Source organism: Lolium perenne, chromosome 6, assembly GCF_019359855.2.
Source record: "Lolium perenne isolate Kyuss_39 chromosome 6, Kyuss_2.0, whole genome shotgun sequence".
Taxonomy (NCBI): domain Eukaryota; kingdom Viridiplantae; phylum Streptophyta; class Magnoliopsida; order Poales; family Poaceae; genus Lolium; species Lolium perenne.
This window is the reverse complement of record NC_067249.2, coordinates 127,799,966-127,872,054: the sequence shown is the minus strand read 5'-3', so window position 1 is coordinate 127,872,054 and position 72,089 is coordinate 127,799,966. Positions and strand designations below refer to the sequence as shown.

At 41.6% G+C, this 72,089-nt stretch overlaps 2 protein-coding genes across 2 annotated transcripts; both read left to right on the top strand.

The window, feature by feature from the left end:
• The first annotated feature begins 38,691 nt into the window (after positions 1 to 38,691).
• LOC127334586 (uncharacterized) lies at positions 38,692 to 46,984 on the top strand. The gene is made up of 5 exons (XM_051361078.2): positions 38,692 to 38,893; positions 39,395 to 40,033; positions 43,815 to 43,890; positions 43,980 to 44,106; positions 46,523 to 46,984. Exons 2-5 carry the CDS (start codon positions 39,477 to 39,479, stop codon positions 46,729 to 46,731), a joined length of 969 nt encoding a protein of 322 aa, XP_051217038.1. The 5' UTR covers positions 38,692 to 38,893; positions 39,395 to 39,476; the 3' UTR covers positions 46,732 to 46,984.
• Positions 46,985 to 63,914: 16,930 nt separating this feature from the next.
• LOC127334587 (NDR1/HIN1-like protein 1) lies at positions 63,915 to 64,874 on the top strand. The gene has a single exon (XM_051361079.2). The coding sequence runs from the start codon at positions 64,089 to 64,091 to the stop codon at positions 64,734 to 64,736; it is 648 nt and encodes a 215-aa protein (XP_051217039.1). The 5' UTR covers positions 63,915 to 64,088; the 3' UTR covers positions 64,737 to 64,874.
• Positions 64,875 to 72,089: the final 7,215 nt, after the last annotated feature.

The following is a 72,089-nucleotide window of genomic DNA, read 5'->3' as shown; positions in this document are numbered from 1 at the left end:
CTTTGTTTTAGAGCAATCGCTCGCTGCAATGAAATCAACGGGATCTCCTCCACGGCTGTAGCGCCGCCCTGACTTTGTGCCCTGCGCTCCTCCACGGCCGGCAACGACCGCGACCTTCGCGGGTGTCCTCCAAGGAACTCCCCTCCGAGGGCTTCTCTGACATTGCTGTTCCGTCTAACCGCCATGCGCAATCTTTCTTGTTTCCGTATTTCACAGCTACATTCTCCAACTCAGTTCTGTGGAAGAGATGCACGCAAGAGCACAGTTCCTTTCAGCGTTAACTAGCTCATCTTTGTTTTAGAGCAATCGCATCTTTACTAGCTCATTTTTTCCAACGTAAGGGCACGTTCGTTTGTGTTCGTGGAGACCGAAAATGCGTCTGGCCCTGCTCCAGCAGGGCGACGTAAACTGATCGGGTCGTCAGCGGCGACGCAAATTTGATCTAAATATGCGTTAGGTTTGCGTCTCCGCGGACGCTGCGCGGTCGCGCAAAGCATCCACGCCGGTAGGCAGTGATAACCAAAATATTCCTTTATTACTATTGATTGTTACAGAGATGGTTAATTCAGTTAATCTAAAACTACAACGGTCGTACCTACTCGCCATCGCATGGCCTACCACGGCCGGGGTTACTCGTAGTCGTGCTGCCTACTACTGACCGCCGGAGGGGCCAGCGCCGTCGTCACACACTCCTTGCGACGCGCACAGCGGCGATCGGACAGCGCAGGGCGTCCCCAGGTAGGGTCTCGAAGGACGCGAGCAGAACTTGTTGGTCGCCGGCACACTAGAAGCGGTGAAGTACGTCGGCGGCGGTGGCGATGTGGTGGATGACGGCGTCCGCGGGTGGGGCCGCCATCGCCGCCGCGCCTCCTCGAGCGCCGCCCTGGCCTCGGCGAGCTCGGCCCAGGCATCGGCGATTTCTGCCCTGGCCGCCGCGAGGCGCTGACGCCTTTGTGCGCGGTCTGCCGCCTCCGCAACCTCCGCCTCCGCCGCCTCCAGGTCCAGCTGCTCGGCCTGAAACGCGTCGGTGACTAGCTGCTCGTCCTCCTCCGGGTGGGCTTGGCGGCACATCTGAACAACCTGACCCCAGCTAAGGTTGTGCTCGGCCATGGATGGATGCTAGGGTTTAGCTTGAGGTGTGCCCGTCACCCCCGTCGATGTCCACCATATCGAGCCACGGCGGGGCGGGAAACGACGTTGTCGCCCAGGTCGTTTCCCGCGCTAGCGAAACACCGGTGAAACGCGCCAATGTGTTGGGCAAGCGCGTGAACGACCGTCCTCGCGCGAGAACCGGTAATCGCCGGCGGCAGGCCTCGACGGGACGTTAAACCACCATTACCGATCTTGACGGTGTCTCCGCTAAAAAATGCGTCCGCACCGCTGGGGATACCCGACGCAAACGGTCCTCCTTGGTCGCATGACGTCCGCGGGCCGACGCAAACGGACACAACCGGATATTTTAGACGTCCGAAATGCCTCGGCCCGTTGGAGATGCTCTAAAGATGTAGCATGCCAGTAAATTTGTGAACACTGAATTAATGGTTTAATGGTTTAGGCTATGGTATGTTCAGAAAATGAGTTGGCCTCTAGCTAGCGGCCAAGCTTGTTAACTGAAGTTAGTATTTGATACAGAAACTATAAATCTATTTTTTAATTGGAACCAACTTTTAATAGCTTAACTAAAGTCCAGCTATATATGTACATCAAAATTTAGGATTTTTATTGTGTGTATCACTAATATCTCTATGTTAAGGTTTAGTAGTCAACTACTCATATTGAACAACGAACTGTTCGAGCCTCGGTCTAATAAGAGCAGTTGACGTGGGCAGCGCCTAAACAAATTAGCCATGTGTGGAATTAACTAAATATTTTTGCGAAAGTTCCACCAATCTATTAATAATAACATCAGTACAAGGAGATTCAGAAGTAATAAAAATTACAACTAAGACATTGGACCACCTAACGACGACTACAGACACTAGCGTGAGCCGAAAGCGTGCCGCCGTGTCCTCGCTCCTCCATCACCAAAGTCGGGCAAAGCTTGTCGTGTTAAGGCCCAAAAAACCAGCACACCAGAGCAGCAATGATCATGAAGAAACAAGCCGTCCCCCCAAGATGCATCGATGACATTGATATGCATTTAATAGGCCATGTCTTAGGAAGGAAAAAAATAGGGACGTTTGTGCAAGCATCATATCCAATTTAAACAAAAATAAGAGAAGTTTCGCAGCAACGCGGGCAAGCAGCTAGTTTTAAATATTAATTGTTTGAATAAACAATTGTTTGAATTATGACTTGGTGTGATTTGAGTTTGAATTTCCAACTCAAACTTGTTTCAATTCAATCATGCAACTTAAATTAAGTGATGAAATGTTTCCCCTCTCTTCTCAAAACACTAGTTTCAAAATAGATCATGTCCAAGTTTGTCGCACTCTCGAAACCCTAACCCTAGCTGGTGTCGAGAGAGAAACTTGTTCCCTCTTAGGTTTTATGCATTTAAGCGCGAAATTTTTCCTAGTTTTGCGATGCAATGCACATCCCTTTTCTAATTCTACCCCGCAAATGTCTCGAATCCTGGGATATTACAACGCGCATCCTTTTACCGGTACCAACACTGGTGGCACCGCCGGTACCACCGGCCGCGCCCAAAGACTTCTAGATCTGGACCATCCATTTGCCCATCTACGGTTATGCTCTTTATCTATTGTAATGCCTAATTTACCCCTGATTTGGTTTGGGAGATATGTGCCTCCGTACCCGTATGAACTAGGGTTAGTCATAGTTTTGAGATATTTCTTCTTAGCTTGGCTCTCTACCTCTGGGATTCACCTCCTATGTAATTCAAGGCAACCTCTGGATTTGAGACTTGTTTATGAGTGATTCTAGTGGATCTCCACTCTCGCCCTCATATCCTTGTTCTTGATTTTAACACCAATCTCTTATACAAGGATTCTACCTCTAGGTCTCTCCTTGGATGATTCTGTTGACTTAGTTTAATCGAGCTAATTAAGGAGGTTAAATTCGGTTTGTATTTGGGTGTGTGAGTTGTGTTTTTGTTTTGGTGTTTATTTCCCTATTTTTCCCATTCCCATCATCCTCCACTTTGGTCAATTCGTGAATTGGGACAACATCTGGTGGCTCAAGCCACATCACCTCCGTTTATAGAGGTTACACAGACAAACGAAAGGAGAAAGTACACTGGATGGAGTACTGCCAAAATAAAAAAAGTGCTAGAAACTACATAAACGTGGGACTGGCACAAAAATAGGTGAGACCATTACCCTCTTTTTTGTTGTTAAAATAGTAGATATGTACTTTTAGTCGCGATGACCCCACATGTCCCTCTCTCCCATTGCTAGGTGGCATGCGTGCTTAAGGGAGCGTTCGTTTGCTCGCATGAGTTTTTTTCCCTCGTGCAACTTAACCCGCAAGAGAGTACATGGGTGGAACTTGACATGTGCTAACTTCTGCATCAAGTTTGGTTGCGTGGAAGGCCGTTTTTGGCACACGGGCATAAACCAAACCATTGTGTGCATGACCTATGATCGTTTAGACGACACGCATACTTACTAGACAAGACGGGTAAGCAACATCAAGTAGATCACCAGAACACTTCACACATCATAAGGGCTAGATCGTGCTTGGGGGCACTTCCTAACCACCTCAGTTATGGACTAGTCGAAGACAATGAACTTGTAGATACCTCCCTTGAGGACTTCGAGGGCCAGGACATAGCCGGCTTTGAATAGGCGAGCAATGGAAAAGGTTGGCCAACCTTCGTCCAGGGCAACTCTACCGTTCACATCCTTGAGACTCGCCATCCAGCTACATTAAGGCGTTCGTCTTGAGTGTGGTGGTCCTCGAGGCAGTGCCAGGTAAGGACGGAAACATAAGGTATTGGAAGTAGATCCAACAAAGGTGCCACCTTAGCTAAATGGGTTGAACCAATATTGCCATGGAAATGGCCAATCCTCGTCGGCCTCTTATCGGTGCTATATTTTCCATCATCCTCGGAGCAACCTTGGTCAAGGTTGGGGACAACACCGCCCATCATCATCTTGGAGAACTTCAAAATGAAACCTATCGCAACATGTTCAACAAATATTGCCTCATAAAATGACACCTAAGGGAAAGGGATTCTCCACATAACCAAGTGGATCACACAAGCAATGTGCTTGCACATAGGACAAGGTCGTACTGCAAACCCTTTGTAGTAGATTGTGCCACATTTTATTCATTATCTGTTGTAACAAAACAATATACATAGTTCATAACTGGTAGCCTCATATTTACATATCACACAAAAATTCTAAGAGTTGATACGGAAATACCAAGTATCATGCACTAGCAATATATTTGTGCATGTCGATATGATTGCAATATCATCAATTAAACACATGGTCCTACTGACTATAATCATTGGTGGATGCAAGAAACATATGCAAAGTAAACATTTGGGAGCCTCTGAGGAAAGGACACAAATGCCGCCAAGAGGGGTGAATAGGCGATTTAAAACTTTTACGAGATGGGCTTAACAAATGCGGAATAAAACTAGCATTTTCTTTGTCAAGCCCAAAACCTATATACTATGGTTCACCTATGTGCACCAACAACTTATGTTAAGCAATACAAGCAACTTTGTGATAGAAAGATGTATAACTTCAAGAACAAATGCTATCGCAAAGTAAAATGCATAAGTAAAGAGCTCGGGTATAGAGATAACTGAGGCATTCAGAGACGATGATTTATCCCCAAGTTCACACTCTATCGAGTGCTAATCTCCGTTGGAGAGGTGCGGTGGCTTAGTGCTTCCCGAGCACCACAAGAGGCATCGCCTTTCCTTCGAGGCTACATAAAGCTTGGAGCGCATATCCAGAACTTAATCGGAGGCTCCCAAGAAATCGCCACAAAGTCCTCAAAGCCATATAGGGTTCCAAGAACCTAAGAGTAAGAAGCAAAAGTTTAGGCTCCACATCTAAACTAGTTAATCGGGCAGCACCATGCCTTATAGAATAAAGCTGCTCGAGTAGTTATGGCACTTAGTTTACTTCTACCACTAGTTCATATGTTAAGTAAAGTTAAACTAGAGTTACTGAGTTATCCTCTCTGGACCTAGGAGGAGCTCTGCTATGATGTACATATATGGCTTGTAATCTTAAGTGCTTGAATAAAGGACCATCTATCTTTCTGTTGTACCACTCAAAGGGATGTAATATTTGCGGATTGGTACTTCACAACTGTTATGTCAACGACTTGCGTACTACAACATGCAGTGGTATGCAGGGTCACCACAACCCCCCCTGAAAACTGGCAAAAACAGCAAAACGAGAATGAACATAATTTGAGCATCCAGACTCTGATTTTGATGATCTTGGGCTTGTTTTGAAGCTAGTAACAAGATCTACAATATTATGCAGGGAACAATCATATTACAGAAAGGGATAATATAAAAATGATGAGAGGTTTGACCTATCTAAAACAGACAAACCGCTAAAACCTCCAACCTTGAAAATGCAACAAGTTTCCGTGTAAAGTCCGTTTTAGATTAACCATAGCTTGTCATGTGAATAAGAACAAGATCTAAAACACTATATGGATAAGAACCAAATATGAAACAAGAAATATGATGCCAATGATGCCAAGGTTTGAGCTTTCTCCAAACGATACAATGAATTTACTCACTTGAGAGCCCCTCTTGATAGTAAGGCTATCTATCCTATAGCCCGGTCTCACAAATAACACCACAAGACCAGTAAGAAACAAACCATATAAAGATCATACCTTTGCCTTGCGCATATTACACTTGAGGTTGATGATGACAATCGTGTCCACCTTAAGATGGAACACCTTTCTTGATTACACTTGCTTGTTGAAGACTTGCAAATTGCTCACCCGTACTCCTATGGGAGAGCCTCTTCTTTGGGCATGTCTTAATATATCCATGATCACCATAATAATGGCAAACTTCAAGCATATGATCTCTTCTAGATGATAATTTTGAACTTGCACTTCATTTCTTCATTCTTCATCACGTCGATGTCTTGAAGGTACACATGAGAGCTCAATCAATCTTGTTCTTCAAGACATACTTGGGCATGTCTTCAACTCAAGTCTTCAAATATACATGATCATCATATGTATGGCAAGCTTTAAGCATATTATCTTTTCGAGATGGCTCATTTTGAACTTGCACACATGCACACCATTTCTTCATTTGTCCTTATGTTGATGTCTCGAAGATACACTTGAGGGCACACTTCATAATTGTCTTCAAGACATGCTTGGCACTTGACCTTCTTCATTTGTTTATTATTGCAACCTTGAAGCTAACATATGGTTCAAGCATTTCCCATGGACAAATTCTACAAATATAACTCAATGAAAATATTAGTCCATAGGGATTGCCATTAATTACCAAAACCACATATGGGGATCTTTCAGCCTCATACTTAGTTGATACGTTGCAAACGTATCTATAGTTTTTGATGCTCCATGCTTGTTTTACACCAATTTCTATATGTTTTGTTTACACTTCGTGGCATTTTTATATATTTTCTGGAACTAACCTATTGACAAGATGCCACACTGCCAGTTCCTATTTTCTGCTGTTTTTGTATTTCAGAAAAGCTGTACAGGAAATATTCTCGGAATTGGACGAAACAAAAGCCAAACCTCCTATTTTTCCCGACACGAAGACAGAGTCCAAAGCAGAGACGGAGGGGGCACCGAGGCGGCCATACCATGCCTGGGTGCAGCCCCTGGTCGCGCCTAGGGGTGGTGTGGGCCCCTCGAGCACCCACCGACCTCGCCCATCCGCCTATAAATTGCCTCCCGACGCGAAAACCCTAAATCAATCAGCCTCCGTCCACGAAAAGTTATGTAGCTCCACCGCCATCGAAGACAAGTTTTGGGGGACAGAAGTCTCTTTTCTGGCACCCTGTCGGGACGGGGAATTGCCCCCGGAGACATCTCCATTGACTCCACCGCCATCTTCATCGCTGTTGCCGACTCCCATGATGAGGAGGGAGTACTTCCCCCCGAGGCCGAGGGCTTTACCGGTAGCTATGTGGTCTATCTCTCTCTCTCTCTCTCCCATGTTTTGATCTTTACGTGATCATGAGCTTTGTAATTTAGTTGAATAAGTAGATGTTATTCTTCATCTATTATGCTAGTCAAGTGGTTTTATTATGTGATCTCCGGAGACACCTTGTCCCACAGTGTGAAGGTGACAGTGTGCACACCGTGTGTGTGTTTCTTAGGCTAAATTTTACAGAAATACTTATAAATTATGGTGTTTGTTAGTACTATCTTGGATGCTCAAAGTGATAGCGTGGGGCGTCCCTAGATTTGGAACGCGAACTTTAAGGAGTGCTTTTGCAGCCCTATGCGGTGAATTGGTGTTCGTTATCCAACTGGAGAGTGGTTCAGAGTAGCATAGTGAAGAGATGATATTTATGTATTCAATTATGATATCATTGTTGAGAGTGTCCACTAGTTAATTGGCGTTCGTTATCCAACCAGTTCTGCTATATGTTTGCTTGCTACCATTTTTATTTCAGATTGCAATTATCACTTATAATCATCCATATTACTTGTATTTCACTATCTCTTCGCCGAACTAGTGCACCTATACAACTGACAAGTGTATTGAGTGTGTTGGGGACACAAGAAACTTCTTGTATCGTAATTGCAGGGTTTCTTGAGAGGAATATCTTTGACCTCTACCTTCGTGAGTTCGATAAACCTTGGGTGATTCACTTAAGGGAAACTTGCTGCTGTTCTATAAACCTCTGCACTTGGAGGCCCAACACTGTCTACAAGAATAGAAACGTGCGTAGACATCATTAGTGCATACACAAAATAAAAGAGGTGATCATGCAAGATCAATTAGCATGTGTCGACAATGTGTTTGTGCATGACACTAGATATTGCAAGATCCTCCCTTGAACACATGCATGGTGCATTAGATAAATCGTACACATGATGCTAGCAAACCAAGGAGCATGCACAACATATGTGTTTATACAAAGCACTGATGACCCACAAGTATAGGGGATCACAACAGTCTTCGAGGGAAATAAAATCAAAATTTATTAATTCGACACAAGGGGAGACAAAGAATACTTATAAGCCTTAACAACTGAGTTGTCAATTCAGCTGCACCTGAAAAAGCACTAGTAACAGGGGTGATGTGAAAGCGGCAGTAATATGAGAGCAATAGTAACAATAACACAACAGCAGTAGCAGTAACACAGAGGCAATGGTACCAGAAAATAGTTGATACTACTTCTAATGGCATATAGGACTGAGTGAGTATTTGATGATGAAAGATGGACCGGGGTTCCCAGCTATCTACACTAGTGGTAACTCTCCAATAACAAGTGTTGGGTGAACAAATTACAGTTGGGCAATTGACATAATTATTATAGCATTAAGACAGAACATCCAGTCTATTAATTATACGTAGGCATGTTTTCCATATATAGTCATACGTGCTCGCAATGAGAAACTTGCACAACATCTTTTGTCCTACCAGTCGGTGGCAGCCGAGCCTCAAGGGAATCTACTGGTAATTAAGGTACTCCTTTTAATAGAGCACCGGAGCAAAGCATTAACACTTGGTGAAAACATGTGATCCTCATATCTAAGCCATCCCCTCCAGTTATCCCAGTTACTGTAACTCTGGGGCCTCGGGTTCCGGAGATAGACATGTGCAAAAAATTTGTAGATACAATCTAAGCAATAATTATAGAGCTTAAATCTAAGATCATGCCACTCGTGCACTAGTGACAAACATTAAACACAACAAGATTGCAACAACAATAACTTCACAAACTTTATAGATAGACTGATCATAATGTAACAATTTATCGGATCCCAACAAACACAACACCGATTACATCAGATGGATCTCAATCATGTAAGGCAGCTCATGAGATCTTTATATTGAAGTACATGGGAGAGAGAGTACCAACTAGCTACTGCTAGAACCCGTAGTCCATGGGGGAACTACTCACGGAGCATGATGGAGGCGGTGGTGTCGATGGAGAAGGCTCCGGGGGTCGATCCCCATCCCGGCAGGGTGCCGAAACAGGAACTTCTGACCCCCGAAACTAGGTTTCGCGATGGCGGAGGCGCTCCGGGAGTCTTTCTGGAGTATGATAGATCTCTTTAGGGTTTTCGCGATGGAAGGAATATATAGGCGAAAGGGCGGCGCGAGGGGGTGACCGAGGGGCCCACCCCATAGGGCGGCGCCGCGCCCCTCCTGGCCGCGCCAGCCTATGGTTTGGAGGCCGTGGGCCTCCCCCTGGCTTGCCCTTCTGGCTCCGTGTGTCCCTCGGAAAAATAGGAGGTTTGGTTTTTGTTTCGTCGAAATTCCGAGAATATTGCCCAAACAGCTTTTCTGGAACCAAAAACAGCAGACAACAGGAACTGGCACTTCGGCATCTTGTTAATAGGTTAGTCCCGGAAAATGCATAAAAATGATATAAAGTGTATATAAAACATGTAGGTATTGTCATAAAACTAGCATGGAACATAAGAAATTATAGATACGTTGGAGACGTATCAAGCATCCTCAAGCTTAGTTCCTACTCGCCCTCGAGTAGGTAAACGATAAAAAGAATAATTTCTGAAGTGACATGCTACCAACATAATCTTGATCAATACTATTGTAAAGCATATGAGCTGAATGAAGTGACTCAAAGCAATGATCTATAGTTAATTGTTTGCTAACAAAAAGATAATGACTAAACAACTGAATCATATAGCAAAAACTTTTCATGAATAGTACTTTCAAGACAAGCATCAAAAAGTCTTGCATAAGAGTTAACTCATAAAGCAATAGATTCTTAATAAGAGGTTTTGAAGCAACACAAAGGAAGATTTAAGTTTCAGCAATTGCTTTCAACTTTAACATGCATATCTCAAGGATAATTGTCAACACAAAGTAATATAATAAGTGCAATAAGCAAGCATGTAAGAATCAATGCACACAGTTGACACAAGTGTTTGCTTCTAAGATAGAAAGAAGTAGGTAAACTGACTCAACATAAAGTAAAAGAAAGGCCCTTCGCAGAGGGAAGCAGGGATTAAATCATGTGCTAGAGCTTTTCAAGTTTTGAAATCATATAGAGAGCATAAAAAGAAAGTTATGAGAGGTGTTTGTTGTTGTCAACGAATGGTAGTGGGCACTCTAACCCCCTTGTCAAACAGACTTTCAAAGAGCGGCTCCCATGAAGGACGTTATCTCTACCAGCAAGGTAGATCATCCCTCTTCTCTTTTGTTTACACATGTATTTTAGTTTTATTTATAGATGACACTCCTCCCAACCTTTTGCTTTCACAAGCCATGGCTAACCGAATCCTCGGGTGCCTTCCAACATTTCACATACCATGGAGGAGTGTCTATTGCAAAATTAAGTTGCTTACTGATAAATCAGGGCAAAACATGTGAAGAGAATTATTAATGAAAGTTAATTAATTGGGGCTGGGCACCCCGTTGCCAGCTCTTTTTGCAAAATTATTGGATAAGCGGATGTATATGCCACTAGTCCATTGGTTAAAGTCTGCCCAACAAGATTGAAAGATAAAACACCACATACTTCCTCATGAGCTATAAAACATTGACACAAATAAGGAGTAATAAAGTTTTGAATTGTTTAAAGGTAGCACATGAAGTATTTACTTGGAATGGCAGAAAAATACCACATAGTAGGTAGTTATGGTGGACACAAATGGCATAGGTTTTGGCTCAAGGTTTTGGATGCACGAGAAGCATTATTCTCTTTAGCAAGTTTTTCGTTTTCTTCTCTTTCCCACCTAGCATGCAATTCAGCCATCAATCTAATATTCTCATTAATTCAAACTTGGATGGCGTTTGCTGTGGTAAAAATCTTATTATCATTATCCTCAGGTTTAGCAGCCATTTTATTAATTAAAGAAGATTGTGACGCAGACAGGTATATGAGATTCGGTTTTCAGCATTTGAAAGCTTAGTTTGCAAACCAGAAATCTCCATATTTAAATTTTCAAGTTGATTTCCTATATTTTTGAACAAGGCAGATTGTTCATTCATAGTTTTAGTAAACAATTGATTTTGCTCATATTGTGATTGCATAAAGCTCTTAGTAGCTCTTTCAATTTCTAACATCCTTTCCTCATTAGGTGAAACAAATCTACCATAAGAACTACCATAACCATTACCATTAGCAGAAGGATATGGCCTATAGTTGTTACTAGAATTATTCCTATAAGCATTGTTGTTGAAATTATTATTTTTAATGAAGTTCACATCAACATGTTCTTCTTGGGCTACCAATGAAGCTAAAGGAACATTATTTGGATCAACATTAGATCTACCATTCACAAGCATAGACATAATAGCATCAATATTATCACTCAAGGAGGAGGTTTCTTCAACAGAATTTACCTTCTTACCTTGTGGAGCCCTTTCCGTGTGCCATTCAGAGTAATTGATCATCATATTATCAAGAAGCTTTGTTGCCGCCCCCAAAGTAATGGACATAAAGGTACCTCCAGCAGCTGAATCCAATAGGTTCCGCGAAGAAAAATTCAATCCTGCATAGAAGGTTTGGATGATCATCCAAGTAGTTAGTCCATGGGTTGGGCAATTCTTTACCAAAGATTTCATTCTTTCCCATGCTTGAGCAACATGTTCATTATCCAATTGCTTAAAATTCATTATGCTACTTCTCAAAGATATAATTTTAGCGGGAGGATAATATCTACCAATAAAAGCATCCTTACATTTAGTCCATGAATCAATACTATTCTTAGGCAAAGATAGCAACCAATCTTTAGCTCTTCCTCTTAAGGAGAAAGGAAACAATTTCAGTTTTATAATATCACCATCTACATCCTTATACTTTTGCATTTCACAAAGTTCAACAAAATTATTAAGATGGGCAGCAGCATCATCAGAACTAACACCAGAAAATTGCTCTCTCATAACAAGATTTAGTAAAGCAGGTTTAATTTCAAAGAATTCTGCTGTAGTAGCAGGTGGAGCAATAGGTGTGCATAGGAAATCATTATTATTTGTGTTTGTGAAGTCACACAACTTAGTATTTTCAGGAGTACCCATTTTAGCAATAGTAAATAAAGTAAACTAAATAAAGTAAATGCAAGTAACTAATTTTTTGTGTTTTTAATATGGAGAACAAGACAGTAAATAAAGTAAAACTAGCAACTAATTTTTTTGTGTTTTTGATTTAGAGAGCAAACAAAGCAGTAAATAAAATAAAGTAAAGCAAGACAAAAACAAAGTAAAGAGATTGGATGTGAGAGACTCCCCTTGCAGCGTGTCTTGATCTCCCCGGCAACAGCGCCAGAAAAAGTGCTATTGCCGTGGGAGTTGGCAATTTTCGTGGTGTAGCTTTTCTTCAGTTCCCCGACAACGGCGCCAGAAAAAGTGCTTGATGCGTGCAGTTAACACGCGTCCGTTGGGAACCCCAAGAGGAAGGTGTGATGCGTACAGTAGCAAGTTTTCCCTCAGTAAGAAACCAAGGTTTATCGAACCAGTAGGAGTCAAGGATCACGTGAAGGTCGTTGGTGACGGAGTGTAGTGCGGCGCAACACCAGGGATTCCGGCGCCAACGTGGAACCTGCACAATGATACGTCCAATTTGCATCACTATTTTATATCATAATTTGCTGTTACTCATTGATATATTTCATATTGGGATACAATACTTATGTTATTTCATCTATTTTGCATGTTTCATCATTATTGGAGGATCAAGCACCGGAGCTAGGATTCTGCTGGAAAAAGCACCGTCAGAACGCAATATTTCGGAAGATCAACTGTGGAAGGAAATTATACCAAAAATCCTATTTTTCAAGATGACGAAGGAAGCCAGAAGGAGGAGCCAGCTGGACCCAGGGTGGGCCCACACCATAGGGCGGCGCGGCCCATGGCCTGGCCGCGCCACCATGTGGTGTGGGGGCCCCACAGCCCCTTTCGCCTCCTTTTCTTCGCGAAACCCTTCGTCCCGAAAACCTAAGCCACAGAGGGTACCTCGCGAAGAGTTACAGCCGCCTCTGCGGGGTGGAGAACACCAGAGAGAAAAGAGCTCTCCGGTGGGCTGGAATCCGCCGGGGAAATTCCCTCCGGGAGGGGGAAATCGACGCCATCGTCACCGTCATCGAGCTGGACATCATCTCCATCACCATCATCATCATCTCCACCATCATCACCGCCGTCTCCACCGCTGGACACCGTCACCGCCGTAGCAATTTGGGTTTGATCTTGATTGTTTGATAGGGGAAACTCTCCCGGTATCGATCTCTACTTGTTGTTGATGCTATTGAGTGAAACCATTGAACCAAGTTTATGTTCAGATTGTTATTCATCATCATATCACCTCTGATCATGTTCCATATGATGTCTCGTGAGTAGTTCGTTTAGTTCTTGAGGACATGGGTGAAGTCTAAATGTTAGTAGTGAACTATGGTTGAGTAATATTCAATGGTATGATATTTAAGTTGTGGTGTTATTCTTCTAGTGGTGTCATGTGAACGTCGACTACATGACACTTCACCATTTATGGGCCTAGGGGAATGCATCTTGTACTCGTTTGCCAATTGCGGGGTTGCCGGAGTGACAGAAACCTAAACCCCCGTTGGTATATCGATGCAGGAGGGATAGCAGATCTCGTAGTTTAAGGCTGTGGTTAGATTTATTCTTAATTACTTTCTTGTAGTTGCGGATGCTTGCAAGGGGTATAATCACAAGTATGTATTAGTCCTAGGAAGGGCGGTACATTAGCATAGGTTCACCCACACAACACTTATCATAACAATGAAGATTATTTAGCTGTATGTAGCGAAAGCACTAGACTAAAATCCCGTGTGTCCTCGAGAACGTTTGGTCATTATAAGTAAACAAACCGGCTTGTCCTTTGTGCTAAAAAGGATTGGGCCACTCGCTGCAATTGTTACTCTCACACTTTACTTACTCGTACTTTATTCAACTATTACATCAAAACCCCCTGAATACTTGTCTGTGAGCATTTACAGTGAATCCTTCATCGAAACTGCTTGTCAACACCTTTTGCTCCTCGTTGGGATCGACATTCTTACTTATCGAAAATACTACGATACACCCCCTATACTTGTGGGTCATCAAGACTATTTTCTGGCGCCGTTGCCGGGGAGTGAAGCGCTATTGGTAAGTGGAATTGGTAAGGAAAACCTTTACTGTTTGTGCTGATTTTATTTCTCGCTCGCTGCTATAAGTCATTATGGAGAGATCTTCTCTTCAATTTTTATTTGGGAAATCTACTACTACCGCAACGGTAGTGGATGAGGCGCAGTGTGAGGAAGTGATACCATATAAAATACCTATGAAAATTATTGAACGTGTTATGGATAACCGCTATGAAGGGGATGGAACTGTCCACCCTGGAGATCATTTATTGTTCTTACATGAATTATGCGGTTTATTCAAGTGTGCAGGTATTGCTATGGATGAAGTGAGGAAGAAACTATTCTCTTTATCGCTGTCTGGTAAAGCGGCGCATTGGTATAAATTATTGGATAATGGGGATTCTCTTGAATGGAATGATATTGTGCCCCGGTTTTATTCTAAGTTCTATCCTCCAAGTGAAATTCACAAGGATCGGAATCGCATATATAATTTTTGGCCTCATGATGGAGAGAGTATTGCCCAAGCTTGGGGGAGATTGAAGTCTTTAATGCTCAAATACCCCATTCATGAGCTTCCTGGTAATGTTATTATTGATAATTTCTATGCAAGACTTTCTTTTCAAGACAAGACCTTGCTGGATACTTCTTGTTCTGGATCATTTACACGCAACAAAGAAGAGTTTAAAAGGGACCTTCTTGATCGGATCCAAGAAAATACTGAAGGTTGGGAGAACGACAAGGATAGAGAATCAGGTATAATTTATGATTATAAATGCATTGAAGCTTTTATGGATACTGATAAATTTCGTAATATGAGTGCTACATATGGTCTTGATTCTCAAGTTGCTGCAAATCTTTATAAAGCTTTTGCCTCTCATTATGAATTGCCAAAGAAGAATTTTGATAAGTATCATGAACCGTATAAAGATAAAATTGATTCATCTATTAATAAATGCGTTGTAGTTGAAACCGCTGATCATGTTATTCCTGAAGCTTATATTGAAAAAACTCCTTTCCCTGCTAAAATGAAGGAGTACTCTGTTATAAATAGTGCGGTTCATAAAAGTGAAAAGAAACCTATAGAACCTGAAGAACAAATAAAAGTTGAACCTGCTGTTAAAATAGTTAAAGATCTTGTGACTGAAAATGTGGAGGATGGTCATATTATTTTCTGTGAAGATGCTTCTAATATTGTTTCACATCCTAATAAACCCAAACAAGTTAGTGTTCCTATGCTATCTGTTAGAATTGGTGATCATTGCTATTATGGTTTATGTGATATTGGTGCAAGCGTTAGTGCTATTCCTTATGAGCTTTACACGGAGATTATGCACGAAATTGATTCTTGTGAACTTGAAGATATTGATGTGGTTATTCAGCTGGCTAATAGAGAAACTATTTCTCCAATTGGTATTGTTCGAGATGTGGAGGTTTTATGCGGTAAGATTAAATATCCTGCTGACTTTTTGGTACTTGGTTCTGCTGCTAGTGATTATTGTCCTATTATTTTTGGTAGACCTTTTCTAAATACTTGTGGAGCTATTATAGATTGCAAGAAAGAGAAAATTTTGACTAAATTTGCTGGTGAATCTTATGAGTTTAACTTCTCTAAATTTACCAAAACTCCTTATAAAGCTGATTTGCCTAGTGATGATTTTAAAATGGAACAGTGTGCATCTATTGTTCTTGTTCCTAACAATCCTTTGCAGCAACATTTGGAGGATAGCGAGAGTGAAGTTTTTAGGAAAGAAAGAGATGAGCTTGAGGAAATTTTTCTTCGCCAACCTATTCTCAAGCATGATTTACCGGTGGAAGATTTGGGTACAACACCGCCACCAAAGGAAGATCCTGTTTTTTATTTAAAGCCTTTGCCTGATAATCTTAAATATGCTCATATTGATGATAAGAAAATATATCCTGTTATTATTAGTTCTAAGCTTTCAGAGATTGAGGAAGAAAGGTTATTGGAAATATTGAAGAAACACCGAGGAGCTATTGGCTATACTCTTGATGATTTGAAAGGGATTTCTCCTTCTATTTGCCAACATGCTATTAATATGGAAGATGATGCAAAGCCTGTTGTTGAACATCAGCGTCTTCTAATTCCGAAGATGAAGGAAGTGGTAAGGAATGAGGTATTAAGACTTCTTGAAGCTGGTATTATATATCCTATTGCTGATAGTAGATGGGTTAGTCCTGTGCATTGCGTTCCCAAGAAAGGAGGAATGATCGTTGTGCCTAATGATAATGATGAGCTCATCCCTCAAAGAGTAGTTGTAGGGTATAGAATGTGCATTGATTTTCGAAAAGTTAATAAAGTTACTAAGAAAGATCATTACCCTTTACCATTTATTGATCAAATGCTAGAAAGATTGTCTAAAAATACTCATTTTTGTTTTCTTGATGGTTATTCTGGGTTTTCACAAATTGCTGTTAAAGCTAAAGATCAAGAGAAAACCACTTTCACTTGTCCCTATGGAACTTATGCTTATAGACGTATGCCTTTTGGTTTATGTAATGCTCCTGCTACTTTTCAAAGATGCATGTCTGCTATTTTTCATGGTTTTTGTGAGAGTATTGTAGAGGTATTCATGGATGATTTTTCCGTCTATGGGAATTCTTTTGATAGTTGCTTGCTAAAACCTTGATAAAGTTTTGCGTAGATGTGAAGAAACTAACCTTGTTCTTAATTGGGAGAAATGCCACTTTATGGTTAATGAAGGAATTGTATTGGGACATAAAATTTCTGAGAGAGGTATTGAAGTTGATAGAGCTAAAGTTGAAGCAATTGAGAAGATGCCCTATCCTAGGGATGTTAAAGGTATTCGTAGTGTTCTTGGTCATGCTGGGTTTTATAGGAGGTTTATTAAAGATTTCTCCAAGATTTCAAAACCTCTTACTAATCTTCTTCAAAAAGATGTACCATTTGTTTTTGATGATGATTGTAAGGAAGCTTTTGAAACTCTAAAGAAAGCCTTAACAACTGCTCCTATAGTTGAACCTCCTGATTGGAACTTACCATTTGAAATTATGTGTGATGCTAGTGATTTTGCTGTAGGCGCTGTTCTTGGACAGCGAGTCGATAAAAAACTGAATGTTATTCATTATGCTAGTAAAACTCTTGATGCTACTCAAAGAAATTATGCTACAACTGAAAAGAATTATTAGCTGTAGTCTTTGCTTGCGATAAATTTAGATCTTATATTGTTGATTCAAAAGTTACTATTCATACTGATCATGCTGTAATTAGATACCTTATGACAAAGAAAGATGCTAAGCCGAGGCTTATTAGATGGGTACTTCTTTTGCAAGAATTTGATTTACATATTGTAGATAGGAAAGGTGCTGATAATCCTGTTGCTGATAATTTGTCTAGATTGGAAAATATTGCTTATGATCCTGTTCCTGTTAATGATAGTTTTCCAAATGAACAATTGGCTGTAATAAAGGTGAGCTCGCGAGACAGTCCGTGGTATGCTGATTATGCTAACTTTATTGTTTCCAAGTACTTGCCTCCAACCTTTTCAGCTCAGCAAAGGAGGAAATTCTTTTATGACTTGAGGCATTATTTCTGGGATGACCCACACTTATATAAAGAAGGAGTGGATGGTATTATGCGAAGATGTATTCCCGAATATGAACAACAAGAGATATTGAGTAAATGTCATGGTAGTGCTTATGGAGGACATCACGCCGGAGAAAGAACCGCGCAAAAGGTTCTACAATCAGGTTTTTATTGGCCAACTCTCTTCAAAAATGCGAGAAAGTTTATTTTATCTTGTGATGAATGCCAAAGGGTTGGTAATATCTCCAGACGTAATGAAATGCCTATGAATTATACTCTTGTTATTGAACCATTTGATTGTTGGGGATTTGACTTCATGGGACCTTTTCCGTCTTCAGAAGGTAACACTCACATACTTGTTGCTGTTGATTATGTTACTAAATGGGTGGAAGCCATACCTACAAAAAGTGTTGATGGTGAGACCTCTTTAAGAATGCTTTTAGACATTATTTTTCCTAGATTTGGAGTGCCTAGATATATTATGACTGATGGAGGTTCTCATTTTATTCATGGAGGTTTTAGAAAAACTCTTGCTAAGTATGGTATTAATCATAGAATTGCTTCCGCTTATCATCCTCAAACTAGTGGTCAAGTAGAATTATCAAATAGAGAGATTAAATCTATTTTGGGAAAGACTGTTAATAAAACTAGAAAGAATTGGTCTAGTAAATTGAAGGATGCACTATGGGCTTATAGAACTGCTTATAAAAATCCCATGGGAATGTCACCTTATAAAATGGTTTATGGGAAAGCTTGTCATTTACCTTTAGAACTAGAGCACAAAGCTTATTGGGCTGTTAGAGAATTAAATAAAGATCCTAAACTTGCCGGTGATAAGAGGTTGTTGCAATTAAGTTCTCTAGATGAATGGAGAAGTGAAGCTTATGAAAATGCTAAACTCTTTAAAGAGAAAGTTAAAAAATGGCATGATAGAAGGATTATTAAAAGAGAATTTAATATTGGGGATAAAGTTCTATTGTATCGGTCTCGTCTCGCATTCTTTTGCAGGAAATTACTCTCGAAATGGGAAGGACCATATGTTGTCGAGGAGGTGTATCGTTCAGGAGCGATTAAAATTAGCTCTCTCCAAGGCAACGCTACGCAAGTGGTGAATGGACAAAGACTCAAGCATTATATCTCAGGTGATTCTTATAATGTTGATGTTGATATTATTCAAGTGGAAACACCGGAGGCTTTCATCAAAGGGCAAATTGACAAATCCGCCGTAACTCGACTTTGAATAGGTAACAAGACTGGTAATGAAAAGTACGCAATTTACTTTCCGAACAATATTTTTGCTGTTTTTGGAAAATATGAAAAATTACGAGTTCGAAACGGAGTGGTTAGGACGCACGAGGGTGCCACCATAGGCCGGCGCGGCCAGCACTGGGCCCGCGCCGACCTATGGTTTGGCCGCCTCGTCGCCCTTTCCGACTCTAGTTCGATCCGGTACTTTCCTTGTGTCGTGAAAATTTTTGCTATATAATCCCCTGACCCCCGGGAGGTCCGTATATCGTTTTCTCGACGTGTTTTGTTTCGAGCTGTTTCTGCCAGGATCTGTTTTCGGTCTAGAAGCATCATGGTCTCCAAGAACAAGGGTAAGGAGCTTCCGGATGAAGATAATCAAGATCTTGAGTGGAAAGAGGAGGACAAGGACGTCAAGGAAGAGGGTGAAGAAGAGATGGAGGAAGATTCGCGCGCACACCCGCGTGCTACCATCGCAAGCATCAAGGTGGTGGACAACCCTTTTAGTGCAAACAAGAGCGCAAGAATTCGCACTGGAGGAGCGGTTCCACGTCATTACCTAGCTCCGAGGACATCCTTATCAGGCACTCATCACCCCTTCCACAATCTAATTTTCAATAATCAAATTGAAGGGACTCCCAAGGCAGCATTGCCTAGCCAGTGGGATATAGATCGCTCTAACACTGCAGGAAGGAGGGAGCCTGAGGCTGAAGAGTGGGGAAATAACTCCAAGAGTTGGGACTCGCCGTCGGACAGACTCCTTAACCGCGTCGAGCACAATTCGGAGATGATTCGCAATCTCACATACAGGATTGATGAGCTTCAGGAGCTTATTGAGAAGCTTGTCAGGAATTCATCACCACCATCGCCAAAGGAGTAATTCATCATCGGTATTGGCATCCCCTTGGTTTGTTCCAAGCTTGGGGGAGTGCCGCGGTATCACATTATCACTACCTTTTACTTTTATTATCAAGTAGTGTCATATCATGAGTAGGGAAGTTATCGTATAAGATGGGTTGCAGTTTGGAAGTATCTCTCCTTTAGTTGGTTGTCTATGTATCCCTTGGTGTGAGTTATCGTTATGGAATATTAATGAGAAGTCTTATCATTTACATATTGCACATCTTATTTTAGTTTGCAATCTCTATTATATGATTTACCTTGTCATTAGTATTGGTATCACTTTGGGAGCATTGAATAAATCTATTTGGTTTTGGTAAACTTAGCATTGGTCAATAGCAACAACACTTTGAGGTTTAAGTAGAAAAGAGAAATACATGTAGTTGTTTCATTGTCTTTCTTTCTTGTTAGCTCATAGCTTATTATTCTGAAGTTAAAATTGTTTGTGCTTACAAGGAAGATGCATGATTGTTTCTATCACATGTATATTTGTTTGTTTCCCTCAACTCTTATGCTTGCTAATTAACTTTGCTAGCCAAAGACCTGTACTGAGAGGGAATACTTCTCGTGCATCCAAACCTTAGCCCAAACCTATGTCATTTGTGTCCACCATACCTACCTACTACATGGTATTTTTCTGCCATTCCAAGTAAATACTTCATGTGCTACCTTTAAACAATTCAAAACTTAGTATCTCTTATTTGTGTCAATGTTTTATAGCTCATGAGGAAGTATGTGGTGTTTTATCTTTCAATCTTGTTGGGCAACTTTCACCAATGGACTAGTGGCTTCATCCGCTTATCCAATAATTTTGCAAAAAGAGCTGGCAATGGGATTCCCAGTCCCAAATTAATTAAACTAAATAGACACTCCTCCATGGTATGTGATTGATGGACGGCACCCGAACGATTCGGTTAGCCATGGCTTGTGTAAGCAAAGGTTGGGGGGAGTGTCATCATCATAATAAAACTAAAATAAAAAGGCACTCCTTCATGGTATGAGATTGTTGGCAGGCACCCGAGGATTCGGTTAGCCATGGTTTGTGAAAGAAAGGTTGGAAGGAGTGCCACATAAAATGAAAATAATATGGGAGCCGCTCTTTGAAGGTTGTCTGGCAAGGGGTTAGAGTACCCGCTAATCGTTGACAACAACAAACACCTCTCAAAATGTTACTTTTATTCTCTTTATATGATTGCAAAACTGAAAAAGCTCTAGCACATGATTTAATCCCTGCTTCCTCTCGAAGGGCCTGTCTTTTACTTTATGTTGAGTCAAGAACCTATTTCCCTCCATCTCAAGCAAGCATTTGAGTAGTTGTGATCAAACCATTATATTGTGATTTGCTTCATCATGTCTTTTATTCTTCCTTGTTTAGTACAAGTTTTATCTGAATGAATATAGCTTTGCAAGTTATCAATGATCATGAAGAGACCATTATGATTGAGTATGCAAGTTGTGCCTTATAAACTTTAACATGAGAGCGCTGCTCAATGAGATAAGTATAATCTGTTAATTGTTCTCTGACCAAGAACGAAGTTTGCCATCACCAATTATGATTTCTTATGCACCTTTATTTGTGATTACCTTATACTTGTTTCAAGTTGAGTTATATGAGGAAGTTGTCTACTATAATGTCTTGTGCGAATGAATATGATGCTTCTTGTCCGTATTTTATTTATCGACTCTTCACTCCATAAACATGTGGTCCTGTTTACTGTGCTCGCTTTCGCTTGGGGACAAGCGAAGTCTAAGCTTGGGGGGAGTTGATACGTCCAATTTGCATCACTATTTTATATCATAATTTGCTGTTACTCATTGATATATTTCATATTGGGATACAATACTTATGTTATTTCATCTATTTTGCATGTTTCATCATTATTGGAGGATCAAGCACCGGAGCCAGGATTCTGCTGGAAAAAGCACCGTCAGAACGCAATATTTCGGAAGATCAACTGTGGAAGGAAATTATACCAAAAATCCTATTTTTCAAGATGACGAAGGAAGCGAAGGAGGAGCCAGCTGGACCTGTGGTGGGCCCACACCATAGGGCGGCGCGGCCCATGGCCTGGCCGCGCCACCATGTGGTGTGGGGGCCCCACAGCCCCTTTCGCCTCCTTTTCTTCGCGAAACCCTTCGTCCCGAAAACCTAAGCCACAGAGGGTACCTCGCGAAGAGTTACAGCCGCCTCTGCGGGGTGGAGAACACCAGAGAGAAAAGAGCTCTCTGGCGGGCAGGAATCCACCGGGGAAATTCCCTCCGGGAGGGGGAAATCGACGCCATCGTCACCGTCATCGAGCTGGACATCATCTCCATCACCATCATCATCATCTCCACCATCATCACCGCCGTCTCCACCGCTGGACACCGTCACCGCCGTAGCAATTTGGGTTTGATCTTGATTGTTTGATAGGGGAAACTCTCCCCAGATCGATCTCTACTTGTTGTTGATGCTATTGAGTGAAACCATTGAACCAAGTTTATGTTCAGATTGTTATTCATCATCATATCACCTCTGATCATGTTCCATATGATGTCTCGTGAGTAGTTCGTTTAGTTCTTGAGGACATGGGTGAAGTCTAAATGTTAGTAGTGAACTATGGTTGAGTAATATTCAATGGTATGATATTTAAGTTGTGGTGTTATTCTTCTAGTGGTGTCATGTGAACGTCGACTACATGACACTTCACCATTTATGGGCCTAGGGGAATGCATCTTGTACTCGTTTGCCAATTGCGGGGTTGCCGGAGTGACAGAAACCTAAACCCCCGTTGGTATATCGATGCAGGAGGGATAGCAGGATCTCAGAGTTTAAGGCTGTGGTTAGATTTATTCTTAATTACTTTCTTGTAGTTGCGGATGCTTGCAAGGGGTATAATCACAAGTATGTATTAGTCCTAGGAAGGGCGGTACATTAGCATAGGTTCACCCATACAACACTTATCATAACAATGAAGATTATTTAGCCGTATGTAGCGAAAGCACTAGACTAAAATCCCGTGTGTCCTCGAGAACGTTTGGTCATTATAAGTAAACAAACCGGCTTGTCCTTTGTGCTAAAAAGGATTGGGCCACTCGCTGCAATTATTACTCTCACACTTTACTTACTCGTACTTTATTCAACTGTTACATCAAAACCCCCTGAATACTTGTCTGTGAGCATTTACAGTGAATCCTTCATCGAAACTGCTTGTCAACACCTTCTGCTCCTCGTTGGGATCGATATTCTTACTTATCGAAAATACTACGATACACCCCCTATACTTGTGGGTCATCACACAACACAATCAAAGTACTTTGCCCCAACGTAACAGTGAGGTTGTCAATCTCACCGGCTTGCTGTAAACAAAGGATTAGATGTATAGTGTGGATGATGATGTTTGTTTGCGAAGAACAGTAAAGAACAATTGCAGTAGATTGTATTTCAGATGTAAAGAATGGACCGGGGTCCACAGTTCACTAGTGGAGTCTCTCCCATAAGATAAATAGCATGTTGGGTGATACGTCTCCGACGTATCGATAATTTCTTATGTTCCATGCCACATTATTGATGATATCTACATGTTTTATACACATTATATGTCGTATTTATGCATTTTCCGGCACTAACCTATTAACGAGATGCCGAAGAGCCAGTTGCTATTTTCTGCTGTTTTTGGTTTCAGAAATCCTACAAAGGAAATATTCTCGGAATTGGACAAAATCAACGCCCAGGGTCCTATTTTTGCACGAAGCTTCCAGAAGACCGAGGGGGAAAGGAAGTGGGGCCACGAGGCGCCGCCACAATAGGGCGGCGCGGCCCAGGCCTTGGCCGCGCGGCCCTGGTGTGTGGGGCCCTCGTGTGGCCCCCCGCGTTGCCCTTCCGCCTACTTAAAGCCTTCGTCGCGAAACCCCAGCAAGACGAGAGCCACGATACGGAAAACCTTACTGAGACGCCGCCGCCGCCAATCCCATCTCGGGGGATTCTGGAGATCGCCTCCGGCACCCTGCCGGAGAGGGGAATCATCTCCCGGAGGACCCTTCACCGCCATGATCGCCTCCGGAGTGATGAGTGAGTAGTTCACCCCTGGACTATGGGTCCATAGCAGTAGCTAGATGGTCGTCTTCTCCTCATGTGCTTCATTGTCGGATCTTGTGAGCTGCCTAACATGATCAAGATCATCTATCTGTAATTCTATATGTTGTGTTTGTCGGGATCCGATGGATAGAGAATACTATGTTATGTTGATTATCAATCTATTACCTATGTGTTGTTTATGATCTTGCATGCTCTCCGTTATTAGTAGAGGCTCTGGCCAAGTTTTTACTCTTAACTCCAAGAGGGAGTATTTATGCTCGATAGTGGGTTCATGCCTCCATTAAATGGGGACAAGGATGAAAGTTCTAAGGTTGTGGATGTGCTGTTGCCACTAGGGATAAAACATTGATGCTATGTCCGAGGATGTAGTTATTGATTACATTACGCACCATACTTAATGCAATTGTCTGTTGTTTGCAACTTAATACTGGAAGGGGTTCGGATGATAACCTGAAGGTGGACTTTTTAGGCATAGATGCATGCTGGATAGCGGTCTATGTACTTTGTCGTAATGACCAATTAAATCTCACAATACTCATCGTATCATGTATGTACATTGTCATGCCCTCTCTATTTGTCAATTGCCCGACTGTAATTTGTTCACCCAACATGCTATTTATCTTATGGGAGAGACACCTCTAGTGAACTGTGGACCCCGGTCCATTCTTTTACATCGAATACAATCTACTGCAATACTTGTTTTACTGTTTTCTGCAAACAATCATCATCCACACTATACATCTAATCCTTTGTTACAGCAAGCCGGTGAGATTGACAACCTCACTGTTTCGTTGGGGCAAAGTACTTCGGTTGTGTTGTGCAGGTTCCACGTTGGCGCCGGAATCCCTGGTGTTGCGCCGCACTACATCCCGCCGCCATCAACCTTCAACGTGCTTCTTGGCTCCTCCTGGTTCGATAAACCTTGGTTTCTTTCTGAGGGAAAACTTGCTACTGTGCGCATCATACCTTCCTCTTGGGGTTCCCAACGGACGTGTGCTGTACACGCCATCAAGCATTTTTTCTAGAAAATAGCTTGATGTCTACGGGTGCTTCTATTCTTGTAGACAGTGTTGGGCCTCCAAGAGCAGAGGTTTGTAGAACAGCAGCAAGTTTCCCTTAAGTGGATCACCCAAGGTTTATCGAACTCGGGGAGGAAGAGGTCAAAGATATCCCTCTCATGCAACCCTGCAACCACAAAGCAAGAAGTCTCTTGTGTCCCCAACACACCTAATAGGTGCACTAGTTCGGCGAAGAGATAGTGAAATACAAGTGGTATGAATGAATATGAGCAGTAGTAACGGCGCCAGAAAAGTGCTTGCTGGCGTGCAGTTGATGGTAGTAATATTGCAGGAAGTAAACATGCAGTAAAACAGTAAACAAGCGGCGATAGCAGTATTTAGGAACAAGGCCTAGGGATCATACTTTCACTAGTGGACACTCTCAACATTGATCACATAACAGAATAAATAAATAGATGCTAGACTCTACACCCTCTTGTTGGATGATGAACACCACTAACTGTGTAGGATTACACGAACCCTCAATGCCGGAGTTAACAAGCTCCACAATATTCAATGTTCATATTTAAATAACCTTAGAGTGCATAACAGATCAACATAACCAAACCAAGTACTAACATAGCATGCACACTGTCACCTTCACACTACGAAAGGAGGAATAGATCACATCAATACTATCATAGCAATAGTTAACTTCATAATCTACAAGAGATCACAATCATAGCCTACGCCAAGTACTACACGATGCACACACTGTCACCATTACACCGTGCAGGAGGAATAAACTACTTTAATAACATCACTAGAGTAGCACACAGATAAATTGTGATACAAAACACATTGCAATCATAAAGAGATATAAATAAGCACTTCACTATGCCATTCATAACAGTGAATAAGTATTCTGTGAAATATAGCCTAAGAGACCCACACGGTGCACACACTGTCACCTTTACACACGTGGGACAAGGAGTCTCCGGAGATCACATAAGTAAAATCCACTTGACTAGCATAATGACATCTAGATAACAAGCATCATCATATGAATCTCAATCATGTAAGGCAGCTCATGAGATTATTGTATTGAAGCACATAGGAGAGAGATTAACCACATAGCTACCGGTACAGCCCCGAGCCTCGATGGAGAACTACTCCCTCCTCATGGGAGACAGCAGCATTGATGAAGATGGCGGTGGTGTTGATGGAGAAGCCTTCCGGGGGCACTTCCCCGTCCCGGCGGCGTGCCGGAACAGAGACTCCTGTCCCCCAGATCTTGGCTTCGCGATGGCGGTGGCTCTGGAAGGTTTTCTCTGGTTTCGTCGAACTTCGTAGGGTTTTCGCGACGGAGACTTTAAGTAGGCGGAAGGGCAAGGTCGGTGGAGTCCTGGTGGGGCCACACACTAGGCCGGCGCGGCCAGGGCTTGGGCCGCGCCGCCCTACTGTGTCCCCACCTCGTGGCCCCACTTCGTTTCCCCTTCGGACTTCTGGAAGCTTCGTGGAAAAATAGGACCCTGGGCGTTGATTTCGTCCAATTCCGAGAATATTTCCTTACTAGGATTTCTGAAACCAAAAACAGCAGAAAACAGCAACTGGCCCTTCGGCATCTCGCCAATAGGTTAGTTCCGGAAAACTCATAATAATGACATAAAGTATGCATAAAACATGTAGATATCATCAATAATGTGGCATGGAACATAAGAAATTATCGATACGTCGGAGACGTATCATTGGGTGAACAAATTACAGTTGGGCAATTGACAAATAAAGAAGGCATAACAATGCACATACATATATCATGATGAGTACTATGAGATTTAATCAGGGCATTACGACAAAGTAATATAACAAGTGCAATAGGTAAACATGTAAGAATCAATGCACACAGTTTACACAAGTGTTTGCTTCTTAGATAGAAAGAATAGGTAAACTGACTCAACAATAAAGTAGAAGAATGGCCCTTCGCAGAGGGAAGCATGGATTACTATTTTTGTGCTAGAGCTTTTCATTTTGAAAACATAGAAACAATTTTGTCAACGGTAGTAATAAATCATATGTGTTATGTATAAGACATCCTATAAGTTGCAAGCCTCATGCATAGAATACTAATAGTGCTCGCACCTTGTCCTAATTAGCTTGGATTAACATGGATTATCATTGCATAACATATGTTTCAACCAAGTGTCACAAAGGGGTACCTCTATGCCGCCTGTACAGAGGTCTAAGGAGAAAGTTCGCATTGGATTTCTCGCTTTTGATTATTCTCAACTTAGACATCCATACCGGGACAACATAGACAACAGATAATGAACTCCTCTTTTAATGCTTAAGCATTCAACAACAGATAATATTCTCATAAGAGATTGAGGATTTGTGTCCAAACTGAAACTTCCACCATGATTCATGGCTTTAGTTAGCGGCCCAATGTTCTTCTCTAACAATATGCATACTCAAACCATTTGATCATGAAAATCACCCTTACTTCAGACAAGATGAACATGCATAGCAACTCACATGATATTCAACAAAGGTAAAAGTTGATGGCGTGCCCAGAAACATGGTTACCGCTCAACAAGCAACTTATTAAGAAATAAGATACATAACTACATATTCTTCACGACAATAGTTTTTAAGGCTATTTTCCCATGAGCTATGCATTGTAAAGACAAAGAATAGAATTTTAAAGGTAGCACTCAAGTAATGTACTTTGGAATGGCAGAGAAATACCATGTGGTAGGTAGGTATGGTGGACACAATTGGCATAGTTTTTGGCTCAAGGATTTGGATGCACGAGAAGAATTCCTCTCAATACAAGGCTAGGCTAGCAAGGTTGTTTGAAGCAAACTCAAGTATAAAACGGTGCAGCAAGACTCACATATGAACATATTGTAAGCATTATAAGACTTTACATCGTCTCCTTGTTGTTCAAACACCTTAACCAGAAAATATCTAGACTCTAGAGACCAATCATGCAAACCAAATTTTAACAAGCTCTATGTAGTTCTTCATTCATGGGTGCAAAGTACATGATGCAAGAGCTTAAACATGATCTATATGAGCACAACAATTGCCAAGTATCAAATTATTCAAGACATTATACCAATTACCACATGCAGCATTTTCCGTTTCCAACCATATATCAATGAACGAAGTAGTTCAACCTTCGCAATGAACATTAAGAATAAAGCTAAGAACACATGTGTTCATATGCAATAGCGGAACGTGTCTCTCTCCCACACAAAGAATGCTAGGATCCGATTTTATTCAAACAAAAACAAAAACAAAAACAAAAACAAACAGACGCTCCAAGTAAAGTTCATAAGATGTGACTGAATAAAAATATAGTTTCACTAGAGGTGACCTGATAAGTTGTCGATGAAGAAGGGGATGCCTTGGGCATCCCCAAGCTTAGATGCTTGAGTCTTCTTGAAATATGCAGGGATGAACCGCGGGGGCATCCCCAAGTTAGACTTTTCACTCTTCTTGATCATATTGTATCATCCTCCTGTCTTGACCCTTGAAAACTTCCTCCACACCAAACTCGAAACAAACTCATTAGAGGGTTAGTGCATAATTGAAAATTCATATATTCAGAGGTGACATAATCATTCTTAACACTTCTGGACATTGCACAAAGCTACTGAAAGTTAATGGAACAAAGAAATCCATCAAACATAGCAAAACAGACAATGCGAAATAAAAGGCAGAATCTGTCAAAACAGAACAGTCCGTAAAGATGAATTTTTCTGGGGCACTTAACTTGCTCAGATGAAAATGCTCAAATTGAATAAAAGTTGCGTACATATCGGAGGATCACGCACGTAAATTGGCAGTTTTTTCTGAGTTACCTACAAAGAATTGTACTCAAATTCGTGATAGCAAGAAATCTGTTTCTGTGCAGTAATCCAAATCTAGTATTGACTTTACTATCAAAGACTTTACTATCAAAGACTTTACTTGGCACAAAAATGCAATAAAATAAAGATAAGGAGAGGTTGCTACAGTAGTAACAACTTCCAAGACTCAAATATAAAACAAAAGTGCTGTAGTAAAATGATGGGTTGTCTCCCATAAGCGCTTTTCTTTAACGCCTTTCAGCTAGGCGCAGAAAGTGTGAATCAAGTAACATCAAGAGATGAAGCATCGACATCATAATTTGTTCTAATAATAGAATCATAAGGTAACTTCATTCTCCTTCTAGGGAAGTGTTCCATACCTTTCTTGAGAGGAAATTGATATTTAATATTACCTTCCTTCATATCATTGGTAGCACCAACAGTTCGAAGAAAAGGTCTTCCCAATATAATGGGACAAGATGCATTGCATTCAATATCCAAGACAACAAAATCAACGGGGACAAGGTTATTGTTAACCATAATACGAACATTATCAATCCTCCCCAAAGGTTTCTTTATAGCATTATCAGCAAGATTAACATCCAAATAACAATTTTTCGATGGTGGCAAGTCAAGCATATCATAGATTTTCTTAGGCATAACAGAAATACTTGCACCAAGATCACATAAAGCATTACAATCAAAATCATTGACCCTCATCTTAATGATGGGCTCCCAACCATCTTCTAACTTCCTAGGAATAGAAGTTTCAAGTTTTAGTTTCTCTTCTCTTGCTTTTATGAGAGCATTTGTAATATGTTTTGCAAAGGCCAAATTTATAGCACTAGCATTGGGACTTTTAGCAAGTTTTTGTAAGAACTTTATAACTTCAGAGATGTGACAATCATCAAAATCTAAACCATTATGCTCTACAGCAATGGGATCATTGTCCCCAATATTTTGAAAAATTTCTGCAGTTTTATCACAAACAGTTTCAGCAGTTTCAGCAGTTTCAGGCAATTTTGCACGCTTTGCACTAGGAGTAGAAACATTGCCAACACCAATTATTTTACCATTGATAGTAGGAGGTTCAGCAACATGTGAATCATTATCATTACTAGTGGTGGTAATAGTCCAAACTTTAGCTACATTATTCTCTTTAGCAAGTTTTTCGTTTTCTTCTCTTTCCCACCTAGCATGCAATTCAGCCATGAATCTAATATTCTCATTAATTCGAACTTGGATGGCGTTTGCTGTGGTAACAATCTTATTATCATTATCCTCAGGTTTAGCAGCCATTTTATTAATTAAAGAAGATTGTGACGCAGACAAGTATGAGATTCGGTTTTCAGCATTTGAAAGCTTAGTTTGCAAACCAGAAATCTCCATATTTAAATTTTCAAGTTGATTTCCTATATTTTTCAACAAGGCAGATTGTTCATTCATAGTTTTAGTAAACAATTGATTTTGCTCATATTGTGATTGCATAAAGCTCTTAGTAGCTCTTTCAATTTCTAACATCCTTTCCTCATTAGGCGAAACAAATCTACCATAAGAACTACCATAACCATTACCATTAGCAGAAGGATATGGCCTATAGTTGTTACTAGAATTATTCCTATAAACATTGTTGTTGAAATTATTATTTTTAATGAAGTTCACATCAACATGTTCTTCTTGGGCAACCAATGAAGCTAAAGGAACATTATTTGGATCAACATTAGATCTACCATTCACAAGCATAGACATAATAGCATCAATCTTATCACTCAAGGAGGAGGTTTCTTCAACAGAATTTACCTTCTTACTTTGTGGAGCCCTTTCCGTGTGCCATTCAGAGTAATTGATCATCATATTATCAAGAAGCTTTGTTGCCGCCCCCAAAGTATTGGACATAAAGGTTCCTCCAGCAGCTGAATCCAATAGGTTCCGCGAAGAAAAATTCAATCCTGCATAGAAGGTTTGGATGATCATCCAAGTAGTTAGTCCATGAGTTGGGCAATTCTTTACCAAAGATTTCATTCTTTCCCATGCTTGAGCAACATGTTCATTATCCAATTGCTTAAAATTCATTATGCTACTTCTCAAAGATATAATTTTAGCGGGATGATAATATCTACCAATAAAAGCATCCTTACATTTAGTCCATGAATCAATATTATTCTTAGGCAAAGATAGCAACCAATCTTTAGCTCTTCCTCTTAAGGAGAAAGGAAACAATTTCAGTTTTATAATATCACCATCTACATCCTTATACTTTTGCATTTCACAAAGTTCAACAAAATTATTAAGATGGGCAGCAACATCATCAGAACTAACACCAGAAAATTGCTCTCTCATAACAAGATTTAGTAAAGCAGGTTTAATTTCAAAGAATTCTGCTGTAGTAGCAGGTGGAGCAATAGGTGTGCATAGGAAATCATTATTATTTGTGTTTGTGAAGTCACACAACTTAGTATTTTCAGGAGTACCCATTTTAGCAATAGTAAATAAAGTAAACTAAATAAAGTAAATGCAAGTAACTAATTTTTTATGTTTTTAATATGGAGAACAAGACAGTAAATAAAGTAAAACTAGCAACTAATTTTTTTGTGTTTTTGATTTAGAGAGCAAACAAAGCAGTAAATAAAATAAAGTAAAGCAAGACAAAAACAAAGTAAAGAGATTGGATGTGGGAGACTCCCCTTGCAGCGTGTCTTGATCTCCCCGGCAACGGCGCCAGAAAAAGTGTTGTTGCCGTGGGAGTTGGCAATTTTCGTGGTGTAGCTTTTCTTCAGTTCCCCGGCAACGGTGCCAGAAAAAGTGCTTGATGCGTGCAGTTAACACACGTCCGTTGGGAACCCCAAGAGGAAGGTGTGATGCGTACAGTAGCAAGTTTTCCCTCAGTAAGAAACCAAGGTTTATCGAACCAGTAGGAGTCAAGGATCACGTGAAGGTCGTTGGTGACGGAGTGTAGTGCGGCGCAACACCAGGGATTTCGGCGCCAACGTGGAACCTGCACAACACAATCAAAGTACTTTGCCCCAACGTAACAGTGAGGTTGTCAATCTCACCAGCTTCCTGTAAACAAAGGATTAGATGTATAGTGTGGATGATGATGTTTGTTTGCGAAGAACAGTAAAGAACAATTGCAGTAGATTGTATTTCAGATGTAAAGAATGGACCGGGGTCCACAGTTCACTAGTGGTGTCTCTCCCATAAGATAATTAGCATGTTGGGTGAACAAATTACAGTTGGGCAATTGACAAATAAAGAAGGCATAACAATGCACATACATATATCATGATGAGTACTATGAGATTTAATCAGGGCATTACGACAAAGTACATAGACCGCTATCCAGCATGCATCTATGCCTAAAAAGTCCACTTTCAGGTTATCATCCGAACTCCTTCCGGTATTAAGTTGCAAACAACAGACAATTGCATTAAGTATGGTGCGTAATGTAATCAACACAAATATCCTTAGACAAAGCATTGATGTTTTATCCCTAGTGGCAACAGCACATCCACAACCTTAGAACTTTCTCACATCGTCCTGCATTCAATGGAGGCATGAACCCACTATCGAGCATAAATACTCCCTCTTGGAGTTACAAGTATCAACTTGGCCAGAGCCTCTACTAGCAACGGAGAGCATGCAAGAACATAAACAACATATATGATAGATTGATAATCAACTTGACATAGTATTCAATATTCATCGGATCCCAACAAACACAACATGTAGCATTACAAATAGATGATCTTGATCATGATAGGCAGCTCACAAGATCTAACATGATAGCACAATGAGGAGAAGACAATCATCTAGCTACTGCTATGGACCCATAGTCCAGGGGTGAACTACTCACACATCGATCCGGAGGCGATCATGGCGATGAAGAGACCTCCGGGAGATGATTCCCCTCTCCGGCAGGGTGCCGGAGGCGATCTCCTGAATCCCCCGAGACGGGATTGGCGACGGCGGCGTCTCTGGAAGGTTTTCCGTATCGTGGCTCTCGATACTGGGGGTTTCGCGACGAAGGCTTTAAGTAGGCGAAAGGGTAGGTTTAGGGGCGACGCGAGGGCCCCACACGCAGGGCCGCGCGGCCAGGGCCTGGGCCGCGCCGCCCTGTTGTGTCGGCGCCTCGTCGCCCCACTTCGTTTCCCTTTCGGTCATCTGGAAGCTTCGTGAAAAAATAAGACCCTGGGCGTTGATTTCGTCAAATTCCGAGAATATTTCCTTTGTAGGATTTCTGAAACCAAAAACATCAGAAAACAACAACTGGCTCTTCGGCATCTCGTCAATAGGTTAGTGCCGGAAAATGCATAATAATGACATATAATGTGTATAAAACATGTGAGTATCATCATAAAAGTAGCATGGAACATAAGAAATTATAGATACATTTGAGACGTATCATTAGGATCCAATATTGATATGATCAGAAAATAACAAACTAAAAATAAAAGCACATAGACGCTCCAAGTAAAGCACATATGATGTGGAAGAATTAAAATATAGTTTCACTAGAGATGACCTGATAAGTTGTTGATGAAGAAGGGGATGTCTTGGGCATCCCCAAGCTTAGACGCTTGAGTCTTCTTGAAGTATGCTTGGGTGACCCACGGGGACATCCCCAAGCTTAGACTTTTCACTCTTCTTGATCATATTATATCATCCTCCTCTCTTGATCCTTGAAAACTTCCTTCACACCAAACTCAAAGCAATCTCATTAGAGGGTTATTGCATAATCAAAAATTCACATGTTCAGCAAGGACACAATCATTCCCAACACTTCTGGACATTAACCAAGGCTACTGAAATTTAATGGAACAAAGAAATCCACTCAACACAGTAAAAGAGGCAATGCGAAATAAAAGGCAGAATCTGTCAAAACTGAACAGTCCGTAAAGATGATTTTTTTCGAGGCACCTAACATGCTCAGATGGAAAAGCTCCAGTTGAACGAAAGTTGCGTACATATCTGAGGATTACGCATGAATTTTTCAGGATTTTACGAGTTTCCTACAGAGAGAAAAACTCAAATTCGTGACAGCTAAAAATCTGTTTCTGCGCAGAAATCCAAATCTAGTATCAACTTTCTATCAAAGACTTTACTTGGCACACCAATGCAAGAAAATAAATATATAAAGGTACTGCTACAGTAGTAACAAGCACCTTGACTCAAATATAAAACAAAAACTGCAGAAATAAAATAATGGGTTGTCTCCCATAAGCGCTTTTCTTTAACGCCTTTCAGCTAGGCGCAGAAGATTTTAATGATGCTCACATGAAAATAGAAAATGAAGCAAAAGGAGAATCAAGAAGCAAATTCAAAACACATTTAAGCCTAACCCACTTCCTATGCATAGGAATCTTGTACACAAATAAATTCAAAAAGAACAAAGTGACAAGCATAGGAAGATAAAGCAAGAGTAACTTCAAAAGTTTCAGCATATAGAGAGGTGTTTTAGTACCATGAAAATTTCTACAACCATATCTTCCTCTCCCATAATAATTTTCAGTAGCTTCATGAATAAACTCAACAATATAACTATCACATAAAGCATGTTTTTCATGATCCACAAACACATAATTTTTATCAAGCTCAAAAATAATGGGACTAAACTTTCAAACCCACTTTTATCAATAATATAACAAGATGATTGATCAATCTCAGAAGATATGGGACTCCTAGATAAAGTCAAGTAACATAGGACCATCATCTAGAGCTTTATCATAAACATTTGCTAAGCAAAACTCTTTAGTACCATGCATTTCGATATCAGGCACAAACAAAGCATTATCATAAGATTTATCAAAATAGCATGGATTATCATAGATAACAGTAGCATAATTATTCTCACAAGTTTTACTCATAGGGAATATTTCAAGAGAATCCACAGGAACATAACATTCATCCTCCTTTGGTAAGCATGGAGGACAATCAAAAAGTGTAAGAGATAAAGAGTTACTCTCATTAGAAGGTTGGCATGGGTAGCTAATCCATTCTTCCTCCTTTTGTTTATCACTCTCCTCCTCTTTTTCATCCAATGAGCTTTCAGGTTCATCAATTTCTTCTTTCACAGGTTCCTGCAAATTGTGAGTGCATTCTTCTGCATGGGAATGAGTCTCACTTTATAATCAATGATATAAGGATTATTGCTGTAATGTTCTATGCAATAATCAAGGATAGAAGAGACATAATCTTTAAGATCATTACAAGCAACACAGGTTTCATAATTTTTAGACATGAAGGATTCTATTTCAGAAGCTCCCATAAATAAAACAAATTTACTTCTTCAAATCCAAGATGAATATAGTTATTCCAATGATAGTTCGCAATTAAAACTTCTTTACTAAAACCACATTGGAATTTAAGATGTTTAGTATCCTGTTCAGAGCAATAATTTATATCATGGCATTTAAGCAAGATTTTAGCAATTGTATTCAATTTTTCTAACACGGCACTCATGACTTTACCCTTTCTTGATTCTCTATAATTCATATATAATTCTATAAGCTCCATACAGGTTGTGGGTTCTTCCATAACAACAGTTTTTAATTTTTTATGGATTTTAGGGTATATAAGAAAATAAAACAAGACAAAAACAAACTAGACAAAAGTAAACTAAGCAAAATAACACTAGAGAGAAATAAACTAAGCACAAATAAACTAGACAAAAGTAAACTAAGCAAAACAAAATAAAATAAAAATAGAGAGAGAGGTAGAGTGTACTCCCCAGGTGAACTTATGAGTAGAGCTAGGCTCCCCGGCAACGTCGCCAGAAAATAGTCTTGATGACCCACAAGTATAGGGGATCGCAACAGTTTTCGAGGGAAGTAAAACCCAAATTTATTGATTCGACACAAGGGGAGACAAAGAATACTTATAAGCCTTAACAACTGAGTTGTCAATTCAGCTGCACCTAGAAAAGCACTAGTAACAGGGGTGATGTGAAAGCAGCAATAATATGAGAGCAATAGTAATAAGAATAACACAACAAAGAAAGAGCAAGAATACAGAGGCAATGGCACCAGAAAATAGTTGATACTACTTCTAATGGCATATAAGACCGAGTGAGTATTTGATGATAAAAGATGGACCGGGGTTCCCAGCTATCTACACTAGTGGTAACTCTCCAATAACAAGTGTTGGTTGAACAAATTACAGTTGGGCAATTGACATAATTATTATAGCATTAAGACATAACATCCAGTCTATTAATTATACGTAGGCATGTTTTTCATATATAGTCATACGTGCTCGCAATGAGAAACTTGCACAACATCTTTTGTCCTACCAGCCGGTGGCAGCCGGGCCTCAGGGGAATCTACTGGTAATTAAGGTACTCCTTTTAATAGAGCACCGGAGCAAAGCATTAACACTTGGTGAAAACATGTGATCCTCATATCTAAGCCATCCCCTCCAGTTATCCCAGTTACTGTCACTCTGGGGCCTCGGGTTCCGGACATAGACATGTGCAAATAACTTGTAGATACAATCTAAGCAATAATTATAGAGGTTAAATCTAAGATCATGCTACTCGTGCACTAGTGACAAGCATTAAACACAACAAGATTGCAGTAACAATAACTTCACAAACTTTATAGATAGACTGATCATAATGTAACAATTCATCGGATCCCAACAAACACAACACCGATTACATCAGATGGATCTCAATCATGTAAGGCAGCTCATAAGATCTTTGTATTGAAGTACATGGGAGAGAGAGTACCAACTAGCTACTGCTAAAACCCGTAGTCCATGGGGGAACTACTCACGGAGCATGATGGAGGCGGTGGCATCGATGGAGAAGGCTCCGGGGGTCGATCCCCGTCCCGGCAGGGTGCCGAAACAGGAACTTCTGACCCCCGAAACTAGGTTTCGCTATGGCGGAGGCGCTCCGGGAGTCTTTTTGGAGTATGATAGATCTCTTTAGGGTTTTCGTGACGGAAGGAATATATAGACGAAAGGGCGGCGCGAGGGGGTGACCGAGGGGCCCACCCCATAGGGCGGCGCCGCCCCCCTCCTGGCCGCGCCGGCCTATGGTTTGGAGGCCGTGGGCCTCCCCCTGGCTTGCCCTTCTGGCTCCGTGTGTCCCTCGGAAAAATAGGAGGTTTGGCTTTTGTTTCGTCGAATTCTGAGAATATTGCCCGAACAGCTTTTCTGGAACCAAAAACAGCAGAAAACAGGAACTGACACTTCAGCATCTTGTTAATAGGTTAGTCCCGGAAAATGCATAAAAATGATATAAAGTGTATATAAAACATGTAGGTATTGTCATAAAACTAGCATGGAACATAAGAAATTATAGATACGTTGGAGACGTATCAAGCACATGGTTCGACAACATCATCCCTGCAACATAGTGTTCATCATGAATCATTGACCAAATTGAGTAACCAAGATTAATCATAATGTAGTAAAAAAGCCTCATAAAACAATCACACAACAATCAAGAGATGATCCCTTAGCACCAGGGATAATGCATAAGTAATATACAGATTCGTACACACTAGTAGGTACTAAGAGGCATACCTAGGACTTCATTGGGGCACATATAATTATTGGCAGTTGGATTACAGTAAGAAAAAAACACAAAAAGTTGCCTCATATAATATATAGATGATCCCACCTAACTAAGAGGCATAAAAAAACTTGGCCTTTACTTTTTTGAGAATATAAAATTGATCTTTATTCATACCACTAGGTTTGACATGGATATCCTTCACCTACAAGTACTGCAAAATAATCATTGGTAGTGGCAAAAAATAGTTGCTCATAGTTGACATCGTTTGACAATAGGTCTGCATTCATGCAATCCATTGGGACCTTGGACAGAGAATGTAAATTAATCATATGCGCCATAGAAAACCCTAAACAATGCATAAATTTGGAAAAATTGCATCAACCCAACCCTAAACAATGCATCTAGCCAAACCGGATAGAATATAACCGTAAATCGAACCAATGTACATATAGATCTAGTAATTACCATGTCCAGAGACAAAGTAGAACAAATATGACGATAATCGATCATATCGACTGAAATTAACCGTAGCAATAAAAATCTACCGTGCATGTAATGAGTACGCACATATCTATGAGGTGATAATCACCAGAGAGTGGACTAAGAGCTTACCACAATTGATGGAGGTCGGGAGTAGAGGTTGTGGTGCTGAAGAAGGCGCTGGCATCGATGAAGACATGGCGATAGAGGGTGCGAAACAGTGCTCTTCGTTCTACCGTTGTCTCGTGTCCAAGCAGTGCTCTTCGATCTGCCGACGACAAAGGAACCATCAACAGTGAGAGGAGAGGGGAGAGTGAGCGGTGAGGGGATTTATGGTGTAGTGCGGTGGCATCATCTGGCATCGTGGTTACGTTTATGCTACACCTGTCAAGGTCAACAGATTTATCCCTGTCCTTATGATGGGTTCACGGAAAAAGGCGACATGACTTCTAAAGTGTGCGCGTGCAGTCCCCGCTAAAGGTGTGTTAGACTAGTGCTCATGTTTTAGATTATGTGTCTAGGTGTGAGGTCATGGCAAAAAAAGTTGTGTTCATTTTAATTCAGAGGCTAGAGTCAAACCTCTTCTCCTTTTCTTTTAAAAAATGCTACCTAATCCTGAATTGTTTTGGGAATTAAAAACTGCAAACTATGAAACAGTTCAAATTATTAGTACATAAAGGAAAAAATTAGTACGGAGTAATAATGAATATTTGATGATTTTGCCACATTTTTATCTGAAATTTGATTATTTGCCACAGGGCCACATGTGACATGTGTGTGGTAAATAATAAAATTGCAAAAAAAAATGTTAAATCCATATGTTTCTTTTCTTTTATATTTTTTATTAGTATTAAAATTTAGCTCTCCGTCGCCTCTGATTCCACCTTCCTTTCCTCTCCCCTCCTAAATCCCACCCAATGCGGCTCAAAAGTATCTCCGTGCCCTAGAGCTGCCGCCGTGCCGCCGCCTCACCCCCAACTCCCAAGCCTCTCACGCGCCTCGCCGCCATCGCCGTCCTCGTTCTACCTCGTCGCGTCCCTGCTGGTTCAACCCCGTCCTCGATTTCCGCCATTGGTTTCTGAGGTATGAGTATTAGTTAAACCCCACTGACTATCAGAAATTTGGTGCGTCCCGGTGTACACCCAGCACACCATCTAGATCCGCTCCTGTTCCATAGCAGCGATTTGTTTTCCTAACATTTTGGGTCTGGGCGTTGAACTGAACCCCTACCCCCTTCTTCAAACGTTCTTGTTAGCCTGGCAAAATCCGATTTTGTTTCCTCGATTATCTTTCACCTCCTTCTAGGTGCCATCCGTGTCAGTCGAATTTGCATTCTGATCCTGTTTATGATGAATCTTTCCATGTTTTTGATGGAGAAACTGATTGTAGCATCCAAAAATAAGTTTGGCCACTTCTTGTTCATGCTTTTATGATTCCGCAATAGATAGTTTTCCTGTAATCTGGAAAAATCGCCTGTGGCAATGTAGCTTACTAGGGCCTTGATTTCTACCTGATGCATGTTTTCTGTGTTCCTCTTCACATGTTTCATGTGTTCACCCTTTGCTGGTTTTTGCTAATGAACAGAACAAAGGAGTGACTGTTGATGGGCTGTAGTTAAATAGCAGAACGAAAAGGACAACAGCATCGAGAGCTTGTACTTCTCATCATGTCTCGGTCACCACACCTTCCTCCCCGCTGCCCACCTCTGGGTCCTCAAATCACAAGGAGAGATGATAGCTTGTTCACACAGAGCTGCAGGTTTCCATCAGCGGATCCGTTCTTTGGTGAACCACCGTGTTGGCTGGATGATCTCCTCGCAGATTCTGGGAAAATGCCAAACCTTCCGCCTCTCAGGAGAGCTTGTAGTGATTCCGATGCTATCTTGGATGCGATGACGACATTCCAGAGCCCAGTTTTTCCAATTGAGGAGGGGTATCCGCAACCAGCTGGTGAAACCGGGGACTCGTTGGATGCTGCTGTAGGAAGTGAAACTGGTTCTGGGGTCGAAGGTAGCTGTGTTTATGGGCCAAATTCGCCAAGGCAAAAGAGTAGGTTGACCAGTTCAGAGAGTTCCATGGTAAATGCTGTCCTGGAGAATGTCCCTAGCAACCCCTTGCAGTACCTGACCATTGACCCTTCAGCTCTGCATGGCAATGTGGCCAACGGAACAGGAGATGTGTATGATGATGTGAACCATCTTGATCAAGACAAGGCATTTAAAAGGTACACTGCTGTCCCTGAAATCTCTACTGCAGCAACTTCAAGTGTTTTTATTAATCTAAGTCCTTGGGTGCATCTACTATATATATAAGTGGTATTTGTAGTGAACATGCTAGAAAGTATTTCAAATTAGTGGAAGGTAGACTTTGCACTTTAGAAATAAAATAACCAGGATAGATGATAGCCTGCCCGATAACATTGTAAACTACAGTATAGAAGTAAACATTACGGATATTCGATTCGGCTCTCAGGTCTAGATGCTCTTGATATCAGGACCACTGGGCAGCGCCAAGATTCCCGCTGGTTGTTGTATTCTCTCTCGTATTTCACATTGTGGTAGCTATAAGGTACAGTAACCTGGGCCCATGCCTGTGCAGTAATAAATGACAAGATTGCCGTTTGTGTCCAGACGGCGTAGACGGGAATTAAATTTGATGAACTGATCAAAACGTGCCACCGGCTCTGGAGCAACCATTAAATACACCTTCACGAGACGTGCAGACTGTCTTAATCCTTGCAAGGTACCAGCCTACCAGGATGAGGAAGCCAGATCGTGCGGAGTGTGCACGTTAGGAGCTGCGGGGGATCATAATCAAGCTCATTCCATGGTTGTAGCCGAGCTACTCGTACATGATTTTAAGTTTCAGGCCAGCAAGAAGTCACGCAATAAACACGACGGAAGCAGTAACATGCGATATCCGGGGCGCGTGAGCTTAGTGCCTATATTTCTTGTCTTATTCCATCATCTCTATCCGATTCCTCAATATTTTTTATAAAAAAAGTAAATTTGCTCATCGTGCTGCCAAAACAAATATCTAATGGATGTTAGCGGATAAAAAAATTTAGGAATCGGCCTTGGCGACTCACAGATATAGGATGCCGACCGTGACCTCGGCTCGCATATTTTTTTCCTCCTGCTCGCCGCCCTTCCCCGTCGGTGTTCACAACACCGATCACCTGCCGCAACTGCCGAGAGCCTGAAACACTGTTTGCCCTATTCCTCGCTCTGCCTATCTCGCCGGTGCCTACTGTCACAGGAATCGGTCCCTAGAGCCGCCACATCCAGCCCAATCCCTCCGCTGATTCAAGGTCGTTTTTGGCGGTGATGAACTCGATTCCTTCAACAAAGCAGCCATCGGAGCCAGGGAAACTTGTAGATCCACCGTCACAGACCTTTTCCTGAACTGAGGGCCGTAGCTCATCCCGAAGAGCAGTTCCCGGTGGCGGATTCGCCGTTTTTCGACCGATGACGGCTAGAGGTGTATTCCGCAACCACGCGCTACCTTGAAGGTTGGTCATCGTGCAGCACCGACGGTGGTCTCACCCGTCGTCGTTGGCTCTAATCTGCTGATCGAGGGCACCAACTCCGCCACCCACTAGTTGTTCGATGAATTCATTATGTGAGACCTAGCAGCCCGTCCTTCGGGAAATTAATAGCGGAGCATGAGCATGATGCAAATGGGGCTAATTGATTCCTCGAAATGCGCCGATGCATCAAGAACAAGGATGCACATTATCAGCTACACCATGATCTTGTTGAGCATCACTTTCGTATCCACGGAAATTAGTTGGGTTTTTTATCACTTATTTGGTTTCGAACAATTTTATTTATTACATTTAATAATTTGGTTTGTAATGTTAAATGTTTGGTCCAAATAATTTGATTTGCAACAAATAAATTTTGCTCCTCTAAATTTTTAGGAATCTGTTAGGAAAGGTTATCTTTTTTTTGTGGGGGCGGAAAGGCTAAATTTAGATATGAAAAGTTAAGTTTCCGGGATCAGTTAGAGATGTTCTAAGGAAATCCACTTTGGCTCATAGGAGTACATGAACCTGTTGTGTGAAAATACATTTTGAAGTGTCAAAAAAATTTGAAATAAAATTTTACATGTACATCTAGACATTTTATGTTCATACACAAGTTTTATTTTCAGAAAAAAAGTTTTTTTCTGTGTCTCATGTAAAAAAGCCAAATTTTGATTCTCGTGTAAAAAAGACAAATTTTGATGCTACAACACCGACACGTACGTGATATTTTTTTATTTTTTTTGTGCATGCCACATAAAATGTTATTTTTTCACGAAAACTTGTGTACAAACATAAAATGTCTAGATGTACATGCAAAATTTTATTTCAGATTTTTTAAAACATGTTTATAATTATTTTTTAATTATTTTGCATAGTAGGTGCAAATACTTCTATGAGTCAAAACGCCTCCTCCATGTTCTAATCATAATAGGCTAAGATCATCACAACAAGTTGACGAGACTCACGGGACAATCCCACAAAACGACGCCATCCCACGCACTGGGTGTCCTAGATTATCCAAATAAACGACTTAACGAAATCACAAACTAATCCAACGTGAACACATTACGTCCAGGACCAGGACATGCAGTACAAGGAGATGGTAATCATGCAGTTTTGCCATGATTGGACGACAAACTCCCAAATCGTTCTCAGTCTGGACGACAGTCTTGTAATTTTCTGCAACTCAGACCATTCGACTGCAACGTTGTGGACCATCGGTCCATCAAGCATGCCACTAAAAGACCGTTATGCCAGGACGCAACAGACGGGCCAATTCAAAATCTCTCGTTAAGTCTACGGACCTTCCATACACTGTTTGTCCATACGGACGAGGCTATACGCATGTTTCCGAACACCCGTATGTCGTTAGTAATTGATTTTGGCACACATCCTCTTGGCTGCTTCGGTGGTCCAGATATCAGGAGTAGATGGACACGGGAGCCAAAACTCCACACCCTAAACATTAATACAAATATATGCTGCAAGACCCTATGCCTGTTGCACTACATCAGGCACAGCACAACACTGAAAATTTTGGGCCTTTCTAAATAAGTATCCAGTCCAGTCCAGACATTGTTCAATTTTGCCTCATCTTGTTAGCAAGTAGCACAAGTACTTCAGAGCTGTGGATCTATCTACTGTGTTTAAAGTTCACAACTGTATGCATTCCATGACTACTGTTGGCAGCAACTGTTTCCTGTGACTGCAATTGTTGATAACATTTGACCTTGGACTTGGATTGTCCAAAGCCAGCATTAGTAAATAGAGTTCTCTTTTATATGTACAAACTGTGGACTTATTTCAGTGGATAATAATTTACTAGGTACTTCTTTAACTGATTACAGTCTAAAATGTGCTATTTGGTCATTTTGCTCACGCTGTCACATTCTATATTAAGAACATGGTCAAGCAATTCAAAACAGTATTACAGGAAATCTTGGATGCATGTCTGTTATTTTTGTATATGCTCATATACATATATTTGCAATCATAATTTTTTCTTTCGTGAAACAAATTTTGAAAGATTAACAAGTGCATCTGATATTCATGATGTTTCTTGTAATGTGACAAGTGAATCATGTAAACAGTGTGCCAGAGAGGCCATTTTAGTACATTTCTTTGGCTGCTATTACTTTTTGGTGCCATAAGGAGTTGCTGTCTTGGTATGATGAAATAGTTCACTCGAAATGTACTATTTTATCCAAATACATCTGTTTATATTGCATGCCTTGAAGTGTTCTTTTAACGGAGGCATTAGGAGAGGTTCCAACTGCAATATATTAGAAAATCAGGACGAGTATGTACATCGAGGGATTTACATGCCCGACAGCCAAAGGGGCAGAAAATTTAGACTAAACTATCAACGCAAGAGGAGATTGGTTCAGAAACTTTTGTTTGGTTATTTGTGTTGAAATGTTCTTTTCTGTACATTAAGAAGCAAAGAAAAAGCATATCATAATGAACATTTCTGCAGGCGCTCAGGCCAAAGATCTAGGGTCCGGAAACTTCAATACATTGCTGATCTTGAAAGAACTGTTGACTCACTTCAGGTTATTTTGTGACCTTGCATGTTATATATTTATGTAGAGTTTTAGTAATAGTTATTTTTATGACAATAAGTTTGTCTTTTGCTTTTTAGAACATGGGAGCTGATTTGGCTGTAAGAGTAGCATCTCATTTCCAGCTTCGCAATGCCCTATCAATGGAAAACAAGCAACTGAGGGGACAGATTGCTAGTCTTCAGCAAGCAAAACTAATTAAGGATGGTATGTTGGGCCTGTTTGCTCTTTTCCAAATTATAACTAGCATTGTCCGAGAAAATCTGTCATGATTTAGGTTATGCATATTACATTTATAGTTAATCCAACATGAATGTATGACCATAGAACTGTAACTGATTTATCAAATGGAGCTGATTGATGATTAATTCGATATAGGCTCTATTTCATATGCAATCATCCATTATGGCACACTTAGTCACTCATTCTCGCTGGAAGACAAAAATACAAATCATGATAAAATATTTCAAATTCTCTTTATGATGTACTCTATGGAGTGTTATATCATCCTTTAATTTTTGATTTGAGATGTAGAACGTGTCAGAAGAAAAGAAATGATAAGTTTGCTGTGAATAGTTTTGTCCTTTGCTTGTGGCCTTTTCATTTTTGATTTATAATCTGTGAGGTGCTTCTGTTTTTGTTATTCTTAATATTAAGGCTTAATTTAAATCGTGTGTAAGTTGAGTAAATTGAGGAATCGATCATTTTATAAAAAATAATATGATCTTATTTTTAATCGAAGAGCGTAAGTGCCGCACAATGGCGTAATGCGTATCTGTATGGTTCTGTCACCACTTCAAACTACAAATAGATGTGCTCAAACAAAAAAATTGATCCTTTGTTTTGCTTATTTTCTTCTACCTATGTTTTATCATTTGCCAGATCTTCCCTTTCTTGTTACTCTCTTATCACAGAAGGTTTTGAACTCTAATATTATCAATAGGTAGAGTGAATTTAGAAGTATGTTGTAAAGAATGATAATTAATCACTTTAGTTTTCTCTGCAAACCAATTGCTGGAAAAGTTGATGATGTGCTAGGATATGTTGTCCTTTGGGCATCTTTCTTTCGCAGCATTCCAAAGCCCAGGGAGTAGGAAAACATAAGTATCGGATGTCATGGCATGTCGAGTCCATGAATTGAAAGTTCAGAAATATGTAATACAAGTTGTTTGGCACCATGGGAAAGATGTAGAAATTTCACATAGTTGTGCTAGACAGTAGACACAAATGCAAATTTTCATGAGGTTGGAATCAGTTGAACTTTTCCTTTGGAATTGCATGCAAACTAGTGTATACAAAAAAATCATATGATTTCAATCCTGAACATACTCTAGTAGTAAAAAATTCAAGAAGAATACAATTTTCCAAAATTTCTACGGAATTCCTGTGAATCATACAGTCCCTGTTAGAAGTTGCATACTTCTGCTATTCTAAAAATCTTGGTTAGGTGTTGAATATTGGTCTTTTAATAAATGATTTATGCACTCAAGATCCTTGTTCAGAATAAACTGAACCCAACATCATTTGTCTTTTTAGCATACCGAATTAGACACCAGAGTCTGCTTTTGTTCAAACTGAACCGGGGCTTTTATCTTTTGGTCAAACTTAGGGGGTCAGTGGAACCAAACAATGTAAATGTAGTGATAAGCAGAGAACATGAGGTTGTTCCTGTTCATGCTACTGAAATTCTAATGGCAAAAATGGTGGTTTAGTAGTCATTATTATATCCATGACCAACTTGATGTGGGCATGCCTGCTGCAAACAATTAACCTGGTGCAATCAACAAATTTCTGTTTGGGCCCCAAATCTACATGAACAGTTAAATTTTAAACATGAAAATAACTATAGTGCAACTAGTGTCTAGTATATAGATGGGCTTTGTATCACCCTTTAAATTCTGAAGTTCAGAGGCAGAAAGAGATTAAATTTTGCTGCAGCCTGCATAGTAACTTCAGTCTGTTATCTGATTTCTTGTAATAATTTTCTCTCATTTTATTTTATACTCCCTCTGTCCCAAAATGTAAGGCGTCTAAGGATTAGTCAAAAGTCAACGTTTTATAAGTTTGACCAAGTTTATACACAAAAAAATGAATATTTACAATACTGCATAAACATCAATAGATTCACCATAAATTTTATTTTCTTAATATGTCCATTTGATATTGTAAATGTAAATATTTTTCCTAAATATTTGGTCAAAGTTAGTAAGGTTTGACTTTTGACTAATTCTTAGACGCCTTACATTTTGGGATGGAGTAATTTCCTGCTAACATGGATCAACTTTATAACCTTAAAATGATGTACAAAATTCGACTAGATTGAGAACCACATTTAGTGTCAGGTGTGTTTTTTTAACTTTAATGTGACGGCGAAGCCAAAGTGATTTGTATCAATGCACGAGATATGGCTTAGATTTTGATTTTGGTAGTCCCTCCTTAATCCTTATGTTTTGCAATGAAGATGGAAATTGTGATCTTGTTGGTTCTAGGGCTAGCCTGCTAGGGATCTTGTTTGGTGATGATTCATATAAACCTTGCTTAGCAGCTTTGATTTAAGTTATTGGGATTTATCTAGTGATGCTTGATATGGACCTCGATTAATAGTGGCGATGCAATTTTGCAGGTCAGACACTTTTCTTGAAGAAGGAGACTGAGAGGCTGAAGCAGATCTCTGCACGTCACCGCAGGAGCAGGAGCGTGACTTCTTGCTTCGAGACGGACTCCTTTGGAGCAGACCCATCAGCAATCAATTGGCAGATGATTGACATGTCGCAGCTGAGCTTAAATGGTAGCCCTGTTCCTGTGCCACCGAGAGGTGGCTATGGCCTGTAACAGCAGCCTGCACTAATCCGACTCAGATGAAATATTGTCAGTATCCTCAGATGTGGTTAACGATTCACTAACCTGACCAATCATAGGTTCAAGGGTCTTATCCTTTTGTAGGAAAGAGTAGCCAGTCCAGTTATCGTGGAAAATATAAAGATGTCGTCAGCCAAGTTTACCTTTTTGTAGGATTCATGTAACGGCTTCCAGATTTTAAACACAGATGAGATGAAGCAAGTTTACGCCATGCTTGTCACTGCCATTAGGATCTTACAATTTGATGCTTTTCTGTCTGCAGCACACATGAATGCTGATCCTAATCTACCTTTAGTTTGGTGATTTGGTCATCATTGATTTGTGTGCTATGGTCGCTCGCTGAATATTATTTCTCTGGTTGCTTTCTGGAGAAATGCAGAGTTGTTTGCGAAGCAATCTTCTGATGGCTTTGATGCAACGTACAGGCAACTTCTTTTGTTTGGGTTGACCTGCCGGCTGCTAGCGTGCATTTTTTATACCTAATTAATTAAACTGCCAATATTCCTTACGACTTGTTGGAAAGTGCTGGAAATAAAACATGTAATATATACCAAGTGTTCCCTTTTATATCCATGTGAAGTAATATGGTGTATTCAGAAATATTCCCTTTATATTTTGTAAGACCCCTAACAGAGCTGACCAGCGATATAATCAAGCATTAAAGCACCTTGTCGACAGCACATCGTTAACGGCTAGCCCAGTTCTTTCAAGCGATGAACTACTCCGGCGACCATGAAGTGTCATATTTGGCGCTGCCTGGGCCCGCCTCCGGCGACCCGACTGACGAGCTGGCCGCCGGTTACCCCTGGACCGGCCAGCCCAGGCTAGGGAACCGGAGCCGGTTCATCTGGCTCAGTGTTGCGCTCACCCTCATCGTGTTCGTCATCGTCACAAAGGTGACCATGCTAGCCTCCGTGCAGCCCTTACTTCCAAGCTTCGCCATCGCCTCCGTCACTGTCGCGTCGGTCTCCCGGAGCACCGAAGTTCGCTCCGGCAATTTCAGCGTCACGCTAGCCGTGTTCAACCCCAACACGAAGGTCGACGTCCGGTTCGACACCATCGTTGCCACCGTGTACTACGACAGCACGGCCATTGCCGAGGCGGCGCTGCCGCCCATGTACCAGGAGGCGCTCGCCGAGCGCTTCGTGGCGGCCACGGCGCCACATGTGGGAAGCGACGTCGTCAGGGGAGTCCGGCGGGACATGTCGAGCGGCCGTGGCGGCGACGACGTGATCTGGTTCCGGGTGGAGGCGGCGTGCAGGCTGGCGTTCCACCAGGTGAACGGTGCGGAAGTGGCCAGGATCAGGTGGAGGAACGTCATGATACGCTGCGGCGACGTGCCTGTCCGGTTCGACAACACGACGGTGCCGCTGACGTCCGGGAAGCTCGTCGGGCCTGTGAGGCCGTGCACGGTCAAGTGAGCTGCAGTGCCTACAGCATGTACCTATACCTATTGTCTTTTGTTTTCGATTCTAAATCAGGCCTTGTACTGGCCTTGGCTCTGTAGGTGAAGTCTAGACTCTAAAATTCGATTTGAACATGGGAGTTTTCAGTGTACCTTGTTTTTTAAAATCAGGATTCTAGCTCATGACCTGGGCGGTATCGAGGGCTAAGCTTAAAGATTTAAGCACAAGATTTTACTATACTGTTATGCGAAAAGTGCTTTTAGCACATGAGCTCCAGTGCTCTCGCTCAGTTAAAAAAAATTGAAAAATATTTTTACAAGTTATAAAAAATCATGAAAATAATTCTGTAGATTACCAATGATACATCCCACAATCATGGAAAATCCCAATCCGAAATTCTTTTTATTTTGACCTGGACAAAAATGACAAATTCTGATATGTTTTGGAGATTTGAAAATGACAACTCAGATCTACAATTTTGTCATTTTTGTGTAGCTCAAAATATTAAGTATTTGAAATTGATTTTTTGCCCGTTTGTGGGATACATCATTGACTATGTATGGATTTTTTCCAGAATTTTTTACAACTCAATACTATTAATTTTTATTTTTTAAAAAAACGAGGTCACTGGTGCCCATGTGCACCAAAAAACGAGATCACTGTTTTGCTAGTTCTTAACTTAGTTCTCGGTCGAATCCTACACCATCAAATTTTCATCGTGATTCGTGCACATGAGTTACAAATAAGGTCGCAACTAAGATTTTTTCAGTTGCATGTTGGGCTTGCAATTGAATTTAAGGTTGCGACTAAAAAAGTATATCTCTAGACCATTAGACTTACTTCATGCTTCGTGCTAATGGTGAGTCGCAACATGAGTTGCAACTGCAACTCGACAAGGTCATCGAGAATTAGTCAAACCCTTTACAATATAAACACGAAGCTTTCACAATCTGGACTTTCAAAAAGTTTTTTTCGATAAAGGATGCTTAATTACTTTTAGAAGCAATTACATCCAGCCTCTGCATAACCAGGATGCACAAAGCCGTTTTGTTGTCTCGAGTCCAAAAGGATAAATAATAAAAACTAGGCGAGATACATATCGGAACGATAAATCATATAACGTCTAAGATGTAGGTGGAACATCTATCCGTAGACTATGCTACCACCCATGTAGGAAAAAAATATCCCTCGCCGTAGCCTCCAACCGTGTACAGACCTCCGTGAATAGGTCAAAATCAATTCCATCACTCAATGCCCTGTTGAAATCGCCATGCACGCCTTCAGTTCTTCACCGTTCTAGACCAAATTGATAGACACTCCAAGCCTCCAATTCCCGACCTCAAAGTCAAAGCCGATCAAGGCTTCTGGTTGTTAACTTATCTTGACAATTGTGAAGTTAAATCCATCTAGTATTTTCGTTTATAAACGGGAAGAATGATGGGGAATGAATCTGGTGCTTCAAAGCGTAGTACGGAGTAATAAAATAATGGGGAATATTATTCTACAGATGATTAATTATGAAGATATAGTTGAAGATTTTATTTTAAGAAATACCGGACGGACGATACTATTTAGTAGTAGAAGATAAGGTCGATTTTGTTCTCCAGTGGCATCTTTTAAAAGTATTAATGTTTGATATGGCCTCATATTGTACACAATAATGCATATTGCAGTTATATAATAAAGTGACAGAGTGTTTTAGCTACTACTATGCTTATGTGAAATTTTTGAAGTCTAGGGCCCCGTTTTACGTTTTGCAAAGGGGCCCTAAATTCTTGGAGACGGCCCTGCAATAAACAAATAATACACTATATGTACAACTTACATCTATTGTCTTGTTTAAATTAAGAGGAGGGCTACAAAAAAGGAATGCTTTTCCTACCATTATATATGCCATAATAGTACAAGAACCTTCATAACCGGACGTGATTATACAAAGTGGATCAGCTAGACCTCAACCAAAACAGGTACAAGGCAAGGCAGGGAATTAAACGAAGTAGCAGCTGACTTTTGGTTGTTCTTATCTTGCTGTCTCGGGGGAAGACTTGGGTTGCTCTTATTAACAAAAACCTAGAGAACATGAAAAGAAATAATTCCGAACTTTATCGCATCCACAACCTGGCTTCCTTTCCATGCCGCCTGATCTCTCTGCACCAAACGAAGCTAAAGAGGGAAAAAGGTTCAATGGTAGGTGCGGCATAATGCACATCCATGAGTTCCGATGCCTCCTACCCTCAGCTAGAAAGGTTATATATGCACAAAGGTTCACCTAAACCCAGATTTCAGTGGTAAACAATATGCACGCGCGCGCGGAGAGATTCAGGAATTGTGGCTGGCGTGCGGCAGGGCACACCCGCGCGGTGCAGACACGCACATAATTGGAGATGTGCATAATTGGAGATGATGACGCGCCTTGGTTGTACTGCGTGCCTTCGCGGCCATCCGCTTCGACGGCGTTTTGCGCGCGCCGGAGTGGACGCTGCAACAACCTGTCGGTGGATACACTGGTGCGTGGTCGTTACGCGCCAACAACCTCCTCTCCAGACCACTACGCATGCAGTAGCCTCGCGCTGGACCTAGACGACGACAACGCCGTGCCCGGGAGGGACAGCGCCTGCGCAGCAACGGCCCCTAACTTAGTACCTGACACAGTTTATTTTGGCAAATACTGGTACTAGTAGCTAATATGATGCGCGTTCGGCGGCGACTTCTGAAGCGTGCCTATGCGGTGGGCGCTGGGTTTGCTGAATTGGTTTGGTTGTGCTCTTGCTTATCAACGGGCGGCTTCCTGTTTTATATGATGCACCTAGATGTAGCGACAGCTATCGTCAAGATGGTGACTTTTTCTTAATGTTTTGTATTCGTGTTTTGAAACTACGTTGAATAATATAATAACAAAATTTTATGCGCATTATTTTAATGCACATGCCGGTTCTCAAACTCTTTTTAAAAACATAAATAACACACGGTTCTTATGCACCGAAAGTTTCCTTCAAGAAAGTTCATCTACCTCTTCAATTGACGTTTTGATCATATATATATGTTAACATGTTGATGCAAAGACCATTCATGTTTTCTCTTCTTTTAGATGGTTGATACACGTTTTAACTTGTGTGATCCATAAATTGCAACAGATTAGTATACTCTAAAAAGCTAATAAAAATGCCATATAGATGGAAGGGATACCCCCCCTTTTTTTTTAAAAAAGAAGTACAATATTTGTGCGAAGCAGACATATTTTGCTTAATGTGTGGTGAACACTTCCTTACGACTCCTTAAATAATGTGAAATCGTTGTCAACGGGACATGTCACTAGTAGAAAACGGGTCTTTCATTTGGAGTTGTAAGAAGCATTTGTCCTAGCCGTGATTGAAATCGGGACTAATGGTAGCAATAGTCCCAGTTCTAAGGGTTAGGACGTGCACGGGTGTACGGCCACCTCTAGTCCCGGTTCAATCGGGATCTTTAGTCCCGGTTGGAGAGACCAAATGAAACTAAAGGAGTTGCGGCGGGATGCGGCATGTCGCGAGCACCTTTAGTCCCAGTTGGTGTCCCCAACCGAGACTAAAGACATTTTATTTGCGCCAAAACTAAATTCTTTTTTAAAATCTGTTATAATTTTGAATATTTGATAAGTTTTTAAATAATTATTGCATACTTTCGAATGTGATAAAACTTTGAACATGAAAAATGTTTGAATTTGGAGAAGCAATCCAAAACCATTTTCAATTTTGTAAAATAATTAATGTTACTATTCAAACCATTAACCATTTTGCCATTCCTTTTTTTCCTCCTCCTCATCTTCATCCATATCATCCACAGTGAAACCATCCTTCTCGTACTCATTTTGTCCCTTCTCTGCTCACTACCAGCTCTGCCGCTCTGGCTTCACAGTGGATCGACTGCATGCAATTGCCACAAACACCAAGCCCACGCTCTGATTTCCAGGTGTCACTCACTTTCTACCGAAACAATCCGATCCGAGAGGGCAGCCTCTCTCGAGTCTTTCAAGTGTTGACGACTTGACTTACATGACAACACCTCCTGTGTTATGTCAATGTCCATTAATTTCTCTATGAACTGGGAGCAATCGAGCCGGTGCCCCTCTCACCCTAGCTATCTCCCTCGGCCATGAACACGTGCACGACTAGCATAGACGTGTTACTTTTTTGCTACCCCGGCCATGGCCCCCTCTAGCTCCACTAGTAGAATAGACCAACAATGGGGATGGAGGCTTTCACGGGCTTGCGGGAAATTTTCCCGGGGCGAGCTCCTCGAAGATGTCGTAGGGTGTGCGCACCAACAACATCTCCGAGAAGCTCTGCCACGGGAAATTTCCCAACACTTTCCTCCGGCTATGGGGACGAAGCTCCCTACTTTCTTGGTTGGCTTGTTTTTTCTAGTTAAATAGAGGCTGTGACCTACCATAGAAGGAGTTTGCAGGGGAGGGAAGAGGCTGCTGATACGAATTGACCAACAATGGAGATGGAGGCGTTCACGGGCTTGCGGGGATATTTTCCTAGGGCGAGCTCCTCGAAGATGTCGTATGGCGTGCACACCAACGACATCTTCCAGAAGCTCTGCCACTGGAGATTTCCCAACCCTTTCCTCTGGACATGGGGACGAATCTTCCTACCTTTTAGTTGGCTTGTTGACCTGCTTGCGATTAGCGACGCTCCTTTTATAGGCCCGGCGCCGCTTCCTCCTTCTTCTTGTTCCTCTGATAGGACGTCGTGCGCTACATGTCTTATCTCGCTAAGCAGTGCGTCCATCCACGCGTCCTTATCCCACTGGCAGTTTTGTTAGGTGGCACAAAAAACACCTTTAGTCCCGGTTCCACCCACCAACCGGGACTAAAGGTTGGCCTCGCGCGCGCATTCTGTGCGACGATCGAAATACCCTTTGGTCCCGGTTGGTTCCTCCGACACAACATCGTGCGATACATGCCTTATCTCGCTGAGCAGTGCGTCCACCCACACGTCCTTATCCCACCGACAGTTTTGTTAGATGGAACAAAAAAACCACCTTTAGTCCCGGTTGCACCCACCAACCGAGACTGAAGGTTGGCCTCTGATACGCGTTCAACACGCGTCCGTTGGGAACCCCAAGAGGAAGGTGTGATGCGTACAGCGGCAAGTTTCCCTCAGTATGAAACCAAGGTTATCGAACCAGTAGGAGCCAAGAAGCACGTTGAAGGTTGATGGCGGCGGGATGTAGTGCGGCGCAACACCAGGGATTCCGGCGCCAACGTGGAACCTGCACAACACAACCAAAGTACTTTGCCCCAACGAAACAGTGAGGTTGTCAATCTCACCGGCTTGCTGTAACAAAGGATTAACCGTATTGTGTGGAAGATGATTGTTTGCAGAAAACAGTAGAACAAGTATTGCAGTAGATTGTATTTCAGTAAAGAGAATTGGACCGGGGTCCACAGTTCACTAGAGGTGTCTCTCCCATAAGATAAACAGCATGTTGGGTGAACAAATTACAGTTGGGCAATTGACAAATAAAGAGGGCATGACCATGCACATACATATCATGATGAGTATAGTGAGATTTAATTGGGCATTACGACAAAGTACATAGACCGCCATCCAACTGCATCTATGCCTAAAAAGTCCACCTTCAGGTTATCATCCGAACCCCCTCCAGTATTAAGTTGCAAAGCAACAGACAATTGCATTAAGTATGGTGCGTAATGTAATCAACAACTACATCCTTAGACATAGCATCAATGTTTTATCCCTAGTGGCAACAGCACAACACAACCTTAGAACTTTCTCACTGTCCCGGCGTCAATGCAGCATGAACCCACTATCGAGCATAAATACTCCCTCTTGGAGTTACAAGCATCTACTTGGCCAGAGCATCTACTAGTAACGGAGAGCATGCAAGATCATAAACAACACATAGATATAACTTTGATAATCAACATAACAAGTATTCTCTATTCATCGGATCCCAACAAACGCAACATATAGAATTACAGATAGATGATCTTGATCATGTTAGGCAGCTCACAAGATCCGACAATGATAGCACAATGGGGAGAAGACAACCATCTAGCTACTGCTATGGACCCATAGTCCAGGGGTAGACTACTCACACATCACACCGGAGGCGACCATGGCGGCGTAGAGTCCTCCGGGAGATGATTCCCCTCTCCGGCAGGGTGCCGGAGGCGATCTCCTGGATCCCCCGAGATGGGATCGGCGGCGGCGGCGTCTCTGGAAGGTTTTCCGTATCGTGGCTCTCGGTACTGGGGTTTTCATCACGGAGGCTTTAAGTAGGCGGAAGGGCAGGTCAAGAGGCGGCACGAGGGCCCCACACCACAGGGCCGCGCGGCCAAGGGGGGGGCCGCGCCGCCCTAGGGTGTGGCCCCCTCGTGGCCCCTCTTCGTCTCTTCTTCGGACTTCTGGAAGCTTCGTGGCAAAATAGGACCCTGGGCGTTGATTTCGTCCAATTCCGAGAATATTTCGTTACTAGGATTTCTGAAACCAAAAACAGCGAAAAACAAAGAATCGGGCACTTCGGCATCTTGTTAATAGGTTAGTTCCAGAAAATGCACGAATATGACATAAAGTGTGCATAAAACATGTAGATAACATCAATAATGTGGCATGGAACATAAGAAATTATCGATACGTCGGAGACGTATCAGCATCCCCAAGCTTAGTTCTGCTCGTCCCGAGCAGGTAAAACGATAACACAGATAATTTCTGGAGTGACATGCCATGATAACCTTGATCATACTATTTGTAAAGCATATGTAGTGAATGCAGCGATCAAAACAATGTATATGACATGAGTAAACAAGTGAATCATAAAGCAAAGACTTTTCATGAATAGCACTTCAAGACAAGCATCAATAAGTCTTGCATAAGAGTTAACTCATAAAGCAACAATTCAAAGTAGAGGCATTGAAGCAACACAATGGAAGATTAAGTTTCAGCGGTTGCTTTCAACTTGTAACATGCATATCTCATGGATATTGTCAACATAGAGTAATATAATAAGTGCAATATGCAAGTATGTAGGAATCAATGCACAGTTCACACAAGTGTTTGCTTCTTGAGGTGGAGAGAAATAGGTGAACTGACTCAACATTGAAAGTAAAAGAATTGTCCTCATAGAGGAAAAGCATCGATTGCTATATTTGTGCTAGAGCTTTGATTTTGAAAACATGAAACAATTTTGTCAACGGTAGTAATAAAGCATATGCATCATGTAAATTATATCTTACAAGTTGCAAGCCTCATGCATAGTGTACTAATAGTGCCCGCACCTTGTCCTAATTAGCTTGGACTACCGGATCATCACAATGCACATGTTTTAACCAAGTGTCACAAAGGGGTACCTCTATGCCGCCTGTACAAAGGTCTAAGGAGAAAGCTCGCATTGGATTTCTCGCTATTGATTATTCTTCAACTTAGACATCCATACCGGGACAACATAGACAACAGATAATGGACTCCTCTTTTATGCATAAGCATGTAACAACAATTAATAATTTTCTCATTTGAGATTGAGGATATATGTCCAAAACTGAAACTTCCACCATGGATCATGGCTTTAGTTAGCGGCCCAATGTTCTTCTCTAACAATATGCATGCTTAACCATAAGGTGGTAGATCGCTCTTACTTCAGACAAGACGGACATGCATAGCAACTCACATGAAATTCAACAAAGAGTAGTTGATGGCGTCCCCAGTGAACATGGTTATCGCACAACAAGCAACTTAATAAGAGATAAAGTGCATAATTACATATTCTATACCACAATAGTTTTTAAGCTATTTGTCCCATGAGCTATATATTGCAAAGGTGATGATGGAATTTTAAAGGTAGCACTCAAGCAATTTACTTTGGAATGGCGGAAAATACCATGTAGTAGGTAGGTATGGTGGACACAAATGGCATAGTGGTTGGCTCAAGTATTTTGGATGCATGAGAAGTATTCCCTCTCGATACAAGGTTTAGGCTAGCAAGGCTTATTTGAAACAAACACAAGGATGAACCGGTGCAGCAAAACTCACATAAAAGACATATTGAAAACATTATAAGACTCTACACCGTCTTCCTTGTTGTTCAAACTCAATACTAGAAATTATCTAGACCTTAGAGAAACAAAATATGCAAACCAAATTTTAGCATGCTCTATGTATTTCTTCATTAATGGGTGCAAAGCATATGATGCAAGAGCTTAAACATGAGCACAACAATTGCCAAGTATCACATTACCCAAGACATTAATAGCAATTACTACATGTATCATTTTCCAATTCCAACCATATAACAATTTAACGAAGGAGAAACTTCGCCATGAATACTATGAGTAGAAACCAAGGACATACTTGTCCATATGCTACAGCGGAGCGTGTCTCTCTCCCATAAAGTGAATGCTAGGATCCATTTTATTCAAACAAATCAAAAAACAAAAACAAACCGATGCTCCAAGAAAAGCACATAAGATGTGATGGAATAAACATATAGTTTCAGGGGAAGAACCTGATAATGTTGTCGATGAAGAAGGGGATGCCTTGGGCATCCCCAAGCTTAGACGCTTGAGTCTTCTTGATATATGCAGGGGTGAACCACCGGGGCATCCCCAAGCTTAGAGCTTTCACTCTCCTTGATCATGTTGCATCATACTCCTCTCTTGATCCTTGAAAACTTCCTCCACACCAAACTTAGAACAACTCATTAGAGGGTTAGTGCACAATAAAAATTAACATATTCAGAGGTGACACAATCATTCTTAACACTTCTGGACATTGCATAAAGCTACTGGACATTAATGGATCAAAGAAATTCATCCAACATAGCAAAAGAGGCAATGCGAAATAAAAGGCAAAATCTGTCAAAATAGAACAGTTCGTATTGACGAATTTTAAAATGGCACCAGACTTGCTCAAATGAAAATGCTCAAATTGAATGAAAGTTGCGTACATATCTGAGGATCACTCACGTAAATTGGCATAATTTTCTGAGTTACCTACAGGGGAAAACAGCCAAGATTCGTGACAGCAAAGAAATCTGTTTCTGCGCAGTAATCCAAATCTAGTATGAACTTTTCTATCAACGGCTTTACTTGGCACAACAAAACACAAAACTAAGATAAGGAGAGGTTGCTACAGTAGTAAACAACTTCCAAGACACAAAATAAAAACAAAATACTGTAGGTAAAAACATGGGTTGTCTCCCATAAGCGCTTTTCTTTAACGCCTTTCAGCTAGGCGCAGAAAGTGTGTATCAAGTATTATCAAGAGATGGTGTGTCAACCTTACCTTGGGCTTTACCCTTACCTTTCTTATTGTTTTTCTTTCCCTTTGGTTTAGGAAATATATGATTTCCCCCCGGTATAGAGGTGAATTTCAGAGTGCCTTCTCCCACATCAATGACTGCTCCCAATAGTTTCAGCAGGGATCTTCCGAGTGTAATTTTTCCTGTCCCTACACATTCAACAACAAGATAATCAATGGATATTGTTCTTCCAAGAATGGTTGTATGCACACCTGCGGCTATTCCCTTAGGAATTATAATAGAGTTATCAATGAGAGTTATTCCTTCTCCTCCTTCATCGACTCCCCAAAGTTTCAAAGATTTATAAATGCTTTCAGGCATAAGGCAAAATTCATACATAATATCACAGTAGGCATGAAGAGTTCGATCACCAATAACAATTTTAACAGTAGGATCCCACAATGAAAGTTTAGAGTTCACTAAAACTTGTTCAAGACGATTACGAACATGGCAATAGTTATCATTCAAGCGAGATGTACTTATCTCGAGATTGTTTAATCTATTATAAATGCTAGTGAGGGCTGAATCAAAGTTATTAGCTGAATCATGTGATACAACCAACTTCTTTATGGCATTAAAAGCTTGATCCCCATTGCAATGAAGGAAATCTCCTCCCACTAAAGTATCCAAAGCATATCTATAGCGAATCATAAGACCAAAATAAAAATTACTAAGGAGCAAACTTAGAGTCATTTGAGGTTCAGTTTTACGATAAGAAGTAAAAAATTCTAGACCAAGCATCCTTAAAACTCTCCTCATCCCCTTGTTTGAAAGTAAAGACCAATTCTTCAGGCGAAGAAGTAACAGGTTCAGAGCTAGACATGGTAACAAAAGTAACTAATTTTTTTTGTATTTTTAATATAGAGTGCAAGACAGTAAATAAAGCAAACTAAATAAAGTAAATGCAAGTAACTAATTTTTTTTTTTTGTGTTTTTGATATAGCAAACAAGATAGCAAATAAAGTAAAACTAGCAACTAATTTTTTTGTATTTTGATTTAGTGCAGCAAACAAAGTAGTAAATAAAACTAAGCAAGACAAAAACAAAGTAAAGAGATTGAGAAGTGGAGACTCTCCTTGCAGCGTGTCTTGATCTCCCCGGCAACGGCGCTAGAAAAAGCTGCTTGATACGCGTTCAACACGCGTCCGTTGGGAACCCCAAGAGGAAGGTGTGATGCGTACAGCGGCAAGTTTCCCTCAGTATGAAACCAAGGTTATCGAACCAGTAGGAGCCAAGAAGCACGTTGAAGGTTGATGACGGCGGGATGTAGTGCGGCGCAACACCAGGGATTCCGGCGCCAACGTGGAACCTGCACAACACAACCAAAGTACTTTGCCCCAACGAAACAGTGAGGTTGTCAATCTCACCGGCTTGCTGTAACAAAGGATTAACCGTATTGTGTGGAAGATGATTGTTTGCAGAAAACAGTAGAACAAGTATTGCAGTAGATTGTATTTCAGTAAAGAGAATTGGACCGGGGTCCACAGTTCACTAGAGGTGTCTCTCCCATAAGATAAACAGCATGTTGGGTGAACAAATTACAGTTGGGCAATTGACAAATAAAGAGGGCATGACCATGCACATACATATCATGATGAGTATAGTGAGATTTAATTGGGCATTACGACAAAGTACATAGACCGCCATCCAACTGCATCTATGCCTAAAAAGTCCACCTTCAAAGTTATCATCCGAACCCCTCCATTATTAAGTTGCAAAGCAACAGACAATTGCATTAAGTATGGTGCGTAATGTAATCAACAACTACATCCTTAGACATAGCATCAATGTTTTATCCCTAGTGGCAACAAGACAACACAATCTTAGAACTTTCTCATCCTTGTCCCGGTGTCAATGCAGGCATGAACCCACTATCGAGCATAAATACTCCCTCTTGGAGTTACAAGCATCTACTTGGCCAGAGCATCTACTAGTAACGGAGAGCATGCAAGATCATAAACAACACATAGATATAACTTTGATAATCAACATAACAAGTATTTTCTATTCATCGGATCCCAACAAACGCAACATATAGAATTACAGATAGATGATCTTGATCATGTTAGGCAGCTCACAAGATCCGACAATGATAGCACAATGGGGAGAAGACAACCATCTAGCTACTGCTATGGACCCATAGTCCAGGGGTAGACTACTCACACATCACACCGGAGGCGACCATGGCGGCGTAGAGTCCTCCGGGAGATGATTCCCCTCTCCGGCAGGGTGCCGGAGGCGATCTCCTGGATCCCCCGAGATGGGATCGGCGGCGGCGGCGTCTCTGGAAGGTTTTCCGTATCGTGGCTCTCGGTACTGGGGTTTTCGTCACGGAGGCTTTAAGTAGGCGGAAGGGCAGGTCAAGAGGCGGCACGAGGGCCCCACACCACAGGGCCGTGCGACCAAGGGGGGGGGGGGGGGGGCGCGCCGCCCTAGGGTGTGGCCCCCTCGTGGCCCCTCTTCGTCTCTTCTTCGGACTTCTGGAAGCTTCGTGGCAAAATAGGACCCTGGGCGTTGATTTCGTCCAATTCCGAGAATATTTCGTTACTAGGATTTCTGAAACCAAAAACAGCAGAAAACAGCAACTGGCACTTCGGCATCTTGTTAATAGGTTAGTTCCAGAAAATGCACGAATATGACATAAAGTGTGCATAAAACATGTAGATAACATCAATAATGTGGCATGGAACATAAGAAATTATCGATACGTCGGAGACGTATCAGCCTCGCGCACGCATTCTGAGCGATGGCTAAAATACCGTTTAGTACCGGTTGGTTCCTTCGACAAAGCGTCGTGCGCTACATGCCTTGTCTCACCGAGCGGTGTGTCCACCCACGCGTCCCGGTTGCACCCACCAACCGGGACTAAATGTTGGCCTCGCGCGCGCATTCTAAGCGGCAAACAAAATTTTCCCGCCACTTACCTTCCACTGACATGTTTGCGCCCAATTTTTCCCGCCATTTATCTTCCAGTACGAATCCATCGTTCTCGTACTCATTTTGTCCCTCCTCTGCTCACCACCAACTCTGGCTTCCTCTTCTTCCAGCTTGTCATCTTCATCGACATCATCCACTATGAAGCCATCCTTCTTGTACTCATTTTGTCCCTCCTCTGCTCACAACCAGCTCTGTCTTCCTCTTCTTCCTACTCCTCATCTTCATCATCATCATCCACTACGAAGCCATCCTTCTCGTACTTATTTTGTCCCTCCTCTGCTCACCACCAGCTCTGATCGGCATCATCCACTATGAATCCACCCTTCTAGTACTCATTTTGTCCCTCCTCTGCTCACAACCAGCTTTGGCTTCACCTTCTTGCTGCTCCTCATCTTCATCGGCATCATCCACTACGAAGCCATCCTTCTCGTACTTAGTTTGTCCCTTCTCTGCTCACCACTAGCTCTGGATTCCTCTTCTTCCTGCTCCTCATTTTCATCAGCACCATCCACTACGAAGCCATCCTTCTCGTACTCATTTTATCCCTCCTCTGCTCACCACCATATTTGTTTCAGTTCTTCAATCTAGACACCCTCGACAAATCTGTTGTCAGATCCTATTGTTTGTAAGTGATTTATTTTTGTAATTAAGTCTCTAGCTCAGCTCATTCATTGCATGTATCCTCACTATATTCTTTTGTACACCATTATGCAGATGGAAGATTCTCGAATGTAGAAGAAAGGCAGTCTATGACCCATATGTCGTTAGTTGGGCTATGATACAAAGTTATCCCAAGGACACAAAGTCCAACTTGCTATTTTTTTAGTGAAACAAAATACCCGTGGGTACGTATTATTTCCTTTCAACTTCAAGTGAGTGTTACTGTCTTGTACACATATTCTATTTTGCTCACTCGATGTTAAGTGTAATTGATGAGTTATGCATGCATGCGTAGATTCCACTATATTATGCTAATCATTAGAGTTGTCTTTAGAAAAATTTATATCATTGACCCATTAGATAAAGACCCCGAGGAGTACAACAGCCTGATTTACATGCTCAACAGGTAATTTGAATCATTATCGCACTATATAAACCTCTTTCGTTTATTTTTTGATACCAAGTAATTAATAACTTCTTTATTCATTTTCTTTTGCCAGACAGTTGTTGGAAAGTGTTCATCACAAAGGTGACCAGTCAATGGGGAGCGGCGTTGCATTATGAAAGGCTTGAGGTAAGTAGCTAGTACTAGCTAGCTCCTCTCATCGCTTTAATTCTACTTTCAATATATATACCATTATCATGGTTGATTTTTTTCCATTGAATTCTTTTCTTGTAAAGCGCGAGGGGAAGCCACATGGGACCAATTTATGTGCATACTATGTTTTCGAGTTTATCAACATGGAGATTGAGCGGCGCATGGATTACAAAAAATCAAGCATGTAAAAAATATTCATAATTCTTTTTATGATGATTTTCCATACACACAACTCATATATTCATATTTGATCTTATTCTTTATAGATCGAAGGCAGGTGGGGGAACGTCCTACCAAAGCCAAGCCTACGACACATTCAAGAGGAATTGTCGGAATTTTTGTTTAAGGAGGTCATATCTGAAGCCGAAGAATACTATTACCCATATGGCTGCTTGTAATTTAATGATCTCCATGTAATAAAATAGATGCATCAACATGTATGATCGTCGAGCTTCCGTGGCTACCAATTGTATATATATATATGTGTGTGTGTAATCATAAGAGAAAATATGTTATATATACTCATCAACGTGTGCAGTATGTAGTAGTCTGCATCAAATGTACAATACATATGTATTAGCGTAGAATATGTATAAAGGAAAAAAGAATAGAATGAAAATGGAAAACACAAAATACAGGGGCTAGAACCCTAAACCATGGTGGATTTTTTTCCGATTTGTGTTACCAACCGGGACTAAAGGTCCCCTAGCCCGAGCGTTCCACCGCATCCACGTGGATGGCTAACCCAACCGGAACTAAAGGTGAGGGCTTTAGTCCCATTTTGGTAGTATCGGTTGAGCAACCGGGACTAAAGGTCCTCCAGAACCGGGACAATAGGACGTTTTCTACTAGTGTGTAGACGATGGACCATGCCAAACGGAACTATACATTAGATTTCTGTATTTCCATTTTTTATCAATTAGTGGCGGTTGTCCATCTTTTTATTAACATGCCACATTTTTGGTCTACAGAAAACATAACCATTTTTATTAAGAGGAGGGAAAACAAATTTTCTCTCTTCTGACCACATGTCAATTGTTGAATTTGGTTCGCGGAGATAAATTTATGAACGTGGTCCCATAAAAATATTTTCCTAAGAGTAAACAATATTACAAGTGACTTCACAACAAAAAGAAGAAGAAGAACTAAAACATGAGAATATGGAGGCGAACAACTTATGGACTACAACAAGAAAAATATTCAGCTCGGCACTAGATGTCTCATCGACTCAACAAAAACAGAGGGACTTTTGCTGGGTGAAAAGAAAACCGCCCCTCCCCCGCTTCATCTCCTCTGACGACACGGGAACCCTAATGTACACAGTTGTTAAACCCCTCTTGGTTCATCCTCTATCGCCATCCCTAGAGGATGCCGCCAGAGCTAAGCCCATGTAGCCGATGGCGGGGGTGGGTTTTTTCCCACGCATGTGGGTGCTTGGCGGTGTGACAACCATCGGTGCTAGCCTCACTCGAGCGCCGTGCCGTTGCAAGAGGAGCGGCTCCACCTTGAGCTCCTCCTAGCGGTGGAGGGAGGGCACGGTGTGGCTTCTGTTGCAATGGCACGGGTTCTGTAGGCCGTGTTGCGGCTTTAGCTCTCTGACGAGATTCTGTTTTTTGTGCGGCGGCCCTATCTGGCTCCAACACGATGCCTTCAAGCTGGTAATGATGTCAAAGATGCCTCCACATCTTGCTTCATTTGTTAAAGTAAAAATCTGTATATATGCATCATTTTGATGCAAAGTACATGGGTCTCGTCCTACTTTAGAAAAAAAAAGATAACCTTGTTTGTACAATTAAATGGTTGTAGTCTACTAATAAAGAAATGGTTCACCATATCCATGACCAGATGTTTTATTTTGTTAGGAATGCCTAGCATTTCATTCTATTTCCGACCGTATCTTACTTTTAGTATGTAACACAAATTATATCATTAGGTTTAATACTGGCACGCATGGATTTGATGTTTTGGAAATGTCAACAGATGCGCTACACTCAAGCTGCTGGCTCAGGAGTAATCAGTGGAGATCCATCACACGAGCGAGGCTCTGAGCACATGATCAACTAATAAAAGAAAGGCACGAATCTCAAAGCGCATGCCCCGAGAGCCGAATGGGAGTACGGAGTACGTGCCAATCGAATTAGCAGAAGAATCTTCTTCGGTTGAGATGTTGCTTTCCGTGGCCTCCTCTCCATACCAAAGATCCAACCCAAAATACTTTTACACATGCCGTGCACTGTCATCGTTACCTAGCATCGATCTCCACAGATTCTTAAAGCCATTAACACGTACCCTGGTTCCTGTACCTGAAAGCGCGGCTCACTCACTCACTCACTCAATACACAAGAGTGGTACTATCTAGCTAGCTAGCTAGCCGCACACACACCACCAGGCACAGAGAGCACAGTGCAGAGGCGGAGCAATCAGCTATGAGCAAGGAGAAGCACCACAAGCACGAGCACCACCTCCGGCGCTGCTGCGGCGGCTTCGCGGCATGCCTCCTGGCCCTGGTCCTCATCGTCGCCTTCATCGCGCTCGTCGTCTACCTCGCGCTCCGCCCCACCAAGCCTTCCTTCTTCCTGCAGGACCTGCAGCTCCGCTCCGTCCATCTCGGGGACCCCTCACTCTCCGCTACTGCGCAGGTCACGCTCGCCTCCCGCAACCCCAATGACCACGTCGGCATCTTCTACCGGCGCCTCGACGTCTTCGTCACCTACCGCGACGAGCCCGTCACGGTGCCGATCTCCCTGCCGCCCATGTACCAGGGACATCGGGATGTCACCATCTGGTCCCCGGTGCTGTCCGGGGAGTCCGTTCCCGTGGCCGCGTACGTCGCCGACGCCATGAAGCAGGACATCGCCGCCGGGTACGTCGCGCTGCAGGTCAAGGTCGACGGCCGCGTCAAGTGGAAGGTCGGGAGCTGGGTCTCCGGCAGCTACCACCTCTTCGTCAGCTGTCCCGCCATGCTGGCTGCCGGACCCGGTGGCGTGCCGCTTGGGGGAGGCCCCAACGGCACCGGTGGCGCCGTTGCGTCACTGAAATTCACGCAGCCGGCGGGGTGCACCGTCGGCACGTGATAGAATGCATGTACGTAGCGGGCTGGTCATTCAGTTCGTAACTTATCGCCAAACAATTTCAGTTCCTTGTAGCAATTGTCTAAAGCTGCTAGCTTTTGTTTATGTCCATGTAACGAGAGAATAAAATGTTTTGATGCATATGTATTACTTCAGTTTTGGAATTAATTGTTGCAGAATACTCCCCAAAACAATGCCGAATATAAAAATTCTAGCTTTAAATAGCCGGCCATAGCCTGCTATAGTTGTTTAGCATGTTGGCACTAAATAGAATCATCTACTCCCTTCGTCTAGAAATAAGTGATTCGGATTTATTTAAATTTGTAGGTATCTAGAATTCTATATATGTTTTCTTGTGTAGGTGTATGCAAATTTAAAGAAGTTGGAGTCACTTATTTCCACTATAGCCTTTGTAGCTGTTTTGGATGGTTGCCGCTATTTGCCATACTCGGCTATTTAAAAGCGGTGTCTACATCAACATAACGGGCATACACTCCTCTCAATCTTTTAGATGTATATGGGCATTTTTATATGCAAAAGGAGAGTATGTTTGTTTGTCGGTTATTGGACGATCACACAACGGGTAGATGGAAGAAGGCAGAGAATTTCATGGATGATTTAGATGTATATGGATATTTTTATCTGAAAAAAGAAGAGTATGTTTGCATCAGGTTGGTCGATTATTAGACGATCACACAACGGATAGATTGATGATAAGAGGGGTCGTATGTACGTGGAGCAAGGATACGAGTTGATAGGGGAACAACCACCTAACAATACACGTTATGGTTACAGGAAAGTTGCGTTAGGTAGACAGGCAGTGCGTCACGTCATGATCATTCCAGCCACTCCATGCAACGCACTAGAGGGTAGAGGGCCATATATGTACTAATAACACTCATTTCGCAGTTTAATTGAACATTAAGCAAGTATGCCTGGAGCCTGGTCCTTCTGTATCAGAGATAGATGTAAACCCCTTACTTCCTAGATAGATGACGGTTTGAGTACCAAAATACCACTGACCAGGTAAGTCACTAATGCTATTAGTGGGATAACAAGAAATCTACTCAAGAAACCTAGGAATAATAGATTTATTTTAGATTGCTTGGCAGGGTAGAGTGTCCACTATCTTACCATGTTCGACGTAAAACCCGAGCCACCATTCTAGAGAACTAGCACAGTGGTCCTCGCAAATGCGAGGGCATCTCTAGTGGTGTTTCGTAAACGAATTTATGATTTCATTAATATTTCTATATTGAGAGGGACAACTATACTATATTTTTAATCTAGGATGTATCTACCTTGCATGAAATCCATCTGAGATGGGAGCACCACTTCATCTGCCACTGAATTAAGTCTAATAGTAGCTACTTTTGTGAAAATTTCGAAACAAACATTTAAAAGACATATCGGTCAGTATTGCTGAATCTGTTCCGCATCGATAACTTTTGGTAAAAGAAGGATTTCACCGAAATTAATACAGAACAGATCCAGCTGTCTCTCATGGAGCTCAGCAAACAGATTCAATAAGTCAGCCTTAACTATATCCTAGAAGGTCTGATAAAATTCAGCCGGAAAACCATACGATCCTGGTGTCTTATTGTGTTCTATTAGAAAAACCGCATTCTTTATCTCCTCCTGAGAATAAGGGGCAGTTAGAATATCATTTTCTTCTGGAGCCACTTGAGGAATATCATCAGTCCTGGATTCATCCATGGGTACATCCGATTCCTAAGGATTGCCAAACAGGCCTTTACAATAAGATGTAATATAGGATTTGAGTTGCTCCTGACCTTCGACCAGGCCCTCTTCCTAAACTAGAGAATGAATGAGTTTCTTCTATGTTTCGATCAGGCCTTGTTTAAGCTGCCCAGTCATGTGCCTAGCCCACCTACCAAGGTATCTACACATCGAACGTAGTTTGTTATTCCACCTTTGTATTGGGGTGTTCCCAGCAACCGACTTGTCCGATATGAATTTAACCATGTCTGAGAAGTCATCCCGATTTACACATCCAAGTTTAAATTTGAACGGACGTCTACGTTGCGGTAATAGCGTCCCAATAGTTAATAAAATTGGAGCATGATCTGACAAAGCTTCAATCCGAGGAAGAACACGTATTGAGACTAGAGGGAACCTAAATTCCCAATCTAAGTCCATCAGTACGCGATCCAACTTCTCGTACGTAGGCTCAAGGAGACTGTTTGCCCAAGTAAACTGTCTCCCAATGATACATCGCAAACGTATCTATAATTCTTGATGCCCCATGTTTGTTTTATACCAAATTATATATGTTTTGCTCATACTTCGTTGCACTTTTATATATTTTTGGCACTAACCTATTAACAAGATACCACAGTGTCAGTTCCCTGGTTTTTGTTGTTTTGTATTTCACAAAAGTTATACAGAAAATATTCTCGAAATTGGACGAAACAAAAGCCGAAGTCAATATTTTTCCGTAACGAAGACAAAGTCCAGAGGGGAGACGAAGAAAGGCCACATGGCGGCCAGACCATGCCATGGCGCGGGCCCAAGCCTGGCCGCACCATGAGGTGGTGTGGGCCCCCTGGCCTGCACCGACCTCGCCCTTCCGCCTATTTATTCACGATCGCGGGAAAAATCTAAAAACCCAAGCCTCCATCCACGAAAAGTTCCGTCGCGGCTGCCATCACAGACCCTAGCACGAGAGGGTTCTGAAGCTCTTCCCGGCACCCTGCCGGAGGGGAAGATCATCACCGGAGGCCTCTACATCGCCATGCCCGCCTCCGAAGTGATGCGTGAGTAGTTCATCCCCGGACTATGGGTCCATAGCAGTAACTAGATGGTTGTCTTCTCCAATTTGCCTCATGTTTAGATCTTGTGAGCTGCCCATCATGATCAAGATCATCTTTATGTAATGCTACATGTTGTGTTTGCTGGGATCCGATGAATATGGAATACAATATTGATATTGATTATATGTTTGTCATATGTTATTTTTGATCTTGCATGCTCTCCATTGCTAGTAGATACTCTGTCCAAGCAAATGCTTGTGACTTGTGGTGACCCGGCATACCACTGCATGGTGTAGTATGCAAGTCTGATATAACACCAATGAAACACCGTTCCACTAGTATTATATCGCTCAGAATGGTACAACAGAAACATACGCGGGTCCAAGGCATGTCTATAGAATTACAACATCGACTCTGTTACATAAGATCATCACAGTCTCCTACTTTACAATGAGGTAAAACTGCAAATAAACTCCAGAAGAACGACTCGTGGTCTAGTCCTATCACGAACTCTATTTGTAGAGTATTTAACTAGCTAAAGAGGCTAAGAATAGATTCTAGCTAAGTAGGAGCTAGGTTTAGGAAACTAGTTCCCTTCTATGGCTAAACTAGGTTTTCTCCTTGATGTATGTGGTATCTGACTCCTCTGACAGGGTCTTGTCTCATGAAGTAGTTGTTGACTCCTCGGCCTTGGAGTTGCACGGTAGATACTCCTTCGATGCCTCCATATCTAAGCAGGGGATTTAAGAGTGGGATGAGTACGAGCGTACTCAACAAGTTCATTATAGGAAAGAGGTGTTTAATGCACTAGCTACGGCATTAGACCAGAAAGTCTAATACCAATGCAGGTTTTCATAATCATTTCTTCAAAAGGTTGCTTTTATTCAGAAGAACTATGTCCGTCAGCCTTCACCGGTTTACTAGAACTTCATGGAGCTCCTTTCCGGCCGCGTTCGCAGTTCCATATCCCGGAACAGGGAGTGACAGGTCACGGTTCTTTACACTCTGCAGAGGTGTGTTGCTTTACCCATAAGAGATCTTAACCTTGTTGCCAACCGAGCACGTTACCCGTCCACACTTCCTTTGGTGTGAGGCCTGGTATAAGGTCTAGCCAATCATGTTCCTCCGCTACCTCGAACACCCACCCTTTGTTGCATGCCCCGACCCTGGGTCCACGCCGGTCCCATTATTCCCGTAGATTTCAGGGTGGACCCCGACCACAACGTCAATGCAGGGCTCTACCATACATTCCTACGCCGGTAGCTGCAACCCATCATAGACCGCAATACCGTGGGGACTTAGGACTCCCCAGCCTCACCGCTTGCTCCCGCGGGCGACAAGTGTACTACGGACAATGCCGTGGGGACTTAGGACTCCCCAGCCTCACCGCTTGCCCCCTTGGATTACAAGTGTACTACGGTAAAGTGCATCCGTTGATGAACGAGAGGTGGAAACACTTTTGACTACACCGTCCCACTCCGGATCTTATGGTTAACACGGGTATTACGGCACAAGAATCACTGGACGACATTTGTTGTTTAATCCTAGATGGATATAAACCCTTGGAATGGAACCTCCACCATATCAACACAATCCATGGTTCCATTGCCCACCACATAGTCATATTCATAGTTATGAAAATAGTGGTTTTGGTTTTTATGCAATAGTGATAATCATAGTACTTTGCAAGTAATTTGATAAAGATACTCAAATGACATGAGCAAGTGATGAACTTGCCTTTCTTGACTGCAAGATTATGCAGGCAAGGTCTTCGATACGCAATAACTCCAAATTCTGAAATAGCATCATCGTCCGGTAAGGACGATGTTTAAAAGATTGGCAAGGATGCAATAATGCATAAGAATGAGATGCAATCGCTCTAAGCGTGTCCTAACCCCGATGATTTAGGATTAGTGAGTGGTAATGATTAGTTCAGGGTGTGTTGCACTTTTAGAGTGATTCACAAACAAGGTTCTTATTCAGGTTTGTGTTGTTTTAGAATCATAAGCAAGTGGTAAAATGCATAGTAGCAATCATACACATCAAGGAATAGTAGTTGTATACTAAGTAAATAGCAGTTGTCAATTTTAAGTCCTATAGTGCATGGTTGATGATCACTTATTATATATTTCAAAAGAATAACTTTTGAAGAACACATTCTTTAATGAAGAACAAGTGTGATAATTAGGTTGGAGTTCTATGGTTGACCATGGTTCTAATTGTTTTCTGGAGTAAGTAGTAGATGGATCACAACATAGTTGGATTTATTAGCAACTAGGCTTGATTGGTTTTATTTAAGCATAAGCAACTTAAGCAATTAATTATACAGGGTTGCTATCATGGTGGGTTCATCTTGTTGGTGATAGCTAGCTAGGGTTTATAAGTCCTATAAAGCAGGGTTGCTGGCTACTCTTTGTTTTCTTCAAAAGAATAACTTTTGAAGAACATACTTCTTAAGTAATAAGAAGTATCTTAATTAGAGTTAAGGTTATCTAGGGTTTATTATTGGATCCACTAAAATAGGAATGGTGGTTTCCTAAATAGGATGCTTAATAATTATCTCATACTAGCAGGGTTTAGTGGAACAGGGTATGTAGTGCAAAATAATAGGTATGGTTACTATTAGGGTTCATCACCATGGTGTGATGCTAAGCATGGATAATTAAGGATGATTGTTTTGGTAATAGGATCTAGGGTTTACACTTGGTTAACCCTACTTGATTAGTTAGGTCTGATGAGGATGAACACATGTGATACCCATATATTAGTGATAGGTCTTCTACATTTTATGTGGCCAAGACAAGTATTTAGTTGCTACTATGGTTCTATGCTTTGAAAGAAGGTACCATGATTACTTGTTCTAACCTAGGGTTTAGGTTAGAAGCAATTTAGGGTTCACATGAAATAGTGGAGCTAGGGTTCCAATTTGGATTAGGGTTTTAGGATTACCCATAAAATGATGAGGTTATCACTTTATTTATAATGGAACTAGGTCTTCCTATTTACCCTATAATTCTTGGCTTAATAACTTCATTATTAAACTTGAAGTTATTAATAACTTTAAAAATAAAAATAATGTTGGATTTGGCATTTTATTATTTTTAATGAATTAATAATTAAGGTAATTGTTATTTAGGGTTTTATTCCAATTAAAAAGATTTAATAAGTTCCAGATAAAGGAAATTAGTTTTAAAGTTTTCTTTATTTACTTTACTGGTTTTTATTTAATTTGTAAAGTTTTCCTAATTTCTGAATTTTAATTGTATTTTGAATTAAAAGAAAAGGCTTAATTGACAAGTATTCAATAAATGAATTCTATTAAAAATATAAATTTCATTTTATATTTTTATTGGATAGATTTTTCTTTTATAAGAATTTTGATATCTCATTTGTATTTTTCTGAGCTTTTATGAATTTTCCACAATTATTTGAATTTGCAGGTATTAATGAATTTTTGAAATAAAACGAAAAGAAAATACTAAACCTACCCGGCTAAATCTATTAGCAGACGCTGACTGGTGGGGCTCTCTCCACGTCACCTGCCACGCAGCATTGACTGTGGTGGCGTGGCAAGGTTCTCGGTGGCCTGCGAGCAATTGGCGTCGGCGCCGGCGCTAGGCTACTTCCGCGGGCGCGCGCGTGGTTTGGCTCGACGCAGGGCGACGCGCTGAGCCATTTGGTGGCGGTGCCCCCTCGAAAAGGTCGCCGGAGAAGCTCCGACGAGCTCCTTCTGCGGCGGTGCACAACGGTGAACGATGATAGCGAGCTACGGTGGATGCTAGAGGCTAATAATAGGTTGCCGAGAAGCGCATGCTCACCCTTGCTGCGTATTGCTTCGAATTGGCGAAGGAGATGGCCGGAGACGACGACACGGTCGACTTCTCCCTCGCAGGACCACGGAAGGGAACGGTGAAATTACTCCACTACCGAGCTCCCCTTGATGTGCGGCTGTACCAGATGATTGAGGACGTCGAGGCGCTCCTCCTGAGCTCAACGGCGGGCTCTGGGGTGGTCTGAAACGGTGGGGCGAGATGGTCTCCGGCGAGCTAGGGTTTCGGAGTTCTAGTCGATTGAGACGAAACGAGAAGAAATTGAGGCTACCGCGGTGCTTTATAGGGTCTCCGAAGTGTGCTGGCGGTCCGCAACGGCGGTGGTGACCGCGGGACGTGGCTCTAGCCATCGCGGTGGCGAGCTCCTGCGTCTCCAGTGGAGGAGACGAAGACGACGACGTATCCTCGTCTTTATCCACGCGAAGGGTTACGTGGGCTGGTTTGGGCTGCGGCTTGGGCCGGGGTGCTGGGCTGCTGTGCAGGCTGCTACTGGGCTCGTTCGGGCTGTGCTGGTGGGCTGCAGCATGGGCTGCCCGACCAGGTAAAGTCTTTCTCCTCTATTTCTGTTTTTATTTCTTGTTTTGAATTCAGATTTGAATTCATTATTATTTTGCAGGTCTTTCCTATTTGAACCATACAAGACTTATTCCAAAATACTGCAATTTATTTAGTGGTGTAATAGAAGATTTAATATGGATACTAAAACATTGATTTATTAATTACTATTTGGATTTGAGTTAAATAGCCATATA

What these genes read in the sequence shown, in the direction of transcription:
- LOC127334586 (XM_051361078.2), top strand. Translation starts at nt 39,477, where the DNA reads ATGTCTCGGTCACCACACCTTCCTCCCCGCTGCCCACCTCTGGGTCCT. An exon ending in CAAGACAAGGCATTTAAAAG is followed by an intron (nt 40,034 to 43,814) that starts GTACACTGCTGT and finishes ACATTTCTGCAG; the next exon opens with GCGCTCAGGCCAAAGATCTA. An exon ending in AGCAAAACTAATTAAGGATG is followed by an intron (nt 44,107 to 46,522) that starts GTATGTTGGGCC and finishes GCAATTTTGCAG; the next exon opens with GTCAGACACTTTTCTTGAAG.
- LOC127334587 (XM_051361079.2), top strand. Translation starts at nt 64,089, where the DNA reads ATGAGCAAGGAGAAGCACCACAAGCACGAGCACCACCTCCGGCGCTGC.